Here is a 72,089-nt window from a genome sequence, read left to right on the forward strand (position 1 = left end):
CAGGTGGCCGCCCTCTTCACTTGGCATTCCTTTTGAGTGCGTATATCCCTGGTGCCTCCTTTCATGTCTCAATTTCTTCTTGTAGTCACATTGGGCTATGGCCCACCCTAATGACTTCATTTTAACTCAACCATCTCTTTAAAGACCTTATTTCTAACTACATTCTGAAGTACTCTCAGCTATGCCTTTAATATGCATTTTTGGAGGGGACACAATTTGGCCCCTAACAGACAGAAATTTAAGGTGTCTCTGCTCTTAGGTCAATGCAGGAGATTCCAGTGCACAGACTGATATTCTACGCACATTATCTCCAGGGAGACTCTGAGATGTAAGGGTGAACTCCCTTGAGGTGTGCAGGGAAGGAGTAAAGTCCTCATTTATCCCTTTTGAATTCTTGTGGTTAGACTACTAATAAACTTGACACAAGACAGGGTAACAGGAGAAAAAGAGACAAATTGCAATTCATGTGCACAGAAGTGTCACAGAAATGGGACCTAAGAAGTGGGCAAAGCAGGCAGCTTCTTTATTTTGTAGACAACAAAACAATTTGTGAGGAATTGACAGGACAAATAAACGTAGGTTTTAGGTACTCAACTAGTAAGGAATCTCAACAGAATCTGTACCCAGGGTAGTAAATTAAAGACTTAACAAGGTTTGTGTATCCAGCCTTCTCTGCTTGAACTGCCTATTTCTGGTTAGAAGGGTTTCCTTCTGCCTCCAGATGCAGGCAGTACATCCTTCATATGAGATTTATTCCCTGCTCTCAGGGAGGCAGAAATCGGGGGGCAGCGGAATGTCCCTCCTCTGTTGGCTGTTTCTTAAGTAACATGAATTCAAAATAATCAATACACCATTATGACATATTTGGGGGCAGAGTGTCCTAAGACTTAACAGTTCCCTCCTCTGAAACTTGCCTGCAAGTCTCACATGGTGAAAGCTGATCTGGTCACTATGGAGAGACAGAATGGATTAGTGGAGTCCTCCATTCCATAGCAGCAGTTGCATGGTTCTGAGAACAGTTCAGTTCATTTAAAGAACGGTATCTCATTTCAATAGCTGGTGATGCAGATGGACTCCCAAAGCTAGGTCTATGGTGCAAGCAGTATCAGGTAGTTATTAATAAGAGACATTTCTATGGAAACAAAAGAAAAGCAGACGTTAATGATTGGAGCTGATTATAAACCAGTTTCTGAGAACAGGGGGTAGTCAGACAAGAAGTTTTCTAGGTGTCAGGATCGAAGCAACTATTGCAGTTTGAAATGTCTCTATCACAGTTAGCAATATCTCTGGGTGATCAGGTTAACTTTCTGAGTGGCTCGTACAGCAATAGGCATGAAGTCTATTTGAACATGAGCTCTTGTAACAATTTCTCTGATCTTTGCGTCAAGTCATCTAGCTTCACGTTGCAGGCCTTCAGGAAAATGGCAATGTTAGTTCTCAGTGATTCAAGTCAAAAGAATGGGCAAGTGAGCAGATCAAGATGGCAGAGGTATTTCGCTCGGAGCTCACCATCTCCCCACAGATACATCAAAAAGTTGGGAGAAATTGCGGATTTTAGTAAGAAAGTTGCAGCTAGATTCGGATGGACACTAGAAAAATTCAGGATCCAACCCAGTTTTCAGGTAAATAATAAAACTTCAAGGAAACGTAATACCACTAGAACCTAACACCCACACATGTGTAATACACTTTCTATTGAACCATGTTTTTCTATCATCTCCCTCATTTCTACCAAAGATAGGAAAACTAAGACCTAGTTTTTTTGCAATTATTGCCAAATTCAGACTTAAATTGAAGAAAGTAGGGAAAACCACTAGACCATTCAGATATGACCTCAATCAGATCCCTTATGATTATACAGTGGAAGTGAGAAATAGATTTAAGGGACTAGATCTGATTGATAGAGTGCCTGATGAACTATGGACGGAGGTTCGTGACATTGTACAGGAGACAGGGACCAAGACCATCCCCATGGAAAAGAAATGCAAAAGAACGAAATGGCTGTCTGAGGAGGCCTTACAAATAGCTGTGAAAAGAAGAGAGGCGAAAAGCAAAGGAGAAAAGGAAAGATATAAACATCTGAATGCAGAGTTCCAAAGAATAGCAAGGAGAGATAAGAAAGCCTTCCTCAGTGATCAATGCAAAGAAATAGAGGAAAACAACAGAATAGGAAAAACAAGAGATCTCTTCAAGAAAATTAGAGATTCCAAGGGAACATTTCATGCAAAGATAGGCTCAATAAAGGACAGAAATGGTATAGACCTAACAGAAGCAGAAGATATTAACAAGAGGTGGCAGGAATACACAAAAGAACTGTACAAAAAAGATCTTCACGACCAAGATAGTCACGATAACATGATCACTGACCTAGAGCCAGACATCTTGGAATGTGAAGTCAAGTGGGCCTTAGACAGCATCACTACGAACAAAGCTAGTGGTGGTGATGGAATTCCATTCAAGCTATTTCAAACCTTGAAAGATGATGCTGTGAAAGTGCTGCACTCGATATACCAGGGGATTTGGAAAACTCATCAGTGGCCACAGGACTGGAAGAGGTCAGTCTTCATTCCAATCCCAAAGAAAGGCAATGCCAAAGAATGCTCAAACTACCGCACAATTGCACTCATCTCACACGCTAGCAAAGTCATGCTCAAAATTCTCCAAGCCATGCTTCAGCAATATGTAAACCGTGAACTCCCAGATGTTCAAGCAGGTTTTAGAAAAGGCAGAGGCACCAGAGATCAAATTGCCAACATCCGCTAGATCATGGAGAAAGCAAGAGAGTTTCAGAAAAACATCTATTTCTGCTTCATTGACTATGCCAAAGCCTTTGACTGTGTCGATCACAATAAACTGTGGAACATTCTGAAAGAGATGAGAATCCCAGACCACCTGACCTGCCTCTTGAGAAACCTGTATGCAGGTCAGGAAGCAACAGTTAGAACTGGACATGGAACAACAGACTGGTTCCAAAGAGGAAAAGGAGTACGTCAAGGTTGTATATTGTCACCTTGCTTATTTAACTTATATGCAGAGTACATCATGAGGAACACTGGGCTGGAAGAAGCACAAGCTGGAATCAAGATTGCTGGGAGAAATATCAATAACCTCAGATATGCAGATGACACCACCCTTATGGCAGAAAGTGAAGAGGAACTCAAAAGCCTCTTGATGAAAGTGAAAGAGGAGATTGAAAAGGTTGGCTTGAAGCTCAACATTCAGAACACAAAGATCATGGCATCTGGTCCCATCACTTCATGGGAAATAGATGGAAAAACAGTGGAAACAGTGTCAGACTTTATTTTTTGGGCTCCAAAATCACTGCAGATGCTGATTGCAGCCATGAAATTAAAAGACGCTTGCTCCTTGGAAGGAAAGTTATGACCAACCTTGATAGTATATTAAAAAGCAGAGACATTACTTTGCCAACCAAGGTCCGTCTAGTCAAGGCTATGGTTTTTCCCGTGGTCATGTATGGATGTGAGAGTTGGACTGTGAAGAAAGCTGATCGCCGAAGAATCGATGCTTTTGAACTGTGGTGTTGGAGAAGACTCTTGAGAGTCCCTTATACTGCAAGGAGATCCAACCAGTCCATTCTAAAGGAGATCAATCCTGGGTGTTCATTGGAAGGACTGACGCTAAAGCTGAAACTCCAATACTCTGGCCACCTCATGTGACGAGTTGACTCACTAGAAAAGAGTCTGATGCTGGGAGGGATTGAGGGTGGGTGGTGACTGGGACGACAGAGAATGAGATGGCTGGATGGCATCACCGACTCGATGGACATGAGTTTGAGTGAACTCCGGGAGTTGGTGATGGACAGGGAGGCCTGGTGTGCTGTGATTCATGGGGTCGCAAAGAGTCGGACACGACTGAGCGACTGAACTGAACTGAACTGATGCTTAATCTTAGTTTCCTCAAGTTATCTGCTCATATCCAAGTCTAACTGTGTCTGTCAAATATAACATTCCAGTCAAAGTTTCGGTAGTGTAGTCAGTGTTTCCACATGTGTCCTGCTATAAGAACAGATTCTTAGTGAGCTTTTGAAAAATAACTATTTTCCTAAGAAAATAAGAACACTGAGAGTTTGTAATTTCTGGGGTGATATGGTAGGGAAAGAAAAATTAATGTTTCAATTCTAATGACAATGGTATAATTTATCAAATGTCTGTGTTAAAAAATTTCCTTATATCTACATAATGAAAGATTTTAAAAAGATAGTAATCTTTCAAAAAAAATCAGGAAAATTATCATCATATTCATAATTCATTAAGCCCTATGTTTCTAACTCTTATATTGCTAGAGTCCAGGTTTCTTATTTTTTTCTGTCAATCTTCCCTGAAGTTTGTGGGTCATAGGGACAATGATAATTTCAAGAAGCCTGCAAGGTTTTGGTTCAAGCATATATAATTTGCCCAGGGAAATATGTGTCTTGGTCACACTTGATAAACCAAGCAGAGAACACATTTTCTCACACTTTCTTTGCCACTGTAAGGGAATCAGCCTTGCAGCAAGGGAAGGCTTCAACTCATCCTGAAAGTAAAGGAATGAGAATAATATTTGATGACTCATCTGTTCTGTTCAGTCTCTCGGTCGTGGCTGACTCTTTGCAACCCCATGGACTGCAGCACGCCAGGCTTCCCTGTCCATCACCAATTCCCAGAGCTTGCTCAAACTCATGTCCATTGAGTAGGTGATGTCCTCCAACCATTTCATCCCCTGTCGTCCCCTTCTCTTCCAGCCTTCAACCTTTCCCAGCATCGGGGGCTTTTCCAGTGATTTAAGTTTTCACATCAGGTCGCCAAAGTACTGGAGCTTCAGCTTCAGCATCAGTCCTTCCAATGAATATTCAGGACTGATATCCTTTAGAATTGACTGGTTAGATCTCCTTGCAGTCCAAGAGACTCTCACCAATCTTCCCCAGAAGGAACAAGATGGCAAGAGGAGTTGGTGGATGTGGAATACATCTCTCTCCATAGACACATCAGGAATACACCTTCAGACACAGAAGTGCATGCAGAATACCAGCTGAGAGTGGACAGGAGTGTATGACCAGCAGAAAAGAATATATGGAACCACACAGAACTCAAGATCAAGCCCTGAGCCTTTAGGATGGGTCCACTGGCTCCAAGATCCTAGACTACCAGAGAACTAACCCCAGGATATCAAATAGTGAGAACTGATAGAAAGGAAACCACTGTAATACAAGACCCAGCATCACCAAACCCCTGATAGCACCCTGTGCAGGATGCCTTATCTATTTTTTTTTTTACTTTTTTAAAAAAATTTTTATTAGAAAAATGAAATTTACAATGTGTTTATATCACTCACTCACATGAGTGAGTGGCACTTAAAAACAACATCATTAAATAAAAATAACAAAAATACAAAGTCTTAAAACCTATGGGATATGGAAAACATTATCCACTGAGGCTTTAAATGTAGTAGACTTCACATAAAAAGGAAAAGAAATGACTATACAAGTATACAGCCAGTTGAAGCAGTTATCAAGATAAGCAGAATAATCATAAAGAAAAGAAAGCACCTAATACATACCAGGTATTAATACAATAAAAATAAAAATAAAATTGAGAGGCACAACAGAGTCAAAGCTGCCTTAAAAAGATTCTCTAAAAAGGGAAACATCAGGTAACAATAATCAACAAGAAAAATCTTGCAAATAAACAATATTCAAAATGGGAATTATTCATAGAAGCATTAAGAATATAAATAATAGAAACAACTTTACGCCTATACATTCGAAGATTAGTTGTCTCATATACAGGGTTATCCTTACCATCTTTCTAAGAAGGACGCCTCATCTAAACAACAAAGAAAACAAACAAACAAAAAAAACCCCAGTCATCAGCAGACAGAATTACCACCTTACTCAGCCTTGCCCATCAGAGGAAAAAACAAATAAACAAAAACTCAGCACAAATCTCACCCTATAAGAAGGTTACACAAACCACTGGACAAACCTTAGAGGGCAGAAACTAAAAGGAAGAAAGAATTCAACCTCGAAGCCTGGGAAAAGGACACCTCAAACACGATAATGTAGAAAATAATAATAATAATGAAAAAGGCAGAGAAATACTACACAAATGAAGGAACAAACCAGAAACACAGAAGTCCAAATTAATGAAAAGGAAATTGGCAAACTACCTGAAAAAGAATTCATTGCTAAAGGTAAGGCAGTGATACAGATACTTTAGAAACTGTCTGGCAATTTCTTTTAAGCTAAATAGAGTCTCATCATATGATCGAGCAAATGAACGTTAAGGTATTTACTCAAAAGAGCCAACACTTAAGCCCATCCAAAAACCTTCAAACAAATTTTAATAGCAGAATAAGTCATAGCTGCCAAAAACTGAAATCACCAAAGACGACCTTCAGTAGATGAGTGGGTAAACAAACTATGGTAAGCTACATGGAATGCATTTCAGTCTTGGAAAAAAACATTTCAAACCATAAAAAGATATAGAGAAAATTCAATGTATATCGATTAGCAGAAGGAGTCAGAATAAAAAGCCTACGTATTGTATGATTCCATCAATGTTACATTCTGGAAAATGCAAATCTTTAGAAAGAGCAAAACGTTCTGTAGTTGTCAGGGGTTCCAAGTGAGGTTTGGAGGGATGAACAGATGGAGCATGGGAGATCCATAGGGCATTCAAACTCCTCTGCATGACACCATGTTGTTGTCTGAGTTGATAATATCATGCAGCTGTCAAACACTAAAGAACTGTAAAACACAAAAAGTAAAATGTATTCTAAACAATGGACAACGGTTAATAATAACAAATTGGCATTAGTTGACTAACTGTGAAAAATGAACTTGTATTCATTGAATTAATACAATATGTTAATAATAGAAGATACCAAGTGGAGGAAGAGACTGGCTGTATGGGAGCTCTCTATACTATCTGCTGAGTTTTCTCTAATCCTATATCTGTTCTTTAAAAAAGAAATACAGGGGGGCAACAAACACATAAACACATGAAAAGAGGAGCTACATCGCTCATCATGAGAGAAATGCAAATCAAAATTACAATGAGCTGTCACCTCATACAGGTCAGAACAGTCATCATCAAAAATTGTACAAGCAGTAAATGCTGGGGAGAGTTTAGAGAAAAGGTGGAAATGGAAATTGATATAGCCACTATGGAGAACACTAGGGAGATTCTTTTAAAAACTAGGATTAAAACTACCATATGACCCAGCAATAGAAACACTGGGCATATACACCGAGAAAAGAATAATTGAAAAGACACCTGTATCCAGTGTTCATTGCAGCACTTCTTACAATAGACAGGACATGGAAGCAAAGTAGACTTCAACTGACAGATGACTGGATAAAGAACTTGTGGTAGCCACACACAATGGAATATTAGCCATAAAAAGGAATGAATTTAAGTCACTTGTCGTGAGGTGGATGCACCTAGAGCCTGTTAATCAGAGCGAAGTAATTTAGAAACAGAAAAATAATGTACATTAACGCATATACATGCAAAGTAGGAAATGGTATTTAGGAACCTATTTGAAGGGCAGGAATAGCGACCAGATGTAGACAATGGACATGTGGACACAGCAAGGGAAGGCATGGGTAGGACGAATTGAGGGAGTGGCACTGACAAATATAGACAACCACGCGTACAAAAGATAGCTGGCGGGAAATTGCTAAATAATTCAGGGAGCTCAGCCTGGTGCTGTGTGACAGCCTAGAGGGGTGAGACAAGGCCGTGGGAGGAAGTCTCATCAGGCAGGAGGAATATGTATACATAGAGCTGATTCATCCTGTTGTATAGCAGAAACCACACAACATTAGAAAGCAACTATCTGTCGATTAAAACAACTTTTTAAAAGTCTACTAATTTAAAAACTAGAAAAAAATATGGATAAGAACACATAGCCAGTAGAGAGTTACATGCACCAATGCAAAATGAATAAAAGTCAGCAATAATGAAAAGTAAAATATCACAGTAAGACTTTGATCCTCAAATTAAAATTCTTAGGAAACAGGCACAGAATATATTGACACATATAACTAACTCCAGAAATCTGGCATAAGAAAGATCAACACAGCAAAATCAAGAGACTGGTCTGGAAGAATCCAAAATACTCAGACCATGTAATAGAAAACACACCATAAACAAAAGCAACTGTATAAAAAATGTAGCTACAAAGACACCTTAGAAAAATGTATGCGGTCTACAGGAAGGCAACAAGAAGAATTTCCTGAGCGCCTTAGGAAAAAGTCTCAAACAGAATAGTATGTTATGTGTATCTGTGAGGACATATTGTAAGACTGCCGATTATCCTTAAATCCTTTACAGATTTAGTACCACATCCAGAGTAGCTGAGACCACAATCAAACATGGGCAGCTGTTTCCTGTGCCCAGAACAAACCATGGAAAACTTATACAAGGAATAAAGACAGCAACTAACAAAAGCAAGAACACAAAACTAAATAATCCCTGAGGAACAGTAAGTCTCCATTGAACTTGACCCTATGAGTGCCCCAGGGGGCAGTACTCTGAGGCTGACACAGGTGTGTAGCCCACAAAGGAAACAGACAACAGATCAACTGGAAAAGACTTTAAACTTGAGCAGTTGATTCTTCCACTGGTCCGTGGACCATGAACCTCTACTGCTTCACTGAAGGAACCTGAGGCAGCATCTCAGAGCCCCATGCCAGGATCATGGGGCACCAAAGCTTGGGATGGACATGGCAGTATGGCCCAGAGGTCGTGAAATAACCAGCACAAACTTTGTTAGTGGATGACAACTGGCCTTTTTAAATGATCAGCTTAAGAGACCCATGGACTAAAAGAGAAAATCTTGTATCACACTAATTGTACAAAAGGACAGAAATTCATCTCAGAACTTTCGAGCAATGCCCCTGCAGTCGACAAAGAGGCCACAGTGAGAAATGTCAGGCTAAGGAGCCCCTTCACTTTCTCTGCTGGGATTGCGTGGGGCATGGGTGGGGACAGGGGTGGATTTATACCAGAAAGGGAAGGGTTTCCAGGCTCTGCCTGCAGTCAATATGAAGAGCCTGAGTGAGATGTGAAGGGTTCCACCCCACAGAAGGCAGTCTCCCATCCTTCCCTCTCGCTTATCTTACCTGCAGCAGACAATTCCAGGAAGCCTTATGCAGAAGCATCCAGATGAGATGCCACTGCACTTCTCACCAGGACTCTGGGGATTTGACACCTTCCAGGTAGGGCCTGCCCTCAGGTCAGCAGATGGGACGTAACGCAGCATTTACAGCGGTCAGAGGAGGACAGGGTTAGAGGACAGAGAGCATCACTCAGCACACAAGAGGCTGCTGTCTCAGCAGCTCCAGGAAGGCTGTCAGGCTCGGGCTCCCAAATTCTTCCTGTTTGGTTTACTGAGAGAAGTGAGAGGCAAGGAGTGAGGCCAGTTGACTGAGCTCAGCAGGGATGTCCCAGGACCCACTATGACTCGAAGAAGGGACCCCACCCCCACCTTGCCGGAAACTCCCCCGGGACCCCGCCCACCCAGGCCCCGCCCCTGCCGTCCTCCCGGAGCCCAGATGCGCATGACAGGAAGTGACGGCCCCCTAACCACGCTGGGTGCGACGCTATCTGGGAGAGGGCTGCTATCTCTGAGAGCTGCTGTAGCTGTGACCAGAGGGAGGATCCCGACGTCTCATCAGGTGTCCAAGTCGGAGGTGACATGAGTTACAAGTGCACCGGACAGTTAAAAAGATACGCTCTGGCACTCCCGACAACTCTTCCATCGGAAAATAGGGGACTTCACGGCCCCCCGCCAGCCCCGCACCTGCTCTCCGCCTGGAGGCTCAGGCCTGGCTCTTAGGTGCAATTTCCATCGTCTACGCACGCGGGATCTCGGGACATAACCTGGGTCCAGGGGTGGTTAATCTGGGTGCGGGGTTGGTGGACCCTGGTTCTCTTCGGTTGAGGGAAGTCTGGGATTCTGTGAAGGAGGGACCCGTGGGGGGACTGAGGGTCTCCACACCCGATTGGCGGCCAAGCCTAACCCCTTACCCAGCGTGACTTGGCCGGAGAGCAACTGGTCAGCACCTCGGCCTTTCTGAAGGCTGAGGGGCTCCCTGCCAGCGATCGCCGACACTGGACACCCCGGGAAGAGGGGACCTCGTTCTGAAGGGCTGGCAGCCGGTCAGCAGAGGGAAGATGTCAGGCTCGGGGTGGAGTCAGGGTGGTGACCATCCTCCGCATCACATGGCTGACCCGGGACCCTCCCCTGTGGTCAGCATTTCCTCCTAGCTAAACACGGGGAGGGGGGCGCTGGTGCGTCAGGGGAGGGTCCAGCTTGGTTGTGAAGGGACAGCCTCGAGACAGCAGAAGGGCTGGTCCCAGCACCCTTCTTTGGGGGCCTGAGCACTCCCTCCTCTCCTCGACTGGGGTGACAGGGAAGGTGTTAGCGTCAACTTCAGAGCAAGAGAGGGAACAGGGTGGGTGGGTTTGGAGGGGCGGCTATGAGGGAGTCTTGCCCCAGTTTTCATCATGGCTCTGAATGTGAACTGAAAGGACATGCCTCCCCTGCCAGCCCCCACAGGCATCCCTCTAACACCCAGGTAGGGCTGCCTGCCTGCACCCAAGCCCTCGCTTTCACTTCCTACTCAGTGGTCTCAACGGAGGGGCTCACCAGGAGAACAAGAGACTTGTGGGTCCTAGAGCACTTGCCTCAAGGACCCCTCAGAAGAGGCTTAGGTTCAAGCCACGGAGGACTCTCCTCACCTAAGTTGCTCGCAACAACTTCTTGTCCCGCCTCTAGGTGCCCTCCTTGCCTGCCATCCTGCCCGCATGTGCCTGTGATCCATAACCTGTCACCATGCCTCAGAGGCACAAGAACAAGTACCATGCCTGCGGGAAATGCCACCAGGTCCAGGGGGACACCCGGTGTCCCCAGGAGGCCCAGACCAGTGCGCTGCAGCCCCAAAAGAGCGGTGCTCCTCCTGCTCCTCGTCTGTCCCTCAGGGTTCTCCCGTGAGCGCCCCTGCTACTGGAGTTCACCAGGAGCTTCAGGGAGCCGTGGCTCCTAGCTATCCTGATGCAGGGCCTTCCTGCCCAGGATCTGATGAAGGTGCCCAGGGCCCAGAGGAGGAAAGTGCAGGTGTCTCCCAGGCAGCCCCTGCCACTCAGAGCACTCACTAAGATCCAGTGACCAGGAAGGACAGCATGCTGGTGGAGTTCCTGCTGGAGAAGTACACCAAGAAGGAGCCCATCATGCAGAACGCCCTGCTGAAGGTCGTTGGCAGGAAGTATAGGCAGCACTTCCGTGAGATCCTCATGGAGCTGGTATTTGGCCTGGAGCTGAAGGATGTCGACTGTAGCAGGAACATCTACGCCCTCGTCAACAAGCTCAATCTCTGGGGTGATGAAGTTCCGAGTGATGAGCGGGGGCTGCCCAAGTCCGGTTTCCTCATGGTGCTCCTGGGCATTATCTTCATGAAGGGTAACCACGCCACCAGGGAGGAGGCCTGGAAATTCCTCAGTGTGTTGGGGGTCTATACTGGGAGGAGGCACTTGATCTTTGGGGAGCCCAGAAGGCTCATCACCAAAGATCTGCTGCAGAAGAAGTACCTGAAGTACCGACAGGTGCTGAATGGCGATCCTCCACGCTTCGGGTTCCTGTGGGGGCCGAGAGCTTGTGTTGAGACCAATAAGATGAAGGTGTTGGAGGTGCTGGCCAAGATCAATGGTACAGTCCCAACTTCCTTCCCAGACCTCTATGACAAGGCTCTGAGAGATCAGGCGGAGAGAGCAGGGCAGAGAGGCGCGGCCAGGGCTCCAACAATGGCTGAAGTCAGTGCCCCTTCCAGGGCCACGTCCTGCAGCTCCTCCCACATCTAGAGAGGGAGGGCCGGCCACTTTCTTCCCTTTTGTGTTGGAACAGAGCTGTCAAGCTCCTAAATAGTAGAGAGTAATAGGCTAGAGGGAACAAACTTGTATGTTCTTTACAGTTTTGTGCAGTAAGGAAGTTTAGGCACAATTCATTTTAGCAAAATATTTATCTTTTTTCCTTTATCCATAGCAGAAATATCTAGTGAAAGTTGATTTAAATTAGATTGGTAAGGAGATGACGGAGGAGTTAAGTCTTTACAAATGTTAATTACTTTTCGTTATTGTTCTTCCGAATACAAATGCATTAATCATATAAATCACATTGGTTGCTGTTTAAAGTTTTGAAAGCCACAGGTTGGGTATATGTAAAACACACTGATCATATTGAATATGTTGTTCACCATCTAAACAAGGTAAGATGATATTGGAACAGCATTTCCTCAAAGAGTAGTCAAGCTCCTAGATAGTGCAGGTTAGTAGGGGTCGAGCAAACCAAGTTTAGATCTCTATTCTCTTCCTGATTTAATCTAGTAACTTCTACATGTTATTTATTTCATTTTCATCAAATATTTTTACTTCTAACAGATTCTTTTTCTTCAGAATATTGAGAGATCAAATTGCCAACATCCGCTGGATCACGGAGAAAGCAAGAGAGTTCCAGAAAATACATGTATTTCTGCTTCATTGACTATGCCAAAGCCTTTGACTCTGTGGATCACAATAAACTGTGGAACATTCTGAAAGAGATGGGAATACCAGACCACTTGACCTGCCTCTTGAGAAATCTGTATGCAAGTCAGGAAGCAACAGTTAGAACTGGACATGGAACAACAGACTGGTTCCAAAGAGGAAAAGGAGTACGAAAAGGTTGTATATTGTCCCCCTGCTTATTTAACTTATATGCAGAGTACATCATGAGGAACGCTGGGCTGGACGAAGCACAAGCTGGAATCAAGATTGCCGGGAGGAATATTAATAACCTCAGATATGCAGATGACACCACCCTTATGGCAGAAAGTGAAGAGGAACTCAAAAGCCTCTTGATGAAAGTGAAAGAGGAGAGTGAAAAGGTTGGCTTGAAGCTCAACATACAGAAAACAAAGATCATGGCATCTGATCCCATCACTTCATGGGAAATAGATGGGGAAACAGTGGAAACAGTGTCAGACTTTATTTTTGGGGGCTCCAAAATCACTGCAGATGCTGATTGCAGCCATGAAATTAAAAGACGCTTACTCCTTGGAAGGAAAGTTATGACCAACCTAGATAGCATATTAAAAAGCAGAGACATTACTTTACCAACAAATGTCCGTCTAGTCAAGGCTATTGTTTTTCCCATGGTCATGTATGGATGTGAGAGTTGGACTGTGAAGAGAGCTGATCGCCGAAGAATTGATGCTTTTGAACTGTGGTGCTGGAGAAGACTCTTGAGAGTCCCTTGGACTGCAAGGAGATCCAACCAGTCCATTCTAAAGGAGATCAATCCTGGGTGTTCATTGGAAGGACTGACACTAAAGCTGAAACTCCAATACTTTGGCCACCTCATGTGACGAGTTGACTCACTGGAAAAGACTCTGATGCTGGGAGGGATTGGGGGCAGGAGGAGACAGGGACGACAGAGAATGAGATGGCTGGATGGCATCACCGACTCGATGGACATGATTTTGAGTGAACTCCGGGAGTTGGTGATGGACAGGGAGGCCTGGCGTGCTATGATTCATGGGGTCGCAAAGAGTCGGACACGACTGAGCGACTGAGCTGAACTGAACTGAATGATATTCCAGTTTTATTTATTGCAGTTTTAGCATTTTTAAAGTTACAGTTTTGGTAGATGTAAAAGAAATTCATGAACTATCTGCATTGTCTTTATGATTTGCAAGCAGGTACTATGTTGCTGAAAGAGAGATTTTCGTGGTAATTTGAAACACGACCACAGAAAATATTGAGAAACCAAAATAACCATTAAGCAAAAAAAAGGAAAAAGCTTTTAATATGTAGTTGGCCTTATTTCCTCTAACCTTTTTTTTTGTAAAAATAAAGTATAATTTGCCTTAGTTTACTCATTTAAAATATTTCTTTCTTTTGTCCCAATGCCCTGCCTAGTCTCTGCTACTACTGGATAAAAATAACCTCAGATTGGAAGGTGGTATTTTGCAGGTTCATAATCATCATAACTTCCATTAAATTAAAGACCAGTGTTTCTTAACCAGTATGACACTGCTTTATATGTAGTACATGCATTCCAGTATTCATGCAAGATAGGATTTATCCACCTCCATTTAAAGATGGTAACTTGCAATTTTCTCAAGTTCACAGGACTGATAAAGTGACCTCATAAGAAAAGTCCCCTGACATGCACTTGTCCAGAGGCCTTCCCTTTCTTTGCAAGGGCAAGAACTGAGGAAATCTCTTTTCACCAGTGACATATTTGGTACTGTGACTAGGACTGCTACCACAGTGAACTCCAGTGGTCTTGCCCAAACTGCCAGCTGGAGACCCCAGACTTTCGCTCTATCTCTCCCATGAAAACTTGCTTGCTGTCACTCTCTGCTTTGTTCTCTTTCCATGACCCACAGGGCCATATTTGGGTCAGCTTACTGGGTCATGGCTCCCCTCAGTTAAGAGTTGCAAGGAGTACGCCAAGACTGTCCATACCCAAAGAACTCTTGGGTGGCAGTTGACACTGTCCTTGGGCCTTGTAGAAACAGAATTTCCATTGGTGAAGGCGCCCAATGAGGCCAAGACTTTTCTCCTCTCAGTCTTTGTCTTTTCCTCTATGGCTGTATCCATTTTGAGGTGAGAAGTTTAACCAAGAAGACTGCATGACGTTCAAAATAAGACCAAACAAATAACTGGGGACTTGATTGGGTGAGTTTCCCCTCTGTAAGGCCTCGAGCCCAATTCCCTCCCTACATGTTGTTAGTCCCAGTCTGATTCTGGGACTCCAGAACTGCATCAGGGCCCAAAACTGGGGGACTCTGACACCTTCTCTAGATTTGTGGCCTATCTCACCGTACCCTGACCTTACACTGTGGGCGAGCTCTTCCCTCCTAGGGGCCTCAAGCAGACTTTATCAACCTCAGAGCAGAGGCAGTAAGTGAGCACCTTTCTCAGCAGGCTTAGGACTCTGCTTAGGAGACAGTCCACTTTCCCCAAGATCCACAACCAGGAACTCCAACCTCCCCCACTTCATAGCTCTACACCTTCCCTCGTATCCTTGATTTCTCTTCTATCCTGCTCCCCAGACTTCTCAGACTGCCCTTGATCCTTGAGCCTCCTTGGTGGATAGGTGTTGCCTCTTTTACTTCTATAAAGTGAGGTGGTCAGTCGCTAATTCATGTCCAACCCTTTGTGGTCCCTTGGACTGAAGTCCACCTGGATCCTCTGTCCACGGGATTTCCCAGGCAACAATACTTGAGTGGATTACCATTTCCTTCTTTAGTATATCTTTCCAATCCTGTGATGGAACCCACATCTCCTGTATTGCAGGCGGATTCTTAGCAAGGAGCCAATTCAGGAGTCCAAAGAGAAGCCCTCTTCAACATCTCAACGACAATCAATACCCTGAGGGGAACTTTTACCTAGTATTGTTATCACTGCCTTGTGGCACTCCAGTCCTACCTTTCGTCTCTATGTCTTTTTCTTTCACTTCAGTGATAAAGGTAAACATTTTAGGAGACTCAGAACCTAGGTCTCCTCCCTCCCTCTCTGAAGACTTCAGGCCTTTGGTTCCTGCTCATTTTTCCTCCCACTGGCCTCTGTTCCTTTTCGAGACTAACCCAAGGGGCCTCCTCAGGCTCACCAACCAGGTAGATTGCAGGTGCTCACAGGGAACCCACTGTTGACACTGGGAGTGCACCAGAACAAATAACTCCCATTGGTCCTTGTCTTGTGACATCCTAACCCCCTCATGGGGGGAAGTCCCATGCATCCAAATGTTCATGACCCTCTTCCAAAATCCATGTCTAAAGCACTCCATTCAACTCCTGTGAAAGCACTCACACCCCTTTCAAAGTGCCTCCTTCCCCAACAGGAGACCGATGTTTTATATGATCAGCTTATTAGTCCACTTTCCCAAGAACCACAACCAGGAACTGCTACCTCCTCAGTTCTGAGGGGGGGGGGTCAGTCTGCCAGACCACCCTCCTCTAATGGACCATCTAGGCAGCTGGAGACCCAAGACCCCCATAAATCAACTCATGGATATTGCCTTTGGCATATTCAGTGAAAGAGATAGGGTTGAGTAGGCAAAAAGGATTCAGGGACAACAGCAAAAGCATAATTACACAAAGTGACAGCTCAAATCCCTGCACCACCTCAGGGTTACCCTCATTTACCAAAGCCAACAGTGGGGACAGAATCCAGGAAGCCTGGATCAGAGCCACTGTCTCATGCAGAAAGGATGGATCTTCGTACAGCCAGGAGGGTGACTGGAAGGATGAATGCTCCCTGTTTGGAAAAACACCAATACCCTACCTGACAGATATACAAACGAGAGGGCCTCCAGAAGCATGACCATAGTCCTTCCAGTCCTATAGGAGAATCGAGGCTGCCAAACCAAGCTGGCCGAGGGGACCGAAGACTGATGGGGCCTGGGAAACTCCGTGGCTCCCAAAGGACACCTGGTCATTTCTCCAGAGGAGCCTCAGGTAACCCTTCATGTCACAGGGAGGACAGTTATTTTACATGTGGATCAGCTACTCTATGCTGATTTCCCTTGGCCCTTGGCCTTCCAATCCTCCATGATAATGGGAATGGAAGGAAGGTCCCAAAACAAGTGACCTGCCCCTCACCTCAACTCCTTATTAGCAAAGTTTACCTTTGATCATCAGTTTCTGATCATGCATGACTGTCCCCTCCTCTTGTTGGGAAGAAACTTGCTCACTAAATTCCAGACAATAGTCCAAGCTGGAGACCCTCATGGAGAAGACGCCCACCAAGAGAATCGACTGCTCTTGGCTGGGGGAGCCTGCTTCCATATGACAGGGATAGAATAGCATAGGATACAGGTAGCTGTCCCAGGTGACTCAGTGGAAAAGTATGCACCTGCAATGCAGGAGATGAAGGTTCAATCCCTGGGTGTGGAACATGTCCTGGAGGAGGAAATGGCTACCCATTCCAGTATTCCTGCCTGGAGAATCCCACGGACAGACAGCCAGTAGTTCTGCAGTTCATGGGGTTGCAAATACTCAGACATGAATGAGGGCCTGAGCACAGACAGACAGACAGATAGCTTTGAAGTCTAGTAGGGGCCTAGATATACAGAAACCCGGGAAACTTTCGGAGACCAGTATAAGTTACTGATCACTCAAGAAATGTATCAGAAGGTCATGAAAGGAAGCAGACTTGATTAAATATAAAGCCGTAAATAAAACATGAGATATGCTGCAGTCCCATAGGTAAAAGAATGTCACCACCCTTCTACTGATTTGAAGAAGTACTATGATAATCCGAGCTTGACCTCATAGGGTCAGACACTCTCCGGCCCTAATGAAGCAGGAGTGTGTTATGTAAACCTGACCTCTCTTCAAAGAGGGCAGTCTTTCCCCCTCGTTCACTTTCCTTTGATTATAAAATGTAGCCCACTTAATCCTCAGGGCAGAGCTCCATTACCTGCCTGCTTGCATTTCTCACAAGCATCCTATATTAATAAATCTATTTCTTGTCTAGCACTTTGCCTTTCTGAATTCCTTCTGTGCTGAGACACAAACAACCTGAACTTCAGTAAGTCCAGGCACTAGGTGAGTGATTCTAATTAAAAGAACATGGTCCAAGACCCAAACAGGATTTTGGCTGGATTCAAGTCCTGGCCAGGTGGGTTTCAGTCCCAGCCATGTGGGCTCAAGTCCCAACCTGAGGTGAATATTTTCAAACAGAGGAGGTCTCCATGCCACCCCGTCCACATTTCTCACCTTTGGGCTATTAAACTGGTTCACAGTGCTAGAACTAAAGCCACTGTCTTCTGCATTTTTCTGCACCTAGACTCCCAGTATCTTTCCCTTTGTGTATACAAATCAAGACACTGTATGCCACGAATGCCTCCATGTTGTGTGCTTATAAAATTCAAACCAATGGTGCCTGCATGGTTGGAATGGACAAGAAAGAAAAAATGGTTTAAAAATTATCTGGCTACCTTTAGAAAGGGGATTTCCCTGGTGGCTCAGAGGGTAAAGAACCTGCCTGCAATGCAGAAGACCCTGGTTCGATCCCTGGGTTGGGAAGTACCCTGGAGAAGCGAAAGGCAACCCATTCTAGTATTCTTGCCTCAGAAATCCCATGAAGAGTAGTGCCTGGCCAGCTATAGTCAATGTTGTTGCAAAGAATCAGACAGAACTCAACAAAAAGCTCCTAACACCTCTTCTCGTTCACCACTTCTTGTGTTTGTCCCATTTTCCCACATTTTGGGAGAGGTCTTGTTGATGTCACACAGAAGAGAATCCTTCCTGCCCTACAGCTTCGAAAGTTTTTCCACATTGTAAAGGAGGTAGATTCCACATTTCCCTTATTTTACAGATGGAGAATTTGCATCTCGTTACATGAATGTGGAGAAAGGACACACGAACTACCTCTTTGTTATTGCAATAACTCTGATTTATGGATTTGAATAATTTTTTAAAGTATTACGTATCAGCCCTTCCCACAGTCTTCTCATGATCTTTATAGTAAAATATAAATCACCTTTCACCATCTGAGATGTTACTGTTGAATGAAAAGATGTCTGTGTTACTAAGAATGTTGCATCCATTGCTGGCAAATGCCAACAGGGTAAGATGACTAAACCATAAAGACCACCAGCAGTTTCAATTATCCCCTGTATTCCTTTTGTTGCTCAAGTTAGTACGCTCCCCTTTTAGCAGATATCAGTTCAGTTCAGTTCAGTTCAGTCCAGTCGCTCAGTCGTGTCCGACTCTCCGCGACCCCATGAATCACAGCACCCCAGGCCTCCCTTTCCATCACCAACTCCCAGAGTTCACTCAAACTCATGTCCACAGAGTCGGTGATGCCATCCAGCCATCTCATTCTCCGTCGTCCCCTTCTCCTCCCGCCCCCAACCTTTCCCAGCATCAGAGTCTTTTCCAGTGAGTCAACTCGTCGCATGAGGTGGCCAAAGTATTGCAGTTTCAGCTTTAGCATCAGTCCCTCCAATGAACATCCAGGATTGATCTCCCTTAGAATGGACTGGTTGGATCTCCTTGCAGAATAAGGGACTCTCAAGAGTCTTCTCCAACACCACAGTTCAAAAGCATTGATTCTTCGGCGATCAGCTTTCTTCACAGTCCAACTCTCACATCCATACATGACCACGGGAAAAACCATTGCCTTGACTAGACGGACCTTGGTTGGCAAAGTAATGTCTCTGCTTTTTAATATACTATCAAGGTTGGTCATAACTTTCCTTCCAAGGAGCAAGCGTCTTTTAATTTCATGGCTGCAATCAGCATCTGCAGTGATTTTGGAGCCCAAAAAAACAAAGTCTGACACTGTTTCCACTGTTTTTCCATCTATTTCCCATGAAGTGATGGGACCAGATGCCATGATCTTTGTTTTCTGAATGTTGAGCTTCAAGCCAACCTTTTCACTCTCCTCTTTCACTTTCATCAAGAGGCCTTTGAGTTCCTCTTCACTTTCTGCCATAAGGGTGGTGTCATCTGCATATCTGAGGTTATTGATATTTCTCCCGGCAATCTTGATTCCAGCTTGTGCTTCTTCCAGCCCAGCGTTCCTCATGATGTACTCTGCATATAAGTTAAATAAGCAAGGTGACAATATACAGCCTTGACGTACACCTTTTCCTATTTGGAACCAGTCGGTTGTTCCATGTCCAGTTCTGACTGTTTAGCAGATATAGCCTATCCTTTTTAGCCTTTTCCACTTCTTGTAACTCAGAGATTATCTATTGCCTCTCTTTCTGTGTTTACATAAGCATTTCCTCATATCCTACTGTCTTTTTGTAGCTCGGCATTATATTTAAATCACTGCCTCTATCAGAAGCATATTCTAATCAAGTGACTCAGTCAACGGCAATGGGCTTAGGAGGGCTGTCCCATAAGGAGAGAAAACCTGGACACTAGCAACTGCATCACGAGTTGCAGCCACCCTGTTTATTTCAAACCCTTTATTTTGAAATAATAGATCCATAAATTGTAAAAACAATTATGGGAAAGATTGAAGGTAGGAGGAGAAGGGGACGACAGAGGATGAGATTTGTTGGCTGGCATCATGGACTTGATGGACATGAGTTTGTGTAAGCTCCAGGAGTTGGTGATGGACAGGGAAGTCTGGCGTGCTACAGTCCTTGGGGTTGCAAAGAGTTGAACACAACTGAGAGACTGAACTGAACTGAGTGATGGTGAGCACCTTAGCATGGACCCGTTGGCCTTTTGTATGTCTTCTTTGGAGAAATATCTATTCAGCTCTTTTACTTCTAATCAATAGATATGTCAAGGTGATGGGTGCCACTCCTATGGTTACATTACGGTATCTGATGGCATTCCTTTGATCACAGACATTATTTTGCTAGTGGATATGTTCTTACTTCTCTACCTACCTTGAATAAGAAACCTGGCAAGTTTTGAACTACCTATAAAAAGGGCAATGTGTCATGGAACTGCAAGCTGAGGTTAGGAACAGAGAACCGCAAAAACTATTGGCGTGAACAACTCGGTGCCAACATCTGCATTAAGAACCTTGACTGACCTCTAGCATGGTTTCTAGCAGCAACCTAAGGCCACATTCTAGGACAACTCGGCTACCCCTGAATGCCTGTTTAGAAAATTTCAAGGCTACCAAAGGAATCTGTTCCAGCCGACATCTGACATAAGCCCCTCATCTTCCTTTACTGAGAGTGTTTATTTAAAACAAAGACAAAAAAAAAAAAAAAAGAAACCCTCACAATTACAAATCCTTCCTCTGTCTCTTTGAGATGTATGTATCTCCTACAACCCAGGAGTGTCTTTCTCAAGGACCTGAAAGCCTTTCCATTGAAATGTAACAGGAAGGAAGGGCAGAGTCTTTGTCTCCAGTTTCTCTGGGAAATGTGAAGTCAAACAACAGAAAGACCAACAGTTCAATTTTGAAAAATAAAGAAAGGACTTGAAGAGATATTTCTACAAAAATGATAAACCAGGGGCCAAAAAGTATATAAAAAGATGCTCAGGATCATTAGGAAAATGTATATACGGATACAGTGGGATACCGTTGGAGCCCTCCTGTGTTGCTGGTAAGAATGCAAAATGGTTTAGCCTCTCTGGAAAGCATTTTGGGAGTTCCTCAAATTTAAAGAAAAAAATTAACATAGGACCCAGCAGTCTATTCCTAGGTATATAATTTACACAATCTAGAACTTGTAATCAAACAAATATTTGTACACAAATATTTAAAGATGCATTATTCATAAAAGCCCCAAACTGCAAACAATCCAAAATTTCTATCAACAAGTAAGCATGTGAGATGAGTGCAATCATGCAGTAGTTTGAACATTCTTTGGCATTGCCTTTCTTTGGGATTGGAATGACAGCTGACCTTTTCCAGTCCTGTGGCCACTGCTGAGTTTTCCAAATTTACTGGCATATTAAGTGTAGCACTTTAAAGCATCATCTTTCAAGATTCGCAAAAGCTCACCTGGAATTCCATCATCTCCAGTAGCTTTGTTTGTAGTGATGCTTCCTGAGGCCCACTTGACTTCGCATTCCAGGATGTCTGTCTCTAGGTGAGTGATCACTCCATCATGGTTATTGGATCATTATGATCTTTTCTGTATATACTTTTTTGTATATTATGATCTTTTTTGTTCTTCTGTGTATTCATGCCACCTCTTCTAAATAGCTTCTGCTTCTGTTAGGTCCACACCATTTCTGTCCTTTTTGTGCCCATTGTTGCATGAAATATTCCCTTGGTATCTCTAATTTTCTTGAAGAGAATCTAGTCTTTCACATTCTATTGTTTTCCTCTATTTCTTTGCACTGATCACTTAGGAAGGCTTTCTTATCTATCCTTGCTATTCTTTGGAACTCTGCGTTCAAATAGGTATATCTTTCCTTTTCTCCTTTGCCTTTGCTTCTCTCCTTTTCTCAGCTATTTTTAAAGACTCCTCAGACAACCATTTTGCCTTTCTGAATTTCTTTTTCTTGTGGATGGTTTTGATCACCGCCTGCCTCCTGTACAATGCTACAAACCTCCGTCCATAGTTCTTCAGTCACTCTGTCTTCCAGATCTAATCCCTTGAATCTATTTGTCACCTCCACTGTATAATCATATGGGATTTCATTTAGGTCATACCTGAATGGCCTACTGCTTTTCCCTACTTTCTTCAATTTGAGTCTGAATTTTACAATAAGGAGTCCATCATCTGAGCCACAGTCAGCTCCCGGTCTTGTTTTTGTTGATGGTATAGTGATTTTTCACCTTTGGCTGCAAAGAATATAATCAATCTGATTTTGTTATTGACCATCTGGTGATGTCCATGTGTAGATTCTTCTCTTGTGTTGTTGGAAGTGAGTGTTTGCTATGACCAGTGCGTTCTCGTGGCAAAACTGTTAGCCTTTGCCCTGCTTCAATTTGGAGTTCAAGGCCAAACTTGCTCTTACTTCAGGTATCACTTGACTTCCTACTTTTGCATTTCAACCCCCTATGATGAAAAGGACATATTTTCTTGGTTTTAGTTCTAGATGGTCTCGTAGGTCATCACAGAACTGTTCAACTTCAGTTTCTTCGGCATTAGAGGTTGGGGCATAGACTTGGATTACTGTTGTATTGAATGGTTTGCCTTGGAAACGAACAGAGATCATTCTGTCCTTTATGAGTTTGCACCCAAGTGCTGCATTTCAGACTCTTTTGTTGACTGTGAGGCTATTCCATTTCTTCTTTCAGATTCTTGCCCACAGTAGTAAATATAATGGTCATCTGAATTAAATTTGCTCATTCCCATTCATTTTAGTTCACTGATGACTAAAATGTTCATGTTCACTCTTGCCATCTCCTGTTCGACTACTTCCAATTTACTTTGATTCATGGACCTAACATTCCAGGTTCCTATGCAATATTGTACTTTACAGCATCAGAATTTACTTTCATCACCAGTCACATCCACCACTGGGTGTTGCTTTTGCTTTGGCTCCGTCTCTTCATTGTTTCTGGAATTATTTCTCCACTCTTCTCCAGTAGCATATTGGGCACCTACTGACCTGGGGTGTTCCTCTTTCAGTGTCATATATTTTGTCTTTTCATACTGTTCATGGGATTCTCAAGGCAAGAATACTGGAGTGGTTGGCTTTTCCCTTCTGCAGTTGACCATGTTTTGTCAGAACTCTCCACCATGACCTGTCTGTCTTGGGTGTCCCTACACGGCTTCATTGAGTTAGACAAGGCTGTGATCCATGTGATCAGCTTGGTTAGTTTTCTGTGATTGTGGTTTTCATTCTGTCTGCCCTTTGATGGATAAGGTTAAGAGGCTTGTGGAAGCTTCCTGATGGGAGGGACTGGCTGTGGCAATACTAAGGGACTCATCAGTTCAGTTGAGTTCAGTCGCTCAGTCGTGTCCGACTCTCCGCGACCCCATGAATCACAGCACGCCAGGCCTCCCTACCAAGTGGCAAATATTTGTGACTTATACTAAGTGGCAAATAAATGAAATTTTGTTGCAGGTGTTCAAAGTGTCCAGGGAAAGGAGGTCTGAGGACTCTGGAGCAAAAATCTGTTTTCCTTTCCTTCCCAGAGTTATGCACCTGGCAGGACAGACATTGCTGGTAGACTGTTTGCACAATTTTATAAAAATCTTCCTACCAGTGTCTATAATTTGAGTCATCTTAAATGACGGTCTGGGAAAGAGTTGCTAGAAAGCTGGGAGGAACCAAGGGGTCATCTTGAATTTCTCATAGCCCCAACTATTTATTTAATTTAAAGCTATTTTTCACCCACTTACTTTCTCCAATTTGGGAGCTGACTGGTGCCACATTAAATAGACATCAGGATGGCAAAAGTCTGGCAATGAAGGGTTAATTTTTTTGGCAGAAGCAAAATGGATTTTATCTACAGGTGCCACAATGTTCACAGATCCTTTTGTTGTTGCTGCTGCTGCTGCTAAGTCACTTCAGTCATGTCCGACTCTGTGTGACCCCTTAGACGGAAGCCCACCAGGCTCCCCCATCCCTAGGATTCTCCTGCCTGTACATAAAAGTCAGCTTCAGTGTTTCTCTGATACTTGGGTTTAGTCTTTTTAGTGTGAGCTTCAATTTTGACGACAGACAACATTCTACTACAGGACATATAAGACTTCCAAAATTTCTAATAATTCCTGAATCACTTATAATACACACCTATACAAGTCTGAAAGCGTGAGTTGCTCAATTGTGTCCGACTCTTTGTGACCCCTTGCACTGTAGCCCACCAAGCTTCTCTGTCCATGGAATTCTCCAGGTAAGAATACTGGAATAGGTAGCCATTCCCTTCTCCAGGGGATGTTCCTGACCCAGAGATCAAAGTCAGATCTCCCGCACTGCAGGCAGATTCCTTACTGTCTGAGCCACCTGGTATGCCAGACACAAGGTAAAAAAGGCTTAACATTACTTCTTATTTGGCAATGCTTCCCATGTAATTTAACATAACCAATATTTTTAATTAGTTTAACATCTCTCTTTTTATAAGGAGAGAGAACAAATCTTTGAGATATTTCAGGGGCCCTCTGAAATAACGTATACCTCAAAGTTAGTTCTAAGTCAAAAAGTCATCATATAGAATTTGATTTAGAGGAAGCTTGTCAAAAATATCAAAGAGGCTGTAAAACACTTAGTCACATAGATCACTGGGAAAAAATGCTTAGTTATCCATTTAACCAAAATAACTATTAAAGACTTCATAGGCCTGGAAGGACTGATGCTAAAGCTAAAACTCCGATACTTTGACCACCTCATGCGACGAGTTGACTCACTGGAAAAGACTCTGATGCTGGGAAAGGTTGGGGGCTGGAGGAGAAGGGGACGACCGAGAATGAGATGGCTGGATGGCATCACCGACTCTGTGGACATGGGTTTGAGTGAACTCCGGGAGTTGGTGATGGACAGGGAGGCCTGGCGGGCTGATTCATGGGGTCGCGGAGAGTCGGACACGACTGAGCGACTGAACTGAACTGAACTGAGGCAAATATAGGTTATATGGTTCTGAATAAAATTTAGCTCTTTTAACATCCAGAGGGCTAGGTTTACTTAAGCAATCATGTTCTGATAAAGATAAGACAAGATTAAATATATATATATATATTTATGGTCAGATTCTTTCAAGGTAAAGAAAAACTTTCATAATTTCTTATTACCAAGAACAAACCAATACAAAAAAGGCAGTTTGTCCTTTTAACAGAGATAAAACCAAATTCCAATTTTATACCAGGTTACTTTTGATATTTAAACTCATGTACTTAATAAAATTGATTCCAATCTTATTTATTCCTGACCACAAATAAAATTCCTTTCCAAATATTTCTTTTCTCACAAAACTTACAATTTTCTATGCCCATTTTAGTTTATGCCTTGTTTTCTTTCCCATTTGGGTATAACCAGCCTTACAAAAAACGACTTTCTTTTTCCTTAACAAAAACATCTCCATACCATACAACTTTCATTACCACCAAACACATTCTATTTCTGTTATGATATTCAGTAGCTTTAACCACATATTAGACTTCTTAATCCTTTTAATTTTTTTAGTGAAAATAAAGAAGTAAACAATTCTTAATTTTATTAACATTTTGTGGTTTGGCAAACTTAAAAATACACTTTATAACTTCTAGAAATATATAGAATAGTCTTTCAATAAAGCATAAGGTACACTTATTAATAAACCAAAACATACTTAGTCTCTTGTAGTAAGAGGTGAAATATATGCAAACTTAAACTTGTTCAACAATTAATGTTTTAGTATTTTATCTTATTTGGAAATGACTAGACATTCAACAAATTTTCATCGCTTAATTTAACTTAGCAAAACTCTAAGAGTATAAATTACCAAAGAGATTTAAGAAACAATTTGAGTAGACATATCACAAAACGATTATTGTTAAAAAGTTCACCTAAAAACTCCTATCTCATTGATATCTATTTAATTCTTTTGTTCTTAATAATCATACTTAGATTACTCACAAAAATCTCATTAAAGCATTTAGTCATTGTCTTAAGACCTTTTGATTCTTTTTTGTTTGTTTGTTCCCGACAAATGTTGCAACAGAGACATTAGCTCATTTGACCAGTAAACCCAGTAGAACAAAAGTTGGTTATCCATATTTTATTTTATGCTAACTCTGAAGATATACCCATATTAAACCAGTAAGCTTAAATTTAGCTTTTATTTACTGAAGATTATTCTAGCTCATGTGACCTTGAAAAATATTTGGGTTGGTGTTTATTAAACTTTTAAGAACTTTTATATAAGCAGTAGCTTTTTTAAGCCAATTAAATAGAGCTCTTTTACAAATACGATTTTGGCAATATAATCTGGAAGTAGAAAGATACCATATAATGTATACATATAGACATACAGACAGACAATTAGCTCAAAGTTTTCATTTTAAAACTTCGGTCATGAATCAGGTACAGTACAAAACTCACTAGTTTCCATCTGAGCCACTAGGGAAGCCCTTATAAATAACAATTGGAATTAATTAAGTATACTCATTCAGATGGCTAAAGTATTTTTCTTTGTTTGTGGAGAAGACTTTTAAGATTGGTATTTTTCCCTTGACAAGCAATTTTAAAGAGACTGTCTAGGCAAGAGGGTGTTTTAGCAGTTTGTGTTTAAAGAGGTCCCTTTCTTTTCTTTTTTTTTTAATTCTACAAACTGAGCTAACCCAGACTCATTCTCAGGTGCTGTGACCTGTGTTAACATTTGAAAGACATGATAGAATTTATAACTTCAAGGGGCAGAGAAAGAAAATGTGAGTTTTCTCCTAGGAGTTTTGGAGCATATTTGTCTATTATCATAAGTATTTGAATAATTACTATTAATTTTTTTCTTAAGTAAAGGAAAATTTTACTCTAATACCCTGATTATTTATAATATCTACAAGCTTTTTAGGAGGGATGGGCAAAGCCTTGGAACTTGTCAAGTTAGGTGTGTTTTGACTTGCTTCTAGAATTGTATTTCTGATTTATATTTACAAGACAAAGACAGTTGTTTCTGTTAGCCCTTGGCTCCAGCTGATTTGTTCTGAGATTATGTATAGGGGGTCCTGAAAAGTTACTGAGGAAACAGGGTTATTTTTAAGAAGGAGAATTTTGTTGGATTTTTGTTTAAGTCTTTCATCATAATAAGGGATTTCTTAAGGGGGGGCAGTCACTATAATTTTTTTTCCTTTCAATTTGATCCTCACATAAGTATCAATATGACAGATGTTTATGATGACAGCTCCCACAAAATGTTTTCCTTTTAAATACAGCCAGTTTAAAGGATCCATCATCTGGCCATTGGCAAGTAGGCTCTTATATTAATTTCAAACAGCAACTCAAACCAGTAAGGGTTTTTTTTTTTATTGCTTAATCAAAGATGCAAGAAACATATTACAAGAGAGTATTTACCCCTCACAAGATCCAGAAACTTCATTCCCAGAGTTAGTCAAAAAAGTAAAAGCCCTTTGTTGCTACAGGTGGTATGAATGATGTAGTGAAAAAAAGCTCTCTAGTGTCCCACAAAATGTGGGGCACTCCAGTCATAAGCTCACTAATTCATGACACCAGGCAGGCACTACTGGCATGAGGCTTTCCAGTGCTAACAAGAAACACAAGTTGAGATGACAAATGCCCCTTATGGACCAGGACCCCTTATGACAACCCCCCCTGAGAGCTGGCCCAACCAGACAAAGGGAGTGCTGCTGGTGACTTCATGTCTTGGAACTCCAGTCTATTCAACAAGCCACCAGATATACCCCAGTAAATGTACCTCCTGGATGGCAGAGATCAGAGAGAATATTCTCACTGGACAAAATGATGAGCTCTCAAGATATAAAAGAAGATGGAAGGTAAAATCTCATCTGGTTTTTACTTACGGGAACCACAGCAAAGTTTGTCTAAATAGACACAGGTCTGGTGAGAATTGCTAACTCACCACTCTGTGAGGCTGGCTTGAACAGCAGGCTTATAGGGCCTATGCCTGCTGTACTGCCTTATGGTTCTTTCTCCTTATGACAAATGACACGACAGACAAAGTAAAATAGTGACCATGTTTGAGAAGAAAAGAATCCCTAAGTGTCCCTAAGTCCAAGGAACTAGCTATACAAATATTATCTCCTGCTAATCTAAATTTAGAGAGAAAAAAAGGGGACTCTGACTACTTTCCCTCGCATCAGACTTTGAAGGCAGAGATCTGAGAGACTGACATGATAAGACATCTTACCTTCTGTGGCCTTTGTCATATGTCCCAGGATCTCTCAGTAGCAGCAGTCTCAGGATGATAAACCTCCTGGCTGGCTTGCCAACCGTCAGGGAGGGAGAAATTTATGCCTCTATGCCTCTTGGGTTCCTGTGATTGGACTACTAATAAAATTGACACAGACAGATTAACAGGAGAAGAAACCAATTGTAATTCATGTGCACGAGGGTGTCCTAGAAATGGGACCTAAAGAAGTGGCCAAAGCAGGCAGCTTTTATATGTTTTAGATCTAGAAACAATACATTTTTGAGGAATGGACAAGACAAATAAACGTAGGTTTTGAGTGCTCAATTAGTGAAGAGTCTAAACAGAATTTGAGCTTGGGGTAGTAAAGACATTTGTGCATACAGACTTCTCTGACTGAATTCTCTATTTTTGGCTATAAGGGTGTTCTTCTACCTCCAGATGCAGGCAGTGTATCTTTCATATGACAGATTTATTTCCTGCTTTCAGGGAGACAGAAAAGAGGGTCAGAATATCACTCCTGCAATGGCCTTTTCTTAAGTAACCTGAATACAAGGTAATCAATATGTCACTGTGGCATATTTTTGGGCAACCCGCATTGAGCCCCAACAGGTGAGATGCACAAGAGCCACTCTGTTGACACTTTCTGCCTTGAACTGGTAGAGCCAGATCCCAACGCACTAAAAGAGCATTTTAATTGGGTTATCTTGAGTAATTTGGCAAATTCTAAGAGAGGGCTCGGAGAAGGCAATGGCAAGCCACTCCAGTACTCTTGCCTAGAAAATCCCATGGATGGAGGAGCCTGATGGGCTGAAGTCCATATAGGGTCGCTAGGGGTTGGACACGACTGAGCGAGTTCACTTTCACTTTTCACTTTCACACATTGGAGAAGGAAATGGCAACCCACTCCAGTGCTCTTGCCTGGAGAATCCCAGGGACGGGGGAGCCTGGTGGACTTCCATCTATGGGGTCACACAGAGTCGGACACGACTGAAGTGACTTAGCAGCAGTAGCAAAGAGAGGGCTAGATTCTGGTGGGGAAGAAACAAATAAAATAGACATGGTTTAGATAGAAGGGAAACTGGAAAGGACTAAAACAGTCGGTGCATGACAAAATTTCAGGACCTTTGAGTTGCTTCCAGGTGGAAAAAAAAAAATAAACCTCCACATCAAAATTAAATAATAAATGCTCTAATGTGGAAAAGATGCTTAATTTTACTTGCTAAAGCAAACTTTTGACTGATTTGGTATTGTTCTGTCTGAGAGTGCTGCATTTCCCCTGACACATGCTGGATTTACGGAGAAGGCAATGGCAACCCACTCCAGTACTCTTGCCTGGAAAATTCCATGGACGGAGGAGCCTGGTGGGCTGCAGTCCACGGGGTCGCTAAGAGTCGGACACGACTGAGTGACTTCACTCTCACTTTTCACTTTCATGCATTGGAGAAGGACATGGCAACCCACTCCAGTGTTCTTGCCTGGAGAATCCCAGGGATGGGGGAGCCTGGTGGGCTGCTGTCTATGGGGTCGCACAGAGTCGGACACGACTGAAGCGACTTAGCAGCAGCAGCAGCATGCTAGATTTAAGAAAACATTCCTACATAGGAGGGTGATATTGTCTAGGTAAAAATATTAACTGCCATTCATGAAACACCCAATATTTGCCAGGATTTTGATGGGTGCTTTATACACAATACATACATTTCCACAGTCATACAAGATAGGGTTTATCAAATCCATTTGGCAGTTGAAGAACTTGCATTATTCTCACATTCACAAGGTGGTAAGTAACAGAGCTAGACTAGACTCCTGGCCTGAATTTCTTTAGGGCACGCTCTTTTCTACCACTCCCACCCTGAAGTTGACCTTGTGTATTTTTACTCACTTTTCTTCTTTCTATTCTGGAATGTATCTCAGGTGATTGAAGGAACAATAAAAATAAAAAGTAGTGTGTGCCCAAAGTACTGGATTGAAATACATAGCCAGGGCAATAAGAAAACCAAAATAAGCGAGGGGTATGAACAATGAAAAGAAGGCTACTACCTGGTAACAATATGATCATTTATACGTGCAGTGTCAGGTAACCATGGGGGTCTCTCGAAATTATCAGGCTCAGCCCATTTCTGTAGTATGCAGGTCTCATTGAACAGAAGTTGTATTGGAAGCCAAGTCTGGGTGGTAAAGAGAAGAAATACATCAGCATGTTTTTTGCTTTTTTCTCTGAAAGCTCAACTCCTATCTAAGTCCTCTACCTGGCACCTCAGCTTCCCTATCTTACATCATTCCTGGGACACAGACCCGTTGCCCTTAAGACTCACAGTGGAGATAGTACTTAAGAGCTTGCATGGATGTGGCTTTTACAAGGAAGTCATTCATTAAAGAGACAGGAGCTGAGACAGGACTCGGGTGCAGGACTACCGAGGAGAACAGCACCCGATGGTTTAGGGAGTCCTGCAGAGACAACCCCGTACCTACTCTTAGACCTGTGCCATCAGTCACCTTCCTGCAAGGAAGGTCTCAAGTAGGTGAGGACCTCATTGTAAGGACAGTGACAGAAGGAAGTGCCCAATGTCCCGAAAGGAGTGTAATTGAGAAGCCTATGTGAAACTGAGGGTGTCCTCCACTCCAGAACAGAGGGGGCGCCAGAGATCGAGGCACGATCTATGGTGAGGCGCTCACTTCCTCCTAGATAGTTGCCAGCACTCACTTCCTGCTAGGCGGCTAAGGAAGGAGAGCGAGTTTGCCTCCGGCGGTGGTGCGTGGCCTCAGGCGTGTGAACATTTCCAGGCTCCAGCAGAAACCAAGTCACGGTGAGGAGCCTGAATGATGAACGGGAGACCCCACCCCAACCCCCTGACCTCCCCCAACCTGCGCCGCTCCGCCTGCCCCGTGCCGTGCCTCGCCACCCGCTCTGTGCCTCGCCCCCCTCCCCCATGCCTCGCGCCCACAAAGCCCCAACGCTCTGGTGGGGGAAGATTCCTGCCCAGAGGCTCTCCGGGAGGTGAGGACCTTGGTTGAAGTGGGTGGCCCCAGTTCAGAGGGGGAAGAAGACCCTCACAAGGGTCTGAGTGAGGAAATTCGGGTGGAAAGTCCGAACAAGGCCCTGCTGGTTGCTCTCAGAGGACCCAAGCATGGCGGTCAGGTAGAGGCGAGCCTTCCTTTTCTATATGATAGATTGGGAACTCGACCGCCTTGCCCTGAAGGAATTTGAGGACGGAACTCTGAGTGAGGTCTGAGGGGACCTCAACCCCAGAACAGTGACGTAGCACAGGACTTGTGGTTCCGTCAAGCTTGGGAAGACCCGGACAGGGCGACCGGGCTGACTTCTTTGAGGAGGGTCTCTGAAATTGGGAGGCTGTTTGTTTCTTCGCGGAGGGGCCTCAAGGTAGCAGACGAAAGCATTCTAGGGTGGCCAGGAGTTGGCATGAGGACCCTATGTGAGGACAAAGGGAATTCCTGCCCTGCCGGCAGCCCGGCGTGTCTGTGCAACTGGTGATGTGATGACCACCACTCATTTTCACTTACGGTATCACAAGGATGGAATGGTGAAGGGATGGGGGTCGGGGGGCAAGGCAGGAAGGCAGCACGTGGGGCGGGTGAAAGATTTTGTTCATAAGGGATAGTTTATTCCCCCACAGTAGAAGGATTTCCAGATCTTTCCAGCAGTGGTATGGGGTACAAAAGAATCCATCCCCTATTCTCAGTCTTAGAAACCATGGGAAATTGGGCGAACCCACATCGGTTACTGGGTTTTTGTCTCAGGAGAGCCTGGCAGAAAGACAGAAATCCCAGACCATGCAAAGGTTCAAAGGAAAAATTGAGAGGTGGCTCAGAGGTTAAAGCGTCTGCCTCCAATGCGGGAGACCCGGGTCGATCCCTGGTTCGGGAAGATCCCCTGGAGAAGGAAATGGTAACCCACTCCAGTATTCTTGCCTGGAGAATCCCATGGACGGAGAAGCCTGGTAGGCTACAGTCCACGGGGTCACAAAGAGTTGGACACGACTGAGCGACTTCACTTTCACTTTTCACTTTCATGCATTGGAGAAGGACATGGCAACCCACTCCAGTGTTCTTGCCTGGAGAATCCCAGGGATGGGGGAGCCTGGTGGGCTGCTGTCTATGGGGTCGCACAGAGTCGGACACGACTGAAGCGACTTAGCAGAAGCAGCAGCATGCTGGATTTAAGAAAACATTCCTACATAGGAGGGTGATATTGTCTAGGTAAAAATATTAACTGCCATTCATGAAACACCCAATATTTGCCAGGATTTTGATGGGTGCTTTATACACAATACATACATTTCCACAGTCATACAAGATAGGGTTTATCAAATCCATTTGGCAGTTGAAGAACTTGCATTATTCTCACATTCACAAGGTGGTAAGTAACAGAGCTAGACTAGACTCCTGGCCTGAATTTCTTTAGGGCACGCTCTTTTCTACCACTCCCACCCTGAAGTTGACCTTGTGTATTTTTACTCACTTTTCTTCTTTCTATTCTGGAATGTATCTCAGGTGATTGAAGGAACAATAAAAATAAAAAGTAGTGTGTGCCCAAAGTACTGGATTGAAATACATAGCCAGGGCAATAAGAAAACCAAAATAAGCGAGGGGTATGAACAATGAAAAGAAGGCTACTACCTGGTAACAATATGATCATTTATACGTGCAGTGTCAGGTAACCATGGGGGTCTCTCGAAATTATCAGGCTCAGCCCATTTCTGTAGTATGCAGGTCTCATTGAACAGAAGTTGTATCGGAAGCCAAGTCTGGGTGGTAAAGAGAAGAAATACATCAGCATGTTTTTTGCTTTTTTCTCTGAAAGCTCAACTCCTATCTAAGTCCTCTACCTGGCACCTCAGCTTCCCTATCTTACATCATTCCTGGGACACAGACCCGTTGCCCTTAAGACTCACAGTGGAGATAGTACTTAAGAGCTTGCATGGATGTGGCTTTTACAAGGAAGTCATTCATTAAAGAGACAGGAGCTGAGACAGGACTCGGGTGCAGGACTACCGAGGAGAACAGCACCCGATGGTTTAGGGAGTCCTGCAGAGACAACCCCGTACCTACTCTTAGACCTGTGCCATCAGTCACCTTCCTGCAAGGAAGGTCTCAAGTAGGTGAGGACCTCATTGTAAGGACAGTGACAGAAGGAAGTGCCCAATGTCCCGAAAGGAGTGTAATTGAGAAGCCTATGTGAAACTGAGGGTGTCCTCCACTCCAGAACAGAGGGGGCGCCAGAGATCGAGGCACGATCTATGGTGAGGCGCTCACTTCCTCCTAGATAGTTGCCAGCACTCACTTCCTGCTAGGCGGCTAAGGAAGGAGAGCGAGTTTGCCTCCGGCGGTGGTGCGTGGCCTCAGGCGTGTGAACATTTCCAGGCTCCAGCAGAAACCAAGTCACGGTGAGGAGCCTGAATGATGAACGGGAGACCCCACCCCAACCCCCTGACCTCCCCCAACCTGCGCCGCTCCGCCTGCCCCGTGCCGTGCCTCGCCACCCGCTCTGTGCCTCGCCCCCCTCCCCCATGCCTCGCGCCCACAAAGCCCCAACGCTCTGGTGGGGGAAGATTCCTGCCCAGAGGCTCTCCGGGAGGTGAGGACCTTGGTTGAAGTGGGTGGCCCCAGTTCAGAGGGGGAAGAAGACCCTCACAAGGGTCTGAGTGAGGAAATTCGGGTGGAAAGTCCGAACAAGGCCCTGCTGGTTGCTCTCAGAGGACCCAAGCATGGCGGTCAGGTAGAGGCGAGCCTTCCTTTTCTATATGATAGATTGGGAACTCGACCGCCTTGCCCTGAAGGAATTTGAGGACGGAACTCTGAGTGAGGTCTGAGGGGACCTCAACCCCAGAACAGTGACGTAGCACAGGACTTGTGGTTCCGTCAAGCTTGGGAAGACCCGGACAGGGCGACCGGGCTGACTTCTTTGAGGAGGGTCTCTGAAATTGGGAGGCTGTTTGTTTCTTCGCGGAGGGGCCTCAAGGTAGCAGACGAAAGCATTCTAGGGTGGCCAGGAGTTGGCATGAGGACCCTATGTGAGGACAAAGGGAATTCCTGCCCTGCCGGCAGCCCGGCGTGTCTGTGCAACTGGTGATGTGATGACCACCACTCATTTTCTCCTACGGTATCACAAGGATGGAATGGTGAAGGGATGGGGGTCGGGGGGCAAGGCAGGAAGGCAGCACGTGGGGCGGGTGAAAGATTTTGTTCGTAGTAGTAGTAGTAGTAAAGTCGCTCAGTCGTGTCCGACTCTTTGCGACCCCATGGACGGTAGCCTACCAGGCTTCTCCGTCCATGGGATTCTCCAGGCAAGAATACTGGAGTGGGTTACCATTTCCTTCTCCAGGGGATCTTCCCGACCCAGGGATTGAACCCGGGTCTCCCGCATTGGAGGCAGACGCTTTAACCTCTGAGCCACCAGGGAAGCTGGGGGTAGTTTATTCTCCCACAGCAGAAGGATTTCCAGATCTTTCCAGGTGTTGTATGCGGTACAAAATAATCCATCCCCTATTCTCAGCCTTAGAAACGATGGGAAAGTGGGGGAACCTCATATGTTACTGGGTCTTTGTCTCAGGAGAGCCTGGCAGGAAGACAGAAATCCCAGACCATGCAAAGGTTCAAAGGAAAAATTGAGAGGTGGCTCAGAGGTTAAAGCGTCTGCCTCCAATGCGGGAGACCTGGGCTCGATCCCTGGGTCGGGAAGATCCCCTGGAGAAGGAAATGGTAACCCACTCCAGTATTCTTGCCTGGAGAATCCCATGGCCGGAGAAGCCTGGTAGGCTACAGTCCACGGGGTCGCCAAGAGTCTGACACGACTAAGCGACTGAATGGAACGGAACGGAACGGAACCAATCATTGAATCAGTTCAGTTCAGTCTAGTCACTCAGTCACGTCTGATTCTTTGTGACCCCGTGGAGTGCACCATGCCAGGCTTCCCTGTCCATCACCAACTCCCAGCACTTAATTAAACTCATGTCCATCGAGTCGGTGATGCCATCCAACCATCTCACCCTCTGTCGTCCCCTTTTCCTCCCGTCTTCAGTATTTCCCAGCATCAGGGTCTTTTCCAATGAATCAGTTCTTCGCATAAGTTGCCCAAAGTATTCAGCTTCAGCATCAGTCCCTCCAATGAATATTCAGGACCGATTTCCTTTAGGTTTGACTCATTTAATCTCCTTGCAGTCTAAGGGACTCTCAAGAGTATTCTCCAACACCACAGTTCAAAAGCATCAATTCTTTGGCGCTCAGCTTTCTTTATAGTCCAACTCTCATCTCCATATATGACTACTGTAAAAACCATAGTTTTGACTAGATGGACCTTTGTCAGCAAAGTGGTGTGTCTGCTTTTTAATATGCTGTCTAGGTTGGTCATAGCTTTTCTTCCAAGGAGCAAGCGTCTTTTAATTTCATGGCTACAGTCACCATCTGCAGTGGTTTTGGAGCCCAAGAAAAGAAAGTCTCTCACTGTTTCCATTGTTTCCCCATTTATTTGCCATGAAGTGATGGGACTGGATGCCATGATCTCAGTTTTTTAAATGTTGAGTTTTAAGCCAACTTTCTTCACGCTCCTCCTTCATCAAGAGGCTTAGTTCTTCCTTGCTTTCTGCCATAAGGGTGGTGTCATCTGCGTATCTGAGGTTGTTGATATTTCTCCTGGAAATCGTGATTCCAGCTTGTGTTTCATCCAGCCTGGCATCTCATATAAGTTAAATAAGCAGAGTGACCATAGATCACAAAAAATCTAGGCCCCACGTTTTTCATTTAGAACTTGCAGGCTCAGGGCAGGACTGTCAGGCTGAGGCTGACAATCCACCTCAAATCTGCGAGAAGAGTATGAGGTTAGTATGAAGTTGCAGCCACCAGTCAGCAGGGGGGAGGTATACCAGGTACCGCCTGGAGACCAGGTGAGCATCCTTAAGGGGAACTGAGGACCTAAGCAGCCCCTGAAGGAGTGGGTTCCACATAGCTCTCAGTTGGGTATCCTCTGACAGAGAGAAGGGCTAAGGAACCCCTTCACTTCCTCGTCTGGGGTCTCAGGGAAGTGCTGACTTTGGTTTGAGGTGTCAGCTTCAAAGCATCAGAAAAGAGGAGGCTCAAGACCTGCCAACAACTGACTATATGACTATGATGACCCTGACAATAAACTGAGAATACCCTCAAACCCAGAACAGAGGCTCCCTGCTGGCAGTCCCTGCTGTCACCCTAGTATACCCCTAGCAGGGTTGGCAGGCTGCATTCTAAGGTTCTGATATCCTCCACAGTTTTCTCAGGGGACAGGCGGATCAAAACCGAAGCCTTGAGAGGTCCTCGACCAGTGCCCCCAAGGACCCTACAGAGGTGGCCTTGGTTAAAGCCAAGGTGGAATCTCCCTGCTGAGGTGCTTACAGCATCTTATTCTCCTTCCTCCAGGTGCCCACGTCTTCTGAGCTCCCGTCTATACTCTTTCCTGCTGTCCCTGACCATGCCTCGAAGTAAGAAGAGTAAGGCCCGTGGTGGTGAGAAACACCCCGAAGCCGAAGGCAAGACCCAGAGTTGTGGGGGTGCTCAGGCCATAGCAGCAGCAGCAGAAGAGGAGTCCACTACCTCCTCTCTTCAGTGTAAAGATACTACCCAGAGTCTGCCTGGTGCTGAGTCATGTAGCACTCCCGAGGAGCCTCGAAGAGTACCGACCATCGCCACTACCGCAGTCTTTTCTCGTCGCACTAGATTGAGTGAAGCATTCAATAGCCAACATGAGCATAGGGTATTTGCCTATGAGGTCCCACCCTTCACTGAGACCCCAGGAAGTAACTGTTTAACCAGGAAAGCTAGCTTGTTGGAGCAGTTACTTCTGTACAAGTATAACATGAAGCAGCTCATTATGAAGGAAGACATCCTGAAGATTATCCACCGAAGCCACCATGACCGATTTGCTGAGATTGTCAAGAGAGCCTCTGAACGCATTGAGCTAATCTTTGCAGTAGATCTGAAGGAGGTCGACTCAGTCGTTCCCTGCTATAATCTGGTCAGCAAATTGAAACTCCCCAACAATGGGAGGGTGCGTGCCGGAAGGGGGTTACCCAAGACTGGTCTCCTGATGAATCTCCTGGGTATGATCTTCCTGAAGGGCAACTGTGCTACTGAGGAAGACATCTGGAAATACCTGGGTACAATGCGAGTATATGCTGGAAGAAAGCACCTCATCTATGGAGAGCCCAGAAAGCTCATCACCAAAGATTTAGTGAGGCTGAAGTACCTGGAGTACCGCCAGGTTGCCAACAGTGATCCTCCACGTTATGAGTTTCTCTGGGGCCCAAAAGCACATCTTGAAACCAGCAAGATGAAAGTCCTGGAATTTTTGGCAAAGGTCAATGATGCTGTTCCCAGTGACTTCCCCGCTTATTATGAAGAAGCTTTGCGAGATGAAGAAGAGAAAGCCCAAGGCATGGATGCAGCCAGGCCTGACACTACTGTCAAGGTCAATACACCTCCCAAGGACACGCTCAGTATTACCACGCCACCCATGGTGAAGTATGTGAAGTTTTTTCCCCCAGATAAGAAAATATAACATCACAATAGGGATTATATTATTGGAAATGTGAAAGAATCCCATAGTAAAATAGTTAGGATAATGGAATAGAAAAAAAAGTAAAACATGGTCAATGTTAGTTTTTCTTGTTCCTTTTAGTTTTTAGCTTTGTTAAAGTAATTAATCTATGCTCCGAGTTTCTTAGCTTCTTCAGGAAAGTAAGAGAAATTAAATGTTAATAAAGTAGACCTTGTGTTTATTGGCTCTTTTATTCATCAAACGTTGAGAATCTGCTCTTGGGAAGGCTCAACGCTAGTACTGGGGATGCTAATATAAAGAAAATCCAGCCTCTACTCACAGACTTTTAGAGCTTATGAGTTATATGAGTAAGATACTGAAATATTGTCTATGACTTATAGGTAAAGTAAAAAGAATGGTTGAAGTGGAGGGTATTCCTTATGATGGCCCTGCCTGCCTGGCTGCTCAATCACTTAAGTCATGTGCAACCCCATGGATGATAGCCCACCGTGCCCCTCGGTACATGGGATTTTCCCAGAAAGAATACTGGAGTGGGTTGCAATGCCCTCCTCCTGGGGATCTTCCCAACCCAGGGATTGAACCCACTTCTCCTGTGCTTCCTGCATTGCAAGAGGATTCTTTGCCACTGGGTGATGGCAGTTAAGTGTAAATTTCCTGAATAAGGCAGTTTGGGACTTTAGGAAACTATGGGTCCTCAGTGGAATGTAATTTTCATTTCTGTTGTGTGGTGGGCTAGTTGAGGTCCTGAAGTGGTGAGTAGAGGCCAAACCTTCCAACAGTTGATGGGAAAAAACCCTGTGTTAGTCTGCTAAGGCTGCTGTAACAATACCATAGAGAGGGTGACTTAAACAACAGACATTTATTTTTCAGTTACAGTTGGGAAGTTCACAATCAGTGTGCCGGTGGATTCTGTTCCTGGTGAGAGCTCTCTTTCTGGCTACCTTCTCTCTGTTCTCATATGATGGAGAGAGAGAATTCTGGTCTCTCTTGCTCTTCTTCTAAGATAACTAATTGCATCATGGGTGCCCCATCCTCATGACCTCATCTAAACGTAATTATCTCCCTAAACTTTCACCTTCAAATACAATTACATGGACAACGGTGGGAAGGAGAAAGTGGTTAGGGCTTCAACACATGAATTTTGCTGGGGACACAAACATCTAGTCTATAATGGAAAACTGCTGCTACAAATTATTTTGGGATTGTGGATAAACTATAGAAAAAGCTCCACTAGGGGCAGGAAAGGAAGGTGTCTTTTGCTCTTGATCTAGTGCAGATGAACACAGTGTGCAAACTAGGTGCTCTATGCACATCATTTCCAGGGAGTTTCTGAAAAATAATGGAGACGTTCCTCTTAGGTGAAATGCCAAGAAACCACTGTGCTGGCACTGTTTACCTCAAGCTGGGAGAGCCAGGATCTGATCCATTATAAAGGCATTTTAACTATGTTATCTTAAGTAGAGTTTGGTAAACTCCTGAGGAATAGCTTTTTTATGAGAGTGTAATGAATGTAAACAGCTGGTTTGAATGCAAGGGCACCTGGAAGGGATGGTAGGGTTCATATCCTAGATAGATGACATCTAGGAGCTTGAGCTGTACCCAGCTAGGGACAACAACCCCATACCTAAATTAATGATAAATGCTCAAATGGGTAAAGTTAGTTTTGCCAGCTAGAGAGAGTGATTCAGTATTTTTGGTTGATTCAGTATTCTTTTTCTAAGAATATGACATATTCTTTGAAATTTCCTGAATTAAAAAAAACATTCCAAGGGAGGTAAATGGTATCATCAAAATAATATTAATTACTGCTATTCTTTAAATATTGGGTGATATTTGCTGGTCCTCTTGCCATGTGATTTATATATGGTACATATATTTCAACCATCTTACAAGATCCATTCCGTTTCGTTCAGTCGCTCAGTCATGTCCGACTCTTTGCGACCCCAAGTATCACAGCACGCCAGGCCTCCCTGTCCATCACCAACTCCCAGAGTCCACTCAAACTCATGTCCATTGAGTCAGTGATGCCATCCAGCCATCTCATTCTCTGTCGTCCCCGTCTCCTGTCGTCCCCGTCTCCTCCCGCCCCCAGTCACTCCCTGCATCAGAGTCTTTTCCAATGAGTCAACTCGTTGCATGAGGTGACCAAAGTATTGGAGTTTCAGCTTTAGCATCAGTCCTTCCAATAGGGCTTACCAAACTCAGCAGATGAAGAACTCACAGTTTTCTCAAGTTCACAAGACTGGTTATTAGCAGAGCTGGGAATAGACTCCTGGTCTGAATTCGTCTACAGGCCATACGGTTTCATTCCTCCCAGCCTGGGGCAGACCTGTCTCTTAATTCACTTTTCTTTGCACTATGTATCTCAAATAATAAAAAGGCACTTGAAGTTAAAGTGCTAAAAGTAAGTCAACTGAAGGGGAGAGTGAATATGAGAACAGATCAGTATGTGGGAACTGTCCCTGGGTTTCATTTTCTTAGGATCCGATCGAGAGCTCACTCTGTCCAGAAACTAGTATTTTGATCAGCTCCAACTCTTCCACCATTACAGCATCCTCTCCTCTCCTGACCCCAGACTTCCCCAGTGTGTCCTGCTTCCAGCTCTGAAACCTGACCTCCTGCTGACCAGCTCTTCTCTGCACCTCTTCTCAGGGCTACACTCTGCTCTCAGTGGAGTTGACAGTCCATATCTTCTGCTGTCCCCCTGCCCCTCGCCCTCGCCTTAGAGCATCTCAACTCCCTGGATATCACTTCCTTTATCATGGATGTGTACCATCTTTATTTTCCTATTTATGTGGTAATTTGGAGATCTTTATTTCTCTAATCGTCTCTCTGTATCACTGTCTCTGTCTCTCTCTTTTCATTATATTTCAAATACTGTCTCTTTTAATAGACGGTTTAAATAGCTTCTGAGTACATTTATGAATCACCTGTTTATACATTTATTGCTATGTATCAAGTTTGCAAATAGGAATTTTTATATTTTGTGAATCAAAGTGGGACATCTTCATACCTATTTTTTGATTCAGAATGGGTAACATGCCATTGGGATAGGTGTTACTTTAGAAAAGTAAAGTAAGTCAGTAGAAAAATTGTTGGGATCAAGAAATAGAACAAAATAAAGTAAAAAATGGTCACTTCCTGTCTTATCTTTAGTCTGTTGTACAGTAAAAATTGAATGACACATTCCTGCATTTGTTTAGCTTAGCTAAGAACTTCCGTTCCGTTCCGTTCAGTCTCTCAGTCGTGTCCGACTCTTTGCGACCCCGTGGACTGTAGCCTACCAGGCTTCTCCGTCCATGGGATTCTCCAGGCAAGAATACTGGAGTGGGTTACCATTTCCTTCTCCAGGGGATCTTCCCGACCCAGGAGAAATTAAATCCTAATAAATTAGATAATATGCTCCCTGACTCATTTATTCCCTTAACACCAATTTGGCATCTGCTCTTTGGGATACACTGTGTTATTTCTGCGTGCTAGGTTCTGTGTGTCTAACAGCTGTAATCTTATAATGAAGATGGTAAGATATTATGGTAAACCAGAGGGCAATTAAAAACAGAGTGAGGGAGTTGAGGTCTAGATAAATGCAATGAAGTGGAAGTTAAGTTTAAATGCACCAAGCTACGTCCACTTGGGAAACTGCAAGCTCTTCAGACTAAAGTTTAAGTTTAGTTATGTCCTGGGGAGTTTAGTGGGAGTGAGGAACAAAGGCCAGCTCTTTGCATGATGTATCTCACAATTGAGAGACTTAAGCTTGGAGCACAGTGACACCTTTATCACTGGATATAATGACACCTTTATCATTATGCAATTCCCTTCTTAATCCCTGATACCTTTCTGTGCTCTGAACTCTGCTCTGTCTGTAATTAGTATAGCCACTCCCACTTTATTTTGATTAATGCTTTTGAACTGTGGCGCTGGAGAAGACCCTTGAGAGTCCCTTGGACTGCAAGGAGATCCAACCAGTCCATTCTAAAGGAGATCAGTCCTGGGTGTTCACTGGAAGGACTGATGCTAAAGCTGAAACTCCAATACTCTGGCCACCTCATCCGAAGAGTTGACTCACTGGAAAAGACTCTGATGCTGGGAGCGATTGGGGGCGGGAGGAGAAGGGGATGACAGACAGAGAATGAGATGGCTGGATGGCATCACCGACTCTGTGGACATGAGTTTGAGTGAACTCCGGGAGTTGGTGATGGACAGGGAGGCCTGGCGTGCTGTGATTCATGGGGTCGCAGAGAGTCGGACACGACTGAGTGACTGAACTGAACTGAACTGAACCAAGGTATATCCTTCTCTGTTCCTTTACTTTAATCTGTGTGTCTTTGTATTTAAAGTGGGTTTCTTTCTTTAAACAACATATTGTTGGGGTTTGGTTTTTGGTCCACACTGATAATCTCTGCCTTTTAGTTGATTTTAGACGGTTTATATGCAAAGTAATTATTCATGTGATGGCATTAATATCTACCATATTTGTTACTGTTTTGTACTTGTGGCCTTTATTTTCCCCTCTTGTTTTTGTTTTATACTCTTTTTGCTCTGTTTGTGGTTTTTAGGCTAAGTAGCTTGATTGGGGGAATCATTTCACAATGTACATATATCAATATCACATTTCACACCTTAAATATATATAATGTTTATTGGTCATTCATATTAATACCTCAGTAAAACTGGAAAAAATTAGTTGAGCTTTTATGTGATTCCAATTTCCATACTTTAGCATATCAATTATTTTTAAAAATTTATTTTCAGTGGTGGCCCTAATGTTTGCAATACACATTTACACCTAATTCAAGTTCATTTTGCAATAATCCTCTATTATTTTGCATATAGTGCAAGTAGCTCATAATCACAGAGTAGTTCTAATTATTCCCTCCTGTCCCTTGATTATTTCTCATTCATTTTGCTTATACATAGGCCATAATCCTATGGCCTATGCATAAACCCAGGTAGCGCTAGTGGTAAAGAACCCACATGCTAATGCAGATTAGATGTAAGAGATGTGGGTTCGATCCCTGGGTCGGGAAGATCCCCTGGAGGAGGGCACAGCAATCCACTCCAGTATTCTTGACTGGAGAATCCCATGGACAGAGGAGCCTGGCAGGCTACAGTCTATAGAGTCTAACAGAGTTGGACATGAGTGAAGCAACTTAGCACACATGCAGGCCATAATCATCAAATATATTGTTGCAGTTATTTTCTTGAACAAACTGATACCTGTTAGATCAATTATGAATGAGATAAATACTGTGAAAGAAAAAAATTTTCTTTCACTTCCATTTATTCTACCTCTAATTCTCTTCTCGTTAGAAGGATTCTATATCATTTTCCTCCTTTTTGAAGAATTTCCTTTATTTCTTACAAGGTCGATCTACTAGTAACAAGTCTCTTCAATTTTTGTTTGTTTGGGAAAGTCTTTATTCGTTCTTCCCTTTTGAAGGATAATTTTGCAGGGTAGAGAATTCCTATATTTCTTCCTCTCAACACTTAAATGTTGAGAGGAAAAAATACTCCCCTTTTTTCTGGTTTGTATAGTTTCTGCTGCTGCTGCTAAGTCATTTCAGTCGTGTCCGACTCTGTGCAACCCCACGGACGGCAGCCCACCAGGCTCCGCCATCCCTGGGATTCTCCAGGCAAGAACACTGGAGTGGGTTGCCATTTCATTCTCCAATGCGTGAAAGTGAAGTTGCTCAGTCGTGTCCGACTAGTAGCGACCCCATGGACTGTAGCCCACCAGGCTCCTCTGTCCATGGGATTTTCTAGGCAAGAGTACTGGAGTGGCTTGCCATTGCCTTCTCCGATAGTTTCTGAGGAATAGTCAAATATAACTCTTAATCTTTGCTCTTCTACAGATAGGCTGTTTTTCCACTGATTCTTTTAAAATTTCTCTTTATCTTTGATTTTCTGCAGTTTGATGTGTGGGGTTTTTTGTTGTTGTTGTTTTTATTTTTTTGACACCATCAAGTGGTTCTCTAATTCTCAGCAGACAGTGACTGGATGTCCTACAAATATAACTCAATTCTGACACTGTCTACCTAGAGAATGCATCACAACCCCCAGGTAAAAGGTTCAGGCCTACAAGATTTGAAGTCTCTTACTTCAAATGCCAGTCACAGGTCCCAACTGGCTACTTGTCCTTCTGACCCACTGGCTACAAAGTTCACAAGTGATTCACAGTCCTACACCCCCCTTAAACTGGACAGGATAGCTATGTGGAATTGGAATTACTTCCCTTGTCCCATATAGAAGGATAGAGAAGGCTAGAAATGGGTATTTTATTTCTCCCAAGCCAGTTTGGCTCTGATAAAACTTCAATAGATTCAGTTCAGTTCAGTTGCTCAGTCATGTCCTACTCTTTGCAACCCCATGAACCACAGCACGCCAGGCCTCCCTGTCCATCACCAACTCCCGGAGTTCACTCAAACTCATGTCCATCGAGTCGGTGATGCCATCCAGCCATCTCCTTCTCTGTCATCCGCTTTTCCTCCTGCACCCAATCCCTCCCAGCATCAGAGTCTTTTCCAGTGAGTCAACTCTTCGCATGAGGTGGCCAAAGTATTGGAGTTTCAGCTTTACCATCAGTCCTTCCAATGAATACCCAGGATTGATCTCCTTTAGAATGGATTGGTTGGATCTCCTTGCAGTCCAAGGGATTCTCAAGAGTTTTCTCCAGCACCACAGTTCAAAAGCATCAATTCTTCGGCGATCAGCTCTCTTCACAGTCCAACTCTCTCATCCATACACGACCACTGGAAAAACCATAGCCTTGACTAGATGGATCTTTGTTGGCAAAGTAATGTCTCTGCTTTTTAATATGCTATCTAGGTTGGTCATAACTTTCCTTCCAAGGAGTAAGCGCCTTTTAATTTCATAGCTGCAGTCAGCATCTGCAGTGATTTTGGAGTCCAAAAAAATAAAGTTTGACACTGTTTCCACTGTTTTTCCATCTAATTCCCATGAAGTGATGGGACCAGATGCCATGATCTTTGTTTTCTGAATGTCGAGCTTCAAGCCAACCTTTTCAATCTCCTCTTTCACTTTCATCAAGAGGCCTTTGAGTTCCTCTTCACTTTCTGCCATAAGGGTGGTGTCATCTGCATATCTGAAGTTATTGATATTTCTCCCGGCAATCTTGATTCCAGCTTGTGCTTCGTCCAGCCCAGCGTTCCTCATGATGTACTCTGCACATAAGTTAAATAAGCAGGGTGACAATATACAACCTTCACGTACTCCTTTTCCTCTTTGGAACCAGTCTGTTGTTCCATGTCCAGTTCTAACTGTTGCTTCCTGACCTGCATACAGGTTTCTCAAGAGGCAGGTCAGGTGGTCGGGGATTCCCATCTCCTTCAGAATGTTCCACAGTTTATTGTGATCCACACAGTCAAAGGCTTTGGCATAGTCAATGAAGCAGAAATAGATGCTTTTCTGGAACTCTCTTGCTTTTTCCATGATCCAGCCGATGTTGGCAATTTGTTCTCTGGTTCCTCTGCCTTTTATAAAACCAGCTTGAACTTCTGGAAGTTCACGGTTCACGTATTGCCGAAGCCTGGCTTGGAGAATTTTGAGCAAGACTTTACTAGCGTGTGAGATGAGTGCAATTGTGCGATAGTTTGAGCATTCTTTGCATTGCCTTTCTTTGGGATTGGAATGAAGACTGGCTTTTTCCAGTCCTGTGGTCACTGCTGAGTTTTCCAAATGTGCTGGCATATTGAGTACAGCACTTTCACAGCATCATCTTTCAGGATTTGAAATAGCTCAACTGGAATTCCATCACCTCCACTAGCTTTGTTCGTAGTGATGCTTTCTAAGGCCCACTTGACTTCACATTCCAAGATGTCTGGCTCTAGGTCAGTGATCACACCATCGTGAAGATCTTTTTTGTACAGTTCTTGTGTGTATTTTTGCCACCTGTTCTTCTGCTTCTGTTACATCCACACCATTTCTGTCCTTTATCGAGCCCATCCTTGCATGAAATGTTCCCTTGGTATCTCTAATTTTCTTGAAGAGATCTCTTGTCTTTCCTATTCTGTTGTTTTCCTCTATTGCTTTGCATTGATCGCTGAGGAAGGCTTTCTTATCTGTCCTTGCTGTTCTTTGGAACTCTGCATTCAGGTGCTTATATCTTTCCTTTTCACTTCTCTTCTTTTCACAGCTATTTGTAAGGCCTCCTTAGACAGCCATTTTGCCTTTTTGCATTTCTTTTCCATGGGGATGGTCTTGGTCCCTGTCTCCTCTACAATGTCACGAACCTCCGTCCATAGTTCATCAGGCACTCTATCTATCAGATCTAGTCCCTTAAATCTATTTCTCACTTCTACTGTATAATCATTTGATTTAGGTCATATCTGAATGGTCTAGTGGTTTTCCCTACTTTCTTCAATTTAAGTCTGAATTTGGCAATGAGGATTAGGCTCTGATAATATAATTTCTCCTGAGGGCAGGTTTTGTTAAGGACAGAATGTTCTGGCATATGTCAAGTGATTACTTTTTCCTCTCCCTGCAGGAAGCCCAAAGGGATTTTTTTCAGTCTTAACTGTGAGAATCTGGTAACACTCCTGGATGTAAAATTCGCAAAATGTAAAGAATTTTTAACTCTCAGACTTTTCCACAATGAGTTGCGTAGAAATTTCTCAATCATAGTTTAGATTTTCCTACCATGGCACTTGTTCCCACTGAGGTTTCTGTTTGTTAAGTTCTGATTCTCTGTATTGACCTAACAGCCCTTCCAATTAGCTGGGGAGCAGTTTTCTCTGTGGTCTCACCTCTCTGGCTGATGTAACAAGATTTATTGATTTTTTTCAGCTTTTTATTTGTTGTCAGGATGGAATGACAACTTCTAAGTTCCTCACGTGCCAGAGAGGAAACTGTAACTTTATTATTTCAATTATTCTTTCTGCCCCTTTCTCTATTCTGAGACTCTTATTATGCGTATGATTTCATAACTGATGATGTTCCACAAGTCTCTTAGGCATTGCTCATTGTCCTTATTTATTTTTACTTTCTGTTCCTCAGATTATATAATCTCAGTTGACCTGTCTTCTGGTAATTCTTCTTTGGCCCGCCCAAATCCCCTATGGAATCCCTCTAATGTATTTTTTATTTCTGTTACTGTACTTTTCAACTCCAGAATTTCTATTTTGTTCATTTTAATAATTTCTAAATCTGGTTGATAGTCTTTAGTTGGGGAAACACAATTCGCAGTTTCCTTTAGTTCTTTGTACATGGTTTCCCTTACCTCTTTGGTAATATTTAAATGGCTGATTTAAGGTCTATGTTTAGTATGTCCAATATCTGGGCTTCCTCCTGTACAGTTTCTATTAATCTCCTTTTTGTCTACTTTTTTTCATTGCATACCTCATGATTTTTTCTTGAAAACTATACATTTTGAATATTATAATGTGTTAACTTTGAAATCAAATTCTTCCCCCATTGACGGCTTATTTTTGCTTCTTCTTGTGGTTTCTGTTTGTTTGCTTCATTAATTTTCTGAACTCCCTTTTTAAGATATGTGTTCTTTGTAATGAGTGGTCACTGACTCTGTTCAATTAGTTGATTGATCAGCTAGTGACTTGACAGAGATTTCTTAATGCCTGAAATAAGAAGTATAAATCACCTCCATTCTTTGCAGATGGGCTAAATGTGTTTGTGTTGGAGCATGCCTTCTACAACCATTTATGCAGTTTGCAACTTTGCTTATACTTTTGCTTGCACAGAGTCTAACTGTGAGCCTTAGGTAAGAGACTAGGGCCTTTCAGGTATATATATTTTAGCATTAGCTAGTTCTGGGCATTCCTATGATACTCCAGATTCTCAGGAATATATAGTAACTTTAGAAAGCTCCTTTCCCTCAAAGCATCTCATTCTTTACCTTTCTTCCCATGCCTTTTGGTTTGTCTATTTTTTGTTCCAATGGTTATCTTTCAGGTATCAGTGGCTTATACACTTAACTCTGAATATTTCTGATAAATATTTTACAGTAAAACGCCTCTTCCCTGGGAGAGTTTAGAAAAATAAAGGAGTCCTTTGAAAACATCCTTCAGGGAGCCATTCAGTTCAGTTCAGTTCAGTTCAGTCTCTCAGTTGTGTCCGACTCTTTGCGACCCCATGAATCACAGCACGCCAGGCCTCCCTGTCCATCACCAGCTTCCTGAGTTCACTCAAACTCATGTCCATCAAGTCGGAGATGCCATCCAGCCATCTCATTCTCTGTCATCCGCTTTTCCTCCTGCACCCAATCCCTCCCAGCATCAGAGTCTTTTCCAGTGAGTCAACTCGTCGCATGAGGTGGCCAAAGTATTGCAGTTTCAGCTTAGTGTCAGTCCTTTCAATGAACACCCAGGATTGATCTCCTTTAGAATGGACTGGTTGGATCTCCTTGCAGTCCAAAGGACTCTCAAGAGTCTTCTCCAGCACCACAGTTCAAAAGCATCAATTCTTCAGTGCTCAGCTTTCTTCACAGTCCAACTCTCACATCCATACATGACCACGGGAAAAACCATAGCCTTGACTAGACGGACCTTGGTTGGCAAAGTAATGTCTCTGCTTTTGAATATGCTATCTAGGTTGGTCATAACTTTCCTTCCAAGGAGCAAGGGTCTTTTAATTTCCTGGCTGCAATCAGCATCTGCAGTGATTTTGGAGCCCAAAAAAATAAAGTCTGACACTGTTTCCACTGTTTTTCCATCTATTTCCCATGAAGTGATGGGACCAGATGCCATGATCTTTGTTTTCTGAATGTTGAGCTTCAAGCCGACCTTTTCACTCTCCTCTTTCACTTTCATCAAGAGGCCTTTGAGTTCCTCTTCACCTTCTGCCATAACAGTGGTGTCATCTGCATATCTGAGGTTATTGATATTTCTCCCAGCGATCTTGATTCCAGCTTGTGCTTCTTCCAGCCCAGTGTTCCTCATGATGTACTCTGCACATAAGTTAAATAAGTAGGGTGACAATACACAACATTGACGTACTCTTTTTCCTATTTGGAACCAGTCTGTTGTTCCATGTCCAGTTCTGACTGTTGCTTCCTGACCTGCATACAGGTTTCTCAAGAGGCAGGTCAGGTGGTCTGGTACTCCCATCTCCTTCAGAATGTTCCACAGTTTAGTGTGATCCACACAGTCAAAGGCTTTGGCACAGTCAATGAAGCAGAAATAGATGTTTTTCTGGAACTCTCTTGCTTTATCCATGATCCAGCGGATGTTGGCAATTTGATCTCTCGATCCTCTGCCTTTTCTAAAACCTGCTTGAACATCTGGAAGTTCATGGTTCACATATTGCCGAAGCCTGGCTTGGAGAATTTTGAGCATGACTTTACTAGCGTGTGAGATGAGCGCAATTGTGCGGTAGTTTGAGCATTCTTTGGCATTCCCTTTCTTTGGGATTGGAATGAAGACTGACCTTTTCCAGTCCTGTGGCCACCTCTGAGTTTTCCAAATTTGCTGGCATATTGAGTGCAGCACTTTCACAGCATCATCTTTCAGGATTTGAAAAAGCTCCACTGGAATTCCATCACCTCCACTAGCTTTGTTCATAGTGATGCTCTCTAAGGCCCACTTGACTTAACATTCCAAGATGTCTGGTTCCAGGTGAGTGATCATGCCATCGTGATTATCTTCATCGTTAGATAGGCCAAAACAAGCACAGTTCCCTCAGAACAGGCCACTTTGCCCTCTCTAAAATAAGGAACCCATATCTGGGAAATTGGCTCCCCTCCTTAAGGCCAGTACTCATTGGAGGAGCCAGGTAAGAGGTAGGTGAAAATTCCATGACGTCTGCTTATCAAGATATTCAGGTTCCCCCTTTTTTTTCTAGTCAATGATTTTATCTTTTTTTTAAATTGAAGTATAGTTGATTTACAATATTGCTCAATGCTGTGGTTTCTGCTGTCTAGCAAAATGATGCAGTTATACATATATATATATGTATACACACATACACACACACACACACACATATATATACACACACATGTTCTTTTCCATTATGTCTTATTATAGGATATTGAATATAGTTCCCTGTGCTATAATGGTAGGACCTTGTTGTTTATCTGTTTTATATATAGCAGTGTGTATCTGCTAACCCCCAAATCCTAATTTATTCCTCACCTACCCCATCCCATTTGGTAACCATAAGCTTGTTTACTGTGTCTGTGAGTTTGTTTTCATTTTGTAAATAACTTCATTTGTGTCATATTTTAGATTCCATACATAAGTGATATTATATGGTGTCTCTCTTTCTAACTTATTTCATTAAGTATGATAATCTCTAGGCCATCCATGTTGCTACAAATGGCATTATTCATTCTTTTTTTAATGATTATGTAATTCCCTTCTTAATGTTGTAAATTGGATCCACAGTTGCATAGCCTAAAGAATGATGAAATCATTAATTTTCCTTGGAAGGCTTTGGATACACTGACAGTGTGACCACAGACAGGTTATGTAAATAAAGTAACATATACACAATGTCACATGCATAATTATTAGAAAATAAATATGTTAAAATAATAATTTCAAAAAAGTGGAAATACATAAACTATGCTGCGCTTATGCATGCAGGTCACATAATAAAATAGTAATACTCATTCTTACAAAGAATGCATACAGTGAATACTGACAGGAGATCCCTGAGAATTAATATGTACAACTGCTTTCACTGCATGAAAAGAAGTTTGTAAAAACTGAAATTTAAACCATAATGCTAAAATACCACATGGGTCCAAGGCACCTGCTATCCATGAATACTGATCTTAAGGCAATATTTGGAAATTTCAAAGTTTGGCATATAAGTAATATAGAGATAATGTACATTACAGCAACTTTAAAAAAAAAACTTAATGTGACCATGATATGGTCCAATTGTGTATAAAATTTCTTCTAGAGAAGCAAAGAATGTTTTTGGAACAATGTGTAAAAAAGAAGCTAAAATTTCCTCCTTTGCTTGCCAGTCATGTGACTATACTTATCAAAGAGTCTTTCAAACTCTCCAAATACTTTAGTTTCTACAAGTGGAGCTATCCATTTTGCAAAGAAGAGATACTCATTTCTTTATTTTCTGTTTGTCTAGCATAAATTATATGTCGTGAGGGGAGGGGGATTCTTAAACTGCAGCAAACTAAGTAAATTTCTTAACAAAATCTTTAAAATAAAATGCCACACTATTCTTTGCAAGATAAAAGTACTATATTATATGACTTATTTTTGTCAAACCATACCAAACACAGAGCAAAAATTTATGTAGATTAAAATGATTATACTTACCTATAAATGAGGGACAATTTTAAACTGGGTACCACCTCATACCAGTCAGAATGGCCATCATTAAAATGACTACAAATAGCAAATGCTGGAGAGAGTGTGGAGAAAAGGGAACCCTCCTACACTGTTGGTAGCAATATAAGTTGGTACAGTCACTATGGAAAACATTATGGAGTTTCCTCAGAAAACTAAAAATAGAATTACCATATAATCCAGCAATCTCACTCCTGGGAATATACCAGAACAAAACTATAATTCTAAGAGATATGTGCACCCCTATGTTTGTAGCAGCACTATTCACAATAGCTAAAACATGGAAACAACTAAAATGCTCATCAACAAGGGAACAGATAAAGAAAATGTGGTACACATATACAATGGAATACTACTCTGTCATAAAAAATAAAAGTAAAAAAACTAAAAATAAAGTAAAAAAAGCCAAAAAAAAAAAATAACTGGAAAACTCACAGTAAAGGGGTTGGCAAGTGTCCAGAGGGGTTCCTGAATCTAATTAGGGGAATCTTTCAGATCCATGACCTCACCTGGCTAATATCCAGAGCCTCCTCAATGTACTCCTAACAGGAAAGAAAAAGCCATGGTCTTTTAAAAAACCCGAGATGAAGCAGAGAAAGAGAACAGAACAGAAACAATGCACATGGTGCTATTTTCAGATCAGGGGAATCAAGGGCTCCCAGATAATGGACCCAATTGGGACCACCAAGACAAAGGAGAAGGGGGTGGAAGACAGAGGCTGACCCATTATATAATTATGATCCTAAACAGAATCCAGGCAGCAGAAAAGAAACCCATCAAGTGGAATAAGATAAAGGAAATTGATCAGAGCCAACAGAAAACCCTTTGGCATTCCTAGAGCCTCAGGGGATGCCTCTGAATCTATGCTATTGATGACTGAATCCTTGGAAGGAAAGGCAATCCTGAGGTGCTCTTTCTCATCTCCCAAAGTGCCTCAACATTAGGCATAAATTTCAGAAAGTGGAAATAGAACCAGATATCCCTACTTGTCACCTGGTCAAGGTTGCCTGCTGCTGCTACTGCTAAGTCACTTCAGTCGTGTCCGACTCTGTGTGACCGCATAGACGGAAGCCCACCAGGCTTCCCCGTCCCTGGGATTCTCCAGGCAAGAGTACTGGAGTGGCTTGCCATTGCCTTCTCCCAAGGTTGCCTACTGGGTATTTAATAAACAAGATATAGAAGAGGAAATGGAGAATGAAATGGCAACCCACTCCAGTATTCTTGCTTGAAGAATCCCGGGGACAGAGGAGCCTGGTGGGCTGCCGTCTATGGGGTCACACAGAGTCAGACACGACTGAAGTGACTTAGCAGCAGCAGAGGAGAAAAAGTCAGAGGATAAAAAGGCCCAGAGACCCATCTACTGGCTATTGCCCTCCAATGTCAGTCAGCACGAGAATTTGGACTAACTGCCCATGGAGACTCTCTTCTCTGGTGAGTGACCCCAGGCCTCATGGAGAGATAGAAAGCCAAGGAAACTGGGACCCAATAAGTGCACCATGGTTAAACAGGAGGGACATTGGAGGAGAGACTGCCTGAAGGGGGATGGAAATTGCACATCCCAGTCACTACCCTGGAAGGCAGACTGTCCAAGTAGAAAAAGGATGACAGGGCCTAAGCTGCCACTCCAGCTGACCCTGAGGAGCCCTGACTGATTTCAGACAGAGTGTGGAAGGCTATTGAATTCTTAGTCAACACCAGTGCCACTTACTCAGTTCTGAACACTAGATCATGCAAACTCAATTCACAAGAGTTGTAAAATTATGAGAGTATCAGGGAAGGCCCAAGAATGGATATTCACAGAATCATTTGAATGTAAATTGGGTGAACACAGACTTATCCATTCCTTCCTGTGTGTCCCTGAATGCTCTATACCCTACTAGGAAGAGAGATCTTACATAGGTTGGGGGCTACTATCCACCTAAAGTGAGACAAATTGGAATCTGGGGTCCCCTTAGAAAAAGGGCATAAGATCACAGTGTTAACGGCTGAGAATATACCTCCAGACAGAGCAAGTTGATCTTTCCAGAGTAACCCTGAGGAATGGGCCCAGGGATGGGTGGGAGAAACTGTAGGAGCCAGTGCCATGATAGTCCATCTAAAAGCTGGGCATACATGTCCCAGTAGGAAACAGTATCCTCTTCTTCAGGAGGCCTTGTTGGGCATAGCCCCTGTTATACAGGGCCTAAGTGACCAGGGCCATATCAGACCATGACAATCAGCATGTAATACCTCCATTCTCCCTATATTTACAAGTGACAAGTGTTAGTCGCTCAGTTGTGTCTGACTCTTTGTCGCCCCATGGACTATAGCCCACCAGGCTCCTCTGTCCATGGGATTCTCCAGGCAAGAATATTGGAGTGGGTTGCCATTCCCTTTTCCAGGGGATCTTCCCGACCCAGGGATCAAACCCAGGTCTCCTCCATCACAGGCAGATTCTTTACCATCTGAGCCACCAGGGAAGCCTCCATTCTCCCTATAAAGAAATCCAATAAGGAATACTGGATGGTACAGGGCGTCAGGGCAGTCAGTGAAATCACTGAGGGTATACATCCAGTAGTCCCTAATACCTGTACCTTGATGGCTACTCTATTGTCCACCAGGACTTGGTATTCTGTACTGGATTTAAAAGATGACTTCTTTTGTATTCCACTAGCTCTGTAGTCCATGGGGTCGCTAAGTGTCAGACACAACTGAGCAACTTCACTTTCACTTTCCACTTTCATGCCTTGGAGAAGGAAATGGCAACCCACTCCAGTGTTCTTGCCTGGAGAATCGCAAGGACGGGAGAGCTTGGTGGGCTGCAGTCCATGGGGTCGCTAAGAGTCGGACGTGACTGAGTGACTTCACTTTCACTTTTCACTTTCATGCATTGGAAAAGGAAATGGCAACCCACTCCAGTGTTCTTGCCTGGAGAACACTCCAGTGTTCTTGCCTGGGGAATCCCAGTGGGTCGCACAGAGTCAGACACGACTGAAGCAACTTAGTAGCAGCTCTAGAGTCACAAGAAATTTCTTCTCTTGAGTGGCAGGATCAAAAAACACAACAAAAACATACTAGAGACTAAGAATGGATCAAGTTGGCAGAGTAAAATATGGAGCTCACCTCCCCCCACAAACCCATCAAAAACACATCTACATGTGGAACAATTCTCACATAAAACTAACTGGAAACTGGCAGAAGAACTTCTATACAACCAAAGATTATAGGCAAGAAATATTTCCACATAACCAGGTAGGACAGCAAAGAAGTATAGGGTCAGGACTTCCCTCCCTGGAAGGATCTGAAAGGAAAAGAAGAGGACCTTCACCATGGGAGGCAAGTGTGTCGAGCCACAGACTGGACATCCTATGCAGAGGAGACAAGCCCCTTTGATGGCTGGGAAATTTACTGGGATAGGTAGAACGTCTGGAGAAGCCTAGATTCTTCTCACAAGGAGTGCACACCTGCTAGCTTGCTAACAATCGGCAGAGAGCAAATAGGACCCAGTTAAACTTCAAAGGTTTGCACAGCAAAGGAAACCATCAACAAAATGTAAAGACAGCATACAGAATGGGAGAAAAATATTGGGTTGGCCAAAAAGTTCATTCAGGGTTTCCTTCCCATCTTATGAAAAGTCCAAACGAACTTTTTGGTCAACTCAATATTTGCAAATGAAGCAACTGATAAAGGCTTAATTCTCAAAATATACAAAGAGCTCATATAAATCAACATCAATAAAACAACCCAATCAAAAAATGGGAGAAGACCTAAATAGACATTTCTCCAAAGAAGACATACAGATGGCCAACGGGCACAGGAAAAGATGTTCAACATTGCTAATTATTAGAGAAATGCAAATTAAAAAATGAGATTTCACCTTGTACCATTCAGAATGGCTATAATAAAAAAAAATCTACAAATAATAAATGCTGGAGATGGTGTGGAGAAAAGGGAAACTTCCTACACTGTTGGTGAGAATATAAATTGGTGCAGCCACTATGGAAAACAGTATGCAGATTCCTTTAAAACCTGAAAATAGAGCTACCATACAATCCAGCAATTCCATTCCCAGATATATATCTGGAAAAACAAACATTTTAATTTGAAAAGATGCATGCACCCCAATGTTCATATCAGCACTATTTAAATAGCCAAGACATGGAAACAATCCAAGTGTCCCTCAACAGATGACTGAATTAAGAAGATAAACACACACACACACACACACACACACACACACAATGGAATATAACTCAGCTATAAAAAAGAATAAAATATTGTTATTTGCAGCGAAATAAATTGATCTAGAGAATATCTTACTCAAGGCAATAAGTCAGAGAAAAACAAATACTATATGGTATCACTTATATGTGGACTCTAAAAAAAATAATATAAATGAATGTATGTACAAAATAGCAGCTGACTTATAGAAAAGAAACTTAAGGTTACCAAAGGGGTCGGGAGAGGAACAAATGAGGAATATGGGATCAACAGATACAAATTATTAGACATAAAACAGATGAACAATAAGGAGTTATATATACATTAATAGCACAAGGAATATTACCTAATATCTTATAATCCTCTATAATGGAACATAATCTGCAAAGAAAGCCTTGAGTCACTTTGCTGTACAACTGAAACCAACACAATATTGTAAATCAACTCTATTTCAATTAACAAAGAAAAAACACCCAAAAAGGGAATCCTCTGGTGATCCAGTGGTTAGGACTCTGTGCTGTCACAGCCGAGGGCCTGGGTTCAATCCTTGATTGGGGAAATTAGATCCCATAAGGCATATGGCAAAGCCAAAGCGAACAAACAAACCAAAAACAGTACTGCTGGATGGTTCTGCTCCCAGTCTCCAAAGGGGAAAAAAAAACTGCCCCACCATTTTTGGGGAAACTTTAGCTGAAGACTTTAAAGAAACCTCCTCTGGTATGTAGAAGATATTCTAACCACCAGCCCTACGATGGGCATCCGGTCCCATCACTTTATGGCAAATAGATGGGGAAACAGTGGCTGACTTTATTTTTCTGGGCTCAAAAATCACTGCAGATGGAGATTGCAGCCATGAAATTAAAAGACACTTACTCCTTGGAAGAAAAGTTATGAACAACCTAGACAGCATATTAAAAAGCAGAGACATTATGTTGTCAACAAAGGTCCGTCTAGTCAAGGCTATGGTTTTTCCAGTGGTCATGTATGGATGTGAGAGTTGGACTGTGAAGAAAGCTGAGTGCTGAAGAATTGATGCTTTTGAACTGTGGTGTTGGAGAAGACTCTTGAGAGTCCCTTGGACTTCAAGGAGATCCAACCAGTCCATCCTAAAGGAAATCAGTCCTGAATGATCATTGGAAGGACGGATGTTGAAGCTGAAACTCCAATACTTGGCCACATGATGCAAAGAGCTGACTTATTTGAAAAGACCCTGATGCTGGGAAAGATTGAGAGCAGGAGGAGAAGGGTAGGACAGAGGATAACATGGTTGGATGGCATCACCGACTCAATGGACGTGGGTCTGGGTGGACTCCGGGAGTTGGTGATGGACAGGGAGGCCTGGAATGCTGCGGTTCATGGGGTCGCAGAGATTCAGACACGACTGAGAGACTGAACTGAACTGAACTGAGCCCTATGAAGGAGGCCTCCAACAAAAAATACTGTAGCCACCCTAAACCACCTAGCTGATAAAGGATATAGCTGTCCAAGAAAATGATCAAATATCACAAACTAGGATGACCTACCTAGGCTTCATCCTCACAGGTCAGAGAAGCCCACCCCAGGAAAGGAAAGAAGCCATCTGCAGCCTCACTCCTCCTAAAACTAGAAAACTGCTAAGGGGTTTCCCAAGGATGGCCACATTTTCCCACAACTGGATCCCTAACCATGGTCTAATAGCTAGTCCTCAATATGAAGAATTGAAAGGAAAGGACGATGATCCTTTTGAATGTGATTCAGAATGCGATTCAGAATGTGAAGGGGCTTTTAAGAAGTGATAAAAGCAATTACTTTAGGCCACTTCCCTGGCTCTCCCAGATTTAGCTAAACCCTTCACCTTTACATTTACAAGAGAAGGGGAATTGCCATTGAGGTATTTTAGCTTACAAACTGGGACACCTTACTAAGGTGGTTGCTTATTTCTCTAAACAATTAGAGCACACCATTAAGGGACGGCCTCCTAGTCTGCTAGCAACTGCTACAACCCTGCTAAAGGAAGCGAAAAGTTAAAGTTTGGTCAGCCAATCACTAATACGGACTCCACACCAGGTTCCGACTTTCGTAAGTTCTAAGGGAATAGAACGGCTATGTCCCAGAAGGTCTATTCAAGTTCAGTCTCTGCTTTTAGACAACCCAGTGGCTACCATAAAAACCTGTCACATACTACATTCTGCCACCCTGCAACCCACAGAAATGGGGCCCCTGGAGCATGACTATATAGAAATCATAGACATGATCTATTCCAGTCACCCAAACCTAGGAAGTGAGCCTCTCCCAAATGCCAAAGAGGAGTGGTTCACAGACAGGAGGAATTTTATGAGAGAGAGGGAAAAGGCTGGTGAGATATGCAGTCACCTCCCAGACCCAAGTCACAGAGGCACAAAACCTACTGCTACAGACTTCTGCCCAAAGAGTGGAGCTGATAGAGAGCCTTAGAGCTTTGAACAGGGAAGATCTTAAATGTTTACACAGATTCCCAGTATTTGCATGCTATCCTTCACACACACAGGACTATCTGGAAAGAAAGAGATATATTTACTGCAGAGAACAGACTGATGAAACACGGCTTAAGCATACTGAAGCTCTTAGAAGCAGTACAGCTTCCCCAAAATGTGGCAGTGATTCACTGTAGGGGTCACCAAAAGGGGGTGCAGAGTTAATAAAGGGAAACAACAAGGCCAAGGCAGATGCAGCTGCAAGAAGCACGCCCCTGAACTAGTAACTTGGCAATTAACCTTCTTATATAAGAGGCCAGGTCCATTCAGTTACCACCCAGTCTATACAAAGGAAGAATTAGACAAAGCCCAAACATGGAACTTCATTATAGATCTAGGAGCCCATGGGTGGCTAGTTAATAAACATGGCAATAGTCCTTTTTCCAAACTGCATGTGTCATGCCATCAGGGAGGCTCATCAAGGAATTCACTATGGGAAGGAAGCCTTATACAATTGATCAATTGAAGTCATGGTAACTCCTGGCATGAAAAGTATTAATATACTCAGTTGGAGAGATAAGACGTGCCTCATCTGTACAATAAACAACTCCAACACGAGTCTCCCCAGAAGCTCCCAGATAAGGTCCATAGGACCCAGGAGGACATATCCAGGAGAACACTGGAAGTTTGATTTCACTGTCATGCCAAGAGTCCCGAGCAATTTCAGGTATCTCCTAGTGCTAGTAGACACGTTTTCTGGGTAGATAGAGGCATTGCCTGCTAGAACTGAAATGGCAGCTGAAGTGCCTAATGCATTACTGCAAGAAATAATCCTTAGATTTTTGCTCCCAGGATCCCTACAAAGTGATAATGGTTCAGAATTTGTGTCTCAAATGACAAAGGGCTTTGATCATAAAATATACCTTGCACTCAGCCTCAAGACCCCAATCACTGGGGAAAGCAGAGTCCCAATCAGACCTTGAAACGGGCCTTAGCCAAGTTATGTCAGGAAACTCAAGAAAATTGAATAAAGTTGCTTCCAATGACCCTGCTCCCAGTGCCACTTTAGTTCAAGGGATAGCTACAGTTAAGTGTATTTGAACTCATGTATAGGGGGAGCAAATTTGGAAAACTCAGCAGTGGCCACAGGACTGGAAAAGGTCAGTCTTCATTCCAATCCCAAAGAAAGGCAATGCCAAAGAATGCTCAAACTACCGGACAATTGCACTCATCTCACACACTAGTAAAGTCATGCTCAAAATTCTCCAAGCCAGGCTAGAGCAATATGTGAACCGTGAACTCCCAGATGTTCAAGCAGGTTTTAGAAAAGGCAGAGGCACCAGAGATCAAATTGCCAACATCCGCTGGATCATGGAGAAAGCCAGAGAGTTCCAGAAGAACATCTATTTCTGCTTCATTGACTATGCCAAAGCCTTTGACTGTGTGGATCACAATAAAGTGTGGAACATTCTGAAAGAGATGGGAATACCAGACCACCTGACCTGCCTCTTGAGAAACCTGTATGCAGGTCAGGAAGCAACAGTCAGAACTGTACATGGAACAACAGACTGGTTCCAAAGAGGAAAAGGAGTACGTCAAGGCTGTATATTGTCACCTTGCTTATTTAACTTATATGCAGAGTACATCATGAGGAACGCTGGGCTGGAAGAAGCACAAGCTGGAATCAAGATTGCTGGGAGAAATATCAATAACCTCAGATATGCAGATGACACTACCCTTATGGCAAAAAGTGAAGAGGAACTCAAAAGCCTCTTGATGAAAGTGAAAGAGGAGAGTGAAAAGGTCGGCTTGAAGCTCAACATTCAGAAAGCAAAGATCACGGCATCTGGTCCCATCACTTCATGGGAAATAGATGGAAAAACAGTGGAAACAGTGTCAGAGTTTGTTTTTTTGGGCTCCAACATCACTGCAGATGCTGATTGCAGCCATGAAATTAAAAGACGCTTACTCCATGGAAGGAAAGTTATGACCAACCTCGATAGTATATTAAAGAGCAGAGACATTACTTTGCCAACCAAGGTCCGTCTAGTCAAGGCTATGGTTTTTCCCGTGGTCATGTATGGATTTGAGAGTTGGACTGTGAAGAAAGCTGATCGCCGAAAAATTGATGCTTTTGAACTGTGGTGCTGGAGAAGACTCTTGAGAGTCCCTTGGACTGCAAGGAGATCCAACCAGTCCATTCTAAAGGAGATCAGTCCTGGGTGTTCATTGGAAGGACTGATGCTAAAGCTGAAACTGCAATACTTTGGCCACCTCATGCGACAAGTTGACTCACTGGAAAAGACTCTGATGCTGGGAAAGGTGGGGGCGGGAGAAGAAGGGGACGACCGAGAATGAGATGGCTGGATGGCATCACCGACTCGATGGGCATGAGTTTGAGTGAACTCCGGGAGTTGGTGATGGACAGGGAGGCCTGGCGTGCTGCGTGATTCATGGGGTTGCGGAGAGTTGGACACAACTGAGTGACTGAACTGAACTGAACTGAACTGATAGGGGGCTTCCCCTGTGTCTCAGCTGGTAAAGAACTTGCCTGCCATGTGGGAGACCTGGGTTCGATCCCTGGGTTGGGAAGATCCCCTGGAGAAGGGGAAGCCTACTCACTCCAGTATTCTGGCCTGGAGAATTCCATAGATTGTATAGTCCCTGGGGTCACAAAGAGTCGGACACAACTGAGCGACTTTCACTCACTCATACTAAAGCCATTCCCCAAGCCCAAGGGAAGGGATGGACTTGAAATGGAACAACCCAAGTAGGCCCTCCAGGTGGGAGAAACCATGAAAGCTCTCACGGAATATAGTAACCAGATGCTGACTGCATCCAGCAACCCAGGCCTCCACCCCGTCCAGCCAGGAGACTGGGTAAACCTAAACACGGGAAAACCTGCAGCCGCAAACCAACTCACTCTTAAGAACAGACACTACTCGGTGACCCTAACCACCCATTACACCCTGAAGTTGCAGGGCTCACTCTGTGGGGACTTTGCATTTGAGTGAAGAGGCACCCCAGCCCCAACCTGGGGCAACGACACCCCCCAACTACTCGTGTGACCCTCTCTCTGACCTGAAGCTTCTCTGCAGAAAACCCACAAAAGCATGAGCAGGGAGATTCCGGCCACAGTGGTGAGCCTCGACACCAAGGCACAGTTTTGCCTTCGGGCAAAAGAACTAGAGACCTTCATTTTTAGGAAAACTTGGCCATGTGCCCATTGTTCTCTTGCTGAAATTTGGGCCATGTATCTTAAATTGGGCATCGCTGAGAGCTATGAACAACTGGGGCCGAGCTGACTGAACTGAAGCGGCGGGAGAAATTCTGTTCCTCCACCCGCAGTCAGGACGATGGCCACACGCAGCAGGGAGCAGTGACACAAGACGGACTTGACTGGCGCCCCTCAGCACCCTTCGAGCACCACGAGCAGGATGAAAGGCGGTTTCACCTGCACTGCCCATTAACAAAGCCCAGGAAATAAAAATAAAGTCTGAGTAACAAAATCTAACCTTCTTTTCCTTTGCTTTTGTGCTTAGTCTAGTTCCGCTTGCTCATAGGGGGGCATGTGCAGAGCCCTTCCACCTGGCTCCTCAGACCTGGGTGGCCAGTGAGAAAGAGCTGCTCCGACATCTCAGTTCTGCAGGCCTCATGCAGGGCCGACACTGTCATTCAAGATGGCCACGGCCGTCATGCAGAGATGATGCATCCAGCACTGAGATCTGAAGTGCACCTGTGGCTGTTCCCGCCTCGCGAGAACTCCTCTCTCCACCCCACTTAACTGAGGAGATCCCTATGAAGCAGCCCCGCCCCATCTCAGGTGGCCTCAGCCTGCAGCAGCTTGAAGCTGGGCATCAGTTCCAGATCAGAAATTGAGGCAGAATCTAGGTGGTGAGGGCACCGAATCCTAGCCGCTAGACCAGCGGTCAGGGACAAGGCTTTGGCCCTTCACCATTTTGGAAAAGAATTCCCACAAAGATGGGAAGTGTAGGGTAAGGAAGTTAGTTAGAAGGCGAGGCTCGGATAAAAGAAGGAGACCGCACTTTACAGGAACAGATCACCTTTAATGAGGTGAGAAGGGGCATCAGTCAGATTAGTAAGCTGCTGCACTAACCCAAGAAAAGAGTAAGTATATATAGGCATGTATGTGGAAATCTACTGTCTTAACGGGGCCTGTTCTTCTCCAAGGTTGTTCGGAGGAGTTATCTCTTAAATGGCTGGGGCAAGGAATTCTGGAGATCAGCCAGAGGCTGTGACCAGCTGGGAGCTGGGTGTTATCAACCTTAATGTCCATTTTTTTCTTCGGGCGAGAGAGTTCTTTGTTTTGCATGGAATGGTGGGGCGGACCTGGAGGGGAGCTTTAACTCTAGGCTATTTTGAGCTGTGTAACTTTCCTTCAGGAAGTATTGAGACATGTGTTTATTAGGAAAAAAGAGTGTAGTACAGTGTGGATAGACACACAGACAGACCCAGAAAGAGTCTCGCCTCCGTGGTAATCTGAATCAGCTTTATGGGGCATTTCTTCTGGGTTTCCTTTGGCCAAGCATTTTTATTTGTCTGGTTCTGAGTCCATATTTGGTGTATCTCAGGATCCTCCCAGGTGTACGTACACATCGCTCAGCCAAGATAAATTCCACTGAAGAGGCCCGTGGGCAGGTAGACTTACCATCATTTACCTTTTGATCTCTAAGGAGCTTTCTAAACAGGAGGGTTTCCTTGACTTTGAGAATGAGACATATGTGATTTTTTTCTCTCTGAGCAGGGCTCAGCCTCCTCTCTTGATTGTCCTACTATTCTCCTCTTGGGATATGGGACCACAGGGAACGAATCTCTAATTGCTTTACCCTGGGTGGGGGATGGGGAGGTCTTGCTTCATGGCCACCACCTGTCCAGGAGAGCATGGATGGACACTAGAGTATGAACTCAACCGTCTCCATTCTTTGTTCAAAAATAAAACTTTCTTTGCTTTAGAACCAAACAGTCTTGTTCTACCCGAGTGACATTGGGCAGGAGGACCCTAGTTGGGCATCAACTTGGGCTTGACCATAAAAGTATCTGCAAAGAATGTGGGCAAGGTGTGGTGGGAGAAACTCTAAGCAGCACCTAGAGATCAGAGGAGAAGGCAATGGCACCCGACTCCAGTACTCTTGCCTGGAAAATCCCATGGAGGGAGGAGCCTGGTAGGCTGCAGTCCATGGGGTCGCTAAGAGTTGTAAGCGACTGAGTGGCTTCACTTTCACTTTTGGCTTTCATGCATTGGAAAAGGAAATGGCAACCCACTCCAGTGTTCTTGCCTGGAGAATCCCAGGGATGGCGGAGCCTGGTGGCTGCCGTCTATGGGGTCACACAGAGTCGGACATGACTGAAGTGACTTAGCAGCAGCAGCAGCAGAGATCAGAACCCACTCTGTGTTCCATGGTCTCTGCCTGGCCCAGCAAATACTTGTTTACCAATCATTTGCTTTTCCATCTCCATTTCAGTGCCTTCCTTTTCAAATCTCAAACTACTACCCTCAACTTCCTCTTCTGTCTTTAGCTGTAGATGGTATTGAAGGTGAGGATTTTGGCCAATTTGGTAAGTTATGCAGTTCTCCTCAGTCTCTCTCATGTATACATGTTATTAAACTTTTGTTTGATTTTCTCCCATTTATCTGTTTCATGTCAATTGTATTCTTAGATAAGCCAGAAGAACCTAGGTGGATGGAGGGCAATTTCTTCTTCCCCACCACCTTCATTATAATGTTTGTTATTTTTGTTGCATATCACTAAAGTCTGTATCCAAAAATAACTACCAGTAAATAGATCATATTCAAAGTTGATATAAAATTCATCTTGAACACTTTCAAATATTCAATAAGAATAATCTTGATCTCTTTCTTTAAATATTTTCCAAAAGTTATTCCTTTTGATTCCAATTTGTACGATTTCATTATAAGTATACAGGCCCAAGTACTATTGTGATTAATCTTTATAGTTTTCATTCTGTGCCCTTTTATGGTTTGCAACCTCGAGTCTATTCATAAAATAATTTTCTTCACAACATACACCATGTATTTTGGCTTTATTCCCAAGCAAAGTCTTCCCATCCAAGTGTCTCTTACCTTGTCACTGTCAGCCAGCTGTGGGCTCTGTGGCCTCAGTTTTGGTTGAGACAGTTCTACTTTTAGTTTAGGTTACTTTCTAAATCAGAAGTGTGAAGAGTACCTTCTGTTCTTTTACATTCTCCCTAATATAAATATTAAAATTATAATATTCAAAATAAAAGGACAAAATCTGCTCTTTACCAATAAATACATAAAGTTGGCAGATGATTTTATCAGCATCTTAAATCTTCTGGGTTTGATGAATTATTTGAAGCATAAACATCAATTATGTTTCTTGTCATAAAACTATTAAGAATGACTGACTCTCACTAGCATCGATCAATGAATATTAGATTCTCAGAGGCCTCTGATTTCATGATCAGCACCTGTTTTGGGTTCTATAAGGAATCCCAATCAAATAACAATTTCCAAATGAAAATAGTCATGTTATATATACATATGTATATATGTATATATAATGCATATATTTTAAGCTGAAAGTGTCAAAAATTGGAATTAAGCTGATAATAATTTTAATGTTCTTATTGTATATCAGAGGTCCCATTTAGTTAGATCATATTTTTTGATGCTGTTGTTCTTCAGTCGCTCAAACGTGTCTAACTCCTAGATCGTATTTACTGTCAAGAAAACGCCCAATTTTCATAGATCACAAACATTAAAATAATTACTTAAATTCACTATTGTTCATAGAAAATAACTTACATGTTTGATACTATATTTCACTCTAGATGGGTATTTTCCATAATTACTTTAAAAATTTCCCTGTTTCCTCTGCTGTATTGTAATTAAAAATGTACATGTAGTTATGCTACATTCAAATTAAAACTATTCGATTATTAATTCATAGATAAAATGGAACAGAATTAAATGAACATAGAGCTGAAAAGAGAATGGAGAAAAAATAAAATAATTCAGAGGATAAAACCACAATAGTAAAAACAAAATTCACTAGGAGTTGTGAATAGCAGTGTTGACAAAGGAGGAATTTCCCTCTAGGTTCTTCCAGTTGGTCTAAGAATTAAATTGACATGAGACAGATTGACAGGAGAAAATCAAACACAAGTTTAATAGACCCAGGAGAACTAACTTGCCAAATTGGCCAAAACCCTCACCTTGAATATGATCTTTAGCTAAAGACAAAAGAGGATGTTGCAGGTTATGGTTTGGGACTTCAGAGGGGAGGAAGGCAATTGACATGCAGATGGAAAAGCAAGTGTTCAGTAAAGCAGTGTTTCCTGGGCCAAGCAGAGACCATGGAACACAGAGTGGACTCTGATCTCCAGGCCCACCCTAGAGTTTCCCCCACCATAATATCTTGCACTTATTATTTGCAGAGATCTCTGATGGTAGCTCTATTCTGGGAACAGACCCACAGTCTAAACGATTTTAGGCAGTTAGGAGGAAGGTCAAAGTCTCTTCCTTAGTCTTTTGTGCCTTGATTGTTTCCAGCTAAAAATAATCCGCGTGTTAAAGAGACATTTTGCGACGGCAAGTTTTGCTTCCCTACAAGTAACAAGGCAGAGAATAGACCCATGAAAAGTACAACAATGAAAACAAGGAGGGATGAGCTGAAACAGGTGTTTTAAAATAAATGACAATAAATATTCACTCTGTTATTGATGGAAAATTAATCAATCAGTCTAAGAAAAAGGGAGATTTTGCTCAAGCCAAATTTGAGGATTATAACCCAGGAAGAGCATCTCAGAAAGCTCTGAGAACTGTGCCACTCATTAGAAGTCAAGGCACAGTTATACTGTATACATTTTTTGAGACAGAGGGCTCTACATTAAATGATGTATTATTGACAATTTACACAATGTAGATCTAAGTGTCATTGTGGCCATTACAAGATCAAGAAGGAATATTATCTTTCAAGGAATTGTCTTGTTAATGCTAGGAGAATGTTGCTCTTTATAGTCACATAGATATTTCTGCCTGTTGTGGAGGTTCAGTCAACCCATAAAGCAGGTACGCAATGCATAACGGTGAGAAGTTGTTGTTTAGTCGCTAAGTTGTGTCCGACTCTTGAGACCCCATGGACTGTAGCCTGCCAAGCTCCTCTGTTCACGGGAGTTCCCATGTGAGAATACTGGAGTGGGTTGCCATTTATTTCTCCAGAGAATCCTCCCAACCCAGAGACTGAACCCATGTCTCCTGCATTGGCAGGTGGATTCTTTACCACAGAGCCACCAGGGAAGCCCAACAGTGGTGAGAGAAGAGGCCAAAGGTCAGATAAATTTTTTTATGTTTAAATTTTTCTTGTTTTGCCATAAAAAATATGAATTTTATTTTACACTACAAATTCCCGGTGCCCTTGAAGGGGGAAAAAAAATAATAGAAGAACTGGAGCAGAGGTTAATACACAGCATGGAGCAACCTAAATGCCCATCAGTGGATGACAGGATAAGCAAAATGTGAGAGGTATATATTTAGTCATAAAAAAGAAGGAAATCTTGCCATTTGTGATAACGTGGATGAAACTTACAGGCATTATGCTAAGTGAAGTAAGCCATACAGGGGAAGACAAATAGTATAGGATTGCACTTGTATGTAGAATCTAAAAAATAAACCCAAACTGATAGATTCAGAGAACAGGTTGGTGGTTGCCAGAGGTAGGGGTTAGAGGGTAGGGAAAATGAGTGAAGATGATCAAAAGGTACAAGTTTCCCGTTATAAAATAAGTCATGGGTATGTGATAGTATACAGAAAAGTGACTCTAGTTAATAATGCTGTGCTTAATGGCTCAGTCGTGTCTGACTCTTTGTGACCCCCATGGACTGTAGCCCACCAGGCTCCTCTGTCCATGGGGATTCTTCAAGCAAGAATACCAGAGTGGGTTGCCATGCTCTCCTCCAGGGGATCTTCCCAACCCAGGGATCAAACCCAGGTCTCCTGCATTGCAGGCAAATTCTTAACCATTTGAGCCACCAGGGAAGCCCAGAGTTAATAATACCGTATTGTATATTTGAAAGTTGCAAAGAGAGTACGTTTTAAAAATTCTTAGCACGAGAAAAGAAAAATCATGTGATGATGGATGTTAACTATATTTATTGTGATAATCATTTCACCGTATATGCAAATATTGAATCATTATGTTATGGAATTAAAACTAATATAATGTTATATGCTAATTATATCACTTTTTAAAAGAGATACGGTCTGATATAGCCAATTAAGTATTTGAAATAAAGATGGAAGGAATTCCCTGGTGGTCCAGTGGTTAGGACTCCACACACTTTCACTGTCAAGGGCCTGGGTTCAATCCTTAGTCAGGGAACTAAGATCCCACAGGCTGTTTGGCATGGCCAAACAAGAAAAAAATAATATTAACATTTATAAACAACCAGGTCCTACTGTATAGCACAGGGAACTATATCCAATCTCCTGGGATAAACCATAATAGACAAGAATATTTTAAAAAGAAGAAAAGAAAGAAAGATGGAGGGAAATACTCCATGCATCAATCAAAAAAAAATGACTTAAAAAAAATGCAACTTTTCTTTTTTTTTTTTTTTACAAAGTAATGATACCTTGCTAGAATGTACACATTGAATCTAGAAGAAAATGGGAAAAACTTTATACCTAACCCATTTGACAATGATTAGCACTCAATTAAGACTTTCTACCATTCTGTAACGATAATAGGATGGCATGAAACAACATTATATAGGTTAAGTTTGCTGACGTCACAAAACCTGTGACAGAGTCAGAAGTCGAACCAAAGATACTATGTGCTTTCCTCTTACCAGCTCTACCTTAGTATCCTCCTTTTCAGGCTATTTAATAATGCAGGAAAATATCTCTACAAATATATATTCAGGTCCATATGTATATAAAAGCAACATATAGGTACATGTGTGCGTGCTCATGCTCAGTCACTTCAGTCGTGTCCAACTCTTTGCAACCCCATGGAGTGTAGCCCGCCAGGCTTCTCTGTCCATGGGAGTTTTCAGGCAAGAATATTGGAGTGGGTTGCCATGTCCTACTCCAGGGCGTCTACCCGACCTAGGGATTGAACCCGCATCTCTTGCGTCTTCTGCATTGGCAGGCGGATTCTTTACCACTGTGCTACCTGGGTAAGCCCAAGAAACAAATAAACATTCTTAAATAGTCAGTTTTGCTCTGAATATCAGAAATCTTAGATTTTTGTCTTGATTTGACACTAACTCAAATTGGGCAAATTACTAAAAATCCAAACAAAAAGCTTCATACGTGAGAATCATTAACTGAGAATCTGTTAACCACTCCTCTGTCAACAATATTATGCCTTAGATATTGGTTTAATTATGCACAGAATGAAGTGTGCATCCTGGCTGATACATGAAATGCCTTCTAAGTGATACTATACTCTGAATAGTTGTCAGGAAGCATTTAACAGGAGGCTTCCTGTGTGTTGTTTTGGATCTGTCATGAATCCTCTGTCCCTTATTAATTCTTGAATATTCAGGAATTAAGTGGAGTAGCAAACTACTCCCAGGGGCTGAAGAATGCATGCATTTCCTTCGTTAGTTTTTCCATACGGTGATAAGTAACTATTTAAGACCCTCTTCCTTTTTATGAACCATATGGTAAAAGTGATTATTTACAACCCTCTCTCTTTGATATGGATCGCCTTATGCTTTCCTTGATAATTTGTAAGTCTGGACTTTTGATTTTTATCTTTGCTGAAAATAGCTACCTTGTAAGACAGTATATATACTCACACAATGTTGAATAAAACACCTTTGCTCCAGCAGAGCTTGGGTTCCTCATGTCTTTCTATCTCTCTCTCTCTCTCTCAGGCTAATTCTCTGGAGCACAGAGACTCACTGAGCTCACTTTCTTGCCCCGGCTTCTAAGACCCTCTCGAGAAGGCACTCTGTGCCTTCATCCCCTTGAGAGGGTGCCTGGTGCCTTCGTGAGCAGTGCAAGCCCTGTACCAGGGGCTTTATTGGTGATCTGCATAAACCAAGGAGTATCAGCCTCTTTCTCTCTCCTTTTCTTTCTTATCGTCGACTCCAGACCACCATGTTCCTATCCATTAAAAGACCTCAACAAATAGTAATGCTGAAAACTGAATCATCTGAAACTGTGAACTGGCATAAGATTACTTTCTAATGTCCACTTTCTTAGGAATAAAATGTTGACCACTGCTGTGAAAAACTGGAGAAACAAACATTTTAAAAGTTTAGTAATATTGAGAAAAGACTGTGAAGTAGAAATAATTTCATACTTTGCTGATTGGAGAGTAAGTTTCTGAAACTGCTTTGGAGAGCAATTACTAGAATATTTTAAAATAAAAAAAGTGCTTATGTTATGACTGTTTACACTGGAGATTTGTCCCATAGGAGGCAAGTACAAAAATGTTTTATCCGTTTATTTGTATTGATATTTGTCGTAATTACAAATGGGATAAAAGCTAAATGTCTATCAAGTGGATATTGACAAAAACCACAGCATACCAAGAAATATTCTTCAATAATTATATGTTTGTGATTATCATAGGTGTATGGGTTTGTCAATATAACCAAGTAGATTGGTAAGTAATAAAAAAAATGCAAAATGATAAACACAAGTTATATTTTAAAACACCATGTGATTTATGGTAAACACGAAACTAAATCCATGGGCGAGATCTGGCTGATTTATAGCTATCTGAGTGAGGGAAGGGGCTTTGTAGTGATGTTCAAGGAAGATTTTATCTATAATGATGATTTTTTTTTTTTTTTTGGCTACACAAAAAGGCATGTGGGATCTCAGTTCCCTGACTAGGGATCAGACTCATGTTCCCTGTATTGGAAGCACCGAGCCTTAACCACTGGACTGCCAAGGAAGTCCCTAATACTGTTTTTAGTGAGTAAATATTTATAATTATTGGAATTTGATTAAATTTAACTAAAATAATGGGGATTTTTTCCATTTATATAGTGCGGTGATCTGAATTCCTTGGCAGTCCCTTTCTTTGGGATTGGAATGAAGAATGACCTTTTCCAGTCCTGTGGCCACTGCTGAGTTTTCCATATTTGCTGGCATATTGAGAGCAACACTTTCACAGCATCATCTTTCAAGATTTGAAATAGCTCAACTGGAATTCCATCACCACCACTAGCTTTGTTCGTAGTGATGCTTTCTAAGGCCGACTTGACTTCACATTCCAAGATGTCTGGCTCTAGGTCAGTGATCACGTTATCGTGACTATCTGGTGGTGAAGATCTTTTTTGTACAGTTCTTCTGTGTATTCTTGCCACCTTTTCTTAACATCTTCTGCTTCTGTTAGGTCCATACCATTTCTGTCCTTTATTGAGCCCATCTTTGCATGAAATGTTCCCTTGGAATCTCCAATTTTCTTGAAGAGGTCTCTTGTTTTTCCTATTCTGTTGTTTTCCTCTATTTCTTTGCATTGATCGCTGAGGAAGCCTTTCTTATCTCTCCTTGCTATTCTTTGGAACTCTGCATTCAAATGCTTATATCTCTCCTTTTCTCCTTTGCTTTTCGCTTCTCTCCTTTTCACGGCTATTTGTAAGGCCTCCTCAGACAGCCATTTTGCTTTTTTGCATTTCTTTTCCACGGGGACGGTCTTGGTCCCTGTCTCCTGTACAATGTCACGAACCTCCGTCCAGAGTTCATCAGGCACTCTGTCTATCAGATCTAGTCCCTTAAATCTATTCTTCACTTCCACTGTATAATCATAAGGGATTTGATTTAGGTCATATCTGAATGCTCTAGTGGTTTTCCCTACTTTCTTCAATTTCAGTCTGAATTTGGCAATAAGGAGTTCATGATCTGAGCCACAGTCAGCTCCTGGTCTTGTTTTTGCTAACTGTATACAGCTTCTCCATCTTTGGCTGCAAAGAATATAATCAATCTGATTTCGGTGTTGACCATCTGGTGATGTCCATGTGTAGAGTCTTCTCTTGTGTTGTTGGAAGAGGGTGTTTGCTATGACCAGTGCGTTCTCTTGACAAAACTCTATTAGCCTCTGCCCTGCTTCATTCCATGCTCCAAGGCCAAATTTGCCTGTTACTCCAGGTGTTTCTTGACTTCCTACTTTTGCATTCCAGTCCCCTATAATGAAAAGGACATCTTTTTTGGGTGTTAGTTCTAAAAGGTCTTGTAGGTCTTCATAGAACCGTTCAACTTTGGCTTCTTCAACGTTACTGGTTGGGGCATAGGCCTGGATTACTGTAATATTGAATGGTTTGCCTTGGAAACGAACAGAAATCATTCCGTCGTTTTTAAAATTGCATCCAAGTACTGCATTTCGGACTCTTTTGTTGATCATGATGGCTACTCCATTTCTTCTAAGGGATTCCTGCCCACAGTAGTAGATATAATGGTCATCTGAGTTGAATTCACCCATTCCAGTCCATTTTAATTCACTGATTCCTAGAATGTCGACGTTCACTCTTGCCATCTCCTGTTTGACCACTTCCAATTTGCCTTGATTCATGGACCTAACATTCCAGGTTCCTATGCAATATTGCTCTTTACAGCACCGGACCTTGCTTCTATCATCGGTCACATCCACAACTGGGTATTGGTTTTGCTTTTGCTCCATCCCTTCATTCCTTCTAGAGTTACTTCTCCACTGATACCTACCCACCTGGGGAATTCCTCATTCAGTGTCCTATCATTTTGCCCTTTGATACTGTTCATGGGTTTCTCAAGGCAAGTATACTGAAGTGGTTTGCCATTCCTTTCTCCAGTGGACCACATTCGGCTGTGGTCCATGTGATCAGATCGACTAGTTTCCTGTGATTATGATTTCAGTGTGTCTGCCCTCTGATGCCCCCTCACAATACCTACCGTCTTATTTGGGTTTCTCTTACCTTGGTCGTGAAAAATCTCTTCACAGCCGCTCCAGCAAAGTACCTTACCTTGGACGACGGGTACCTCCACAAGGCCACCCCTCCTGACCTTGAACGTGGAGTAGCTCCTCTCGGCCCTTCTGCGCCCGTGCTGCCACCGCCTTGCACTCACTTCACACGCTAGTAAAGTCATGCTCAAAATTCTCCAAGCCAGGCTTCAGCAATGTGTGAACCGTGAATTCCCATATGTTCAAGCAGGTTTTAGAAAAGGCAGAGGCACCAGAGATCAAATTGCCAACATCCGCTGGATCATGGAGAAAGGAAGAGAGTTCCAGAAGAGCATCTATTTCTGCTTCATTGACTATGCCAAAGTCTTTGACTGTGTGGATCACAATAAACTGTGGAACATTCTGAAAGAGATGGGAATAACAGACCACCTGACCTGCCTCTTGAGAAACCTGTATGCAGGTCAGGAAGCAACAGTCAGAACTGTACATGG

General features: G+C 43.0%; 1 protein-coding gene and 1 pseudogene across 1 annotated transcript; both read left to right on the plus strand.

The window, feature by feature from the left end:
• Positions 1 to 10,842: 10,842 nt before the first annotated feature.
• On the plus strand, positions 10,843 to 11,864 carry LOC129563817 (melanoma-associated antigen B1-like; annotated as a pseudogene).
• A 24,826-nt stretch (positions 11,865 to 36,690) lies between these two features.
• LOC129563811 (melanoma-associated antigen B5-like) lies at positions 36,691 to 37,776 on the plus strand. Its single transcript, XM_055437547.2, has one exon. The coding sequence runs from the start codon at positions 36,691 to 36,693 to the stop codon at positions 37,774 to 37,776; it is 1,086 nt and encodes a 361-aa protein (XP_055293522.2).
• The last annotated feature ends 34,313 nt before the right edge of the window (positions 37,777 to 72,089 follow it).

Source organism: Moschus berezovskii, chromosome Y (genome assembly GCF_049115385.1).
Source record: "Moschus berezovskii isolate FMDL1 chromosome Y, NW_MosBer_1.0, whole genome shotgun sequence".
NCBI classification, from domain to species: Eukaryota; Metazoa; Chordata; class Mammalia; order Artiodactyla; family Moschidae; genus Moschus; species Moschus berezovskii.

Excerpts from the sequence above, each read along its gene's own strand:
- LOC129563811 (XM_055437547.2), top strand. The coding sequence starts at position 36,691 with ATGCCTCGAAGTAAGAAGAGTAAGGCCCGTGGTGGTGAGAAACACCCC.